Source organism: Melanaphis sacchari, unplaced genomic scaffold (assembly GCF_002803265.2).
Source record: "Melanaphis sacchari strain LSU unplaced genomic scaffold, SCAv2.0 Contig0_pilon_pilon, whole genome shotgun sequence".
NCBI lineage: Eukaryota > Metazoa > Arthropoda > Insecta > Hemiptera > Aphididae > Melanaphis > Melanaphis sacchari.
Window position 1 is genome coordinate 9,868,319 of NW_020270366.1, and position 60,948 is coordinate 9,929,266.

The 60,948-nt window shown below is 29.0% G+C and overlaps 4 protein-coding genes across 12 annotated transcripts; all 4 read right to left on the bottom strand.

Moving 5' to 3' along the window:
* Positions 1-5,224: 5,224 nt before the first annotated feature.
* On the bottom strand, positions 5,225-11,533 carry LOC112600886 (mothers against decapentaplegic homolog 4). 4 transcript variants are annotated; one of them, XM_025348220.1, is made up of 13 exons: positions 11,329-11,533; positions 10,589-10,731; positions 10,312-10,416; positions 9,997-10,171; positions 9,672-9,935; positions 9,372-9,512; positions 8,380-8,442; positions 8,175-8,309; positions 7,863-8,094; positions 7,588-7,756; positions 7,371-7,509; positions 7,158-7,288; positions 5,225-5,413 (listed from the first exon to the last, which is right to left on the bottom strand). In XM_025348220.1, the coding sequence occupies exons 1-13, from the start codon at positions 11,414-11,416 to the stop codon at positions 5,336-5,338; spliced, it is 1,863 nt and encodes a 620-aa protein (XP_025204005.1). In that variant the 5' UTR covers positions 11,417-11,533; the 3' UTR covers positions 5,225-5,335. The 4 variants fall into 4 exon arrangements, with proteins under 4 accessions (XP_025204005.1, XP_025203998.1, XP_025204013.1 ...); XM_025348213.1 differs by having other exon boundaries at positions 9,372-9,515; XM_025348228.1 differs by having other exon boundaries at positions 9,372-9,515; positions 10,589-10,727; positions 11,329-11,412.
* Positions 11,534-13,682: 2,149 nt separating this feature from the next.
* Positions 13,683-19,465, bottom strand: LOC112600905 (kinesin-like protein KIF11). Its single transcript, XM_025348252.1, has 18 exons — positions 19,395-19,465; positions 18,447-18,600; positions 18,226-18,381; positions 17,571-17,734; positions 17,339-17,482; positions 17,022-17,258; positions 16,763-16,955; positions 16,520-16,702; positions 16,267-16,433; positions 16,050-16,189; positions 15,876-15,988; positions 15,606-15,785; positions 15,173-15,331; positions 14,833-15,105; positions 14,566-14,739; positions 14,281-14,500; positions 14,015-14,217; positions 13,683-13,896 (listed from the first exon to the last, which is right to left on the bottom strand). Exons 1-18 carry the CDS (start codon positions 19,463-19,465, stop codon positions 13,828-13,830), a joined length of 3,000 nt encoding a protein of 999 aa, XP_025204037.1. The 3' UTR covers positions 13,683-13,827.
* A 4,702-nt stretch (positions 19,466-24,167) lies between these two features.
* Positions 24,168-44,276, bottom strand: LOC112600911 (neuroligin-4, Y-linked-like). 2 transcript variants are annotated; one of them, XM_025348265.1, is made up of 12 exons: positions 43,811-44,276; positions 32,704-32,898; positions 30,795-30,989; positions 30,237-30,522; positions 30,015-30,144; positions 29,721-29,948; positions 29,477-29,628; positions 29,297-29,397; positions 28,346-29,223; positions 27,934-28,278; positions 24,455-25,223; positions 24,168-24,293 (listed from the first exon to the last, which is right to left on the bottom strand). In XM_025348265.1, exons 1-11 carry the CDS (start codon positions 44,274-44,276, stop codon positions 24,519-24,521), a joined length of 3,681 nt encoding a protein of 1,226 aa, XP_025204050.1. In that variant the 3' UTR covers positions 24,168-24,293; positions 24,455-24,518. The 2 variants fall into 2 exon arrangements, with proteins under 2 accessions (XP_025204050.1, XP_025204058.1); XM_025348273.1 differs by having other exon boundaries at positions 24,381-25,223.
* Positions 44,277-51,029: 6,753 nt separating this feature from the next.
* Positions 51,030-60,543, bottom strand: LOC112591185 (glucose dehydrogenase [FAD, quinone]-like). Of its 5 annotated transcripts, XM_025334941.1 has the most exons (5): positions 60,489-60,543; positions 59,999-60,037; positions 55,442-55,533; positions 55,284-55,388; positions 51,030-53,102 (listed from the first exon to the last, which is right to left on the bottom strand). In XM_025334941.1, exons 4-5 carry the CDS (start codon positions 55,320-55,322, stop codon positions 51,285-51,287), a joined length of 1,857 nt encoding a protein of 618 aa, XP_025190726.1. In that variant the 5' UTR covers positions 55,323-55,388; positions 55,442-55,533; positions 59,999-60,037; positions 60,489-60,543; the 3' UTR covers positions 51,030-51,284. The 5 variants fall into 5 exon arrangements, with proteins under 5 accessions (XP_025190726.1, XP_025190707.1, XP_025190734.1 ...); XM_025334922.1 differs by lacking the exons at positions 59,999-60,037; positions 60,489-60,543 and adding an exon at positions 59,571-59,641; XM_025334949.1 differs by lacking the exons at positions 59,999-60,037; positions 60,489-60,543 and adding an exon at positions 56,991-57,015.
* Between the last annotated feature and the right edge of the window lie 405 nt (positions 60,544-60,948).

Consider the following 60,948-nt stretch of genomic DNA (forward strand, 5'->3'; position numbering starts at 1 on the left):
ATAACTTTTATTAATTTAATATTTTGGACCTCCCCATGGTGGTAATATGAATACTACATAGGCTTTTAACTTTGGATAAATTAAAAACAAGTCACCAACTTCAGATTTTACTGAATCATAGCATTGCAAAATAAATTAATTTTTCGTATTTTTCGACTTATTGGTCGCGTACAACACTGAACACAACGTAATAATTAATAATAATTTTACAATATTGTGGTAATAGTGTGATGCACGGAAAATATCATTTATCTACGATAAAGTAATTTATAAGCTTATCGCTTTTTCTGTCATTGCCAAAAACCGGTCTAAGAATATGTTATTACTATTTGCCGTCAGTACTCAATATTAATAATATAATATTAATTCATACAACGCTACCTATTGGCAGCTATTATAAATACAATTTTAGTCACCGAAAATTCCTATACCATAGTCTATCTGTCTATTCTATAATCAAAATCAATGATTGTAGTTCTCAAACGAAAATTGTAGTGCAAACGTTGAAAACGTTCACCAGACGCTAAATAACTGTAACATTTAAAAATAAATTATGAAGAATAAATTAAAATAAAATAATAGGTAATGGATTCATTTTTATATAAATACAAAACTGCGAGAAAGTGTCACGCGTACTTAATAATAATTTTATTATTTTTATATATATTTTATTTATAGACAGATTCCTATTTTGAAATAATTTTCTAATGTATATTTTTTTTTTATTCTAATTAATTATTATTATTAATAATATTCTTTAAATTTATTCACTTTCGATTGGAGAGATGCTATCAGACAACACTAAACAATTTCAAAAATAGTTTTTCAAATATTTTTATTATACGTGTAAATTATAATTTTTACAAAAATCATTATTTTTAAAACCGTAATTTTTTTAAAGTATTTACGCATCATTTTTTTAAAATTATATCCATTAAATTTCAAATTAACATAAAATATTTTTTTAATTTTTAAATTTATCCATATTGTGTAACTTTTTTATTCATTATTTTCTGTATTAATGTATTATCAATGAAACATATTATAAAAGTCTTCAACTTTTTTTCTATATAGTTTCCGAATGTAAAACCAAATGGACAACTTTCCGTAATTCGTTTTCTAGACAATTACGCGAGGAAAAGAAATTTACATCTGGGTCAGGTGCGACGAAAAAAAGGAAGTGGTATTTATACGATAACATGGCGTTTTTAAAAGATTATATGCTGCAACACAAAAATATGACAACTAACCTTATTTTGGATGATTTAGATGAAACAATCGATACAAGTATTAAAGAATCTGAAGTTCCAAATTTTGAGGAAGAACCTGATATGACATTTCAGTTGGATCCAATTGTAAATGTGGATAAAGAATTAAATAATGAACAAAGTTCAAGTTTACAAGAGTTTAAGAAACCAAAAAAAAAATAAAAAAGTTCTGGCAAGTGAAATGATAGCAGAACCAATGATAAATTATTTAAAATCAAAAACTACTCCAAAAGTCAATGTAGTTGAAGATCCACTGGAACTATTATTTTTAAAAAGTTTAATACCAGATTTTAAAAAGCTAAATAATTAAAACCAGCGTAGATTTAAAAATACTATTTGAAGTACACTGGATCAACTACTTGATCAGATACCTAATAACTTTGTCGATTAAGATTAAACGTTTGGAGTTTTTGAACGATATACTTAGTTCTAAATTTAAGTAGCCTATCCAAGTTATCTAAGATTTTGCACATTTGTAAGTTACGATTTTTGCGCTTTCGTACAATACGACTTTTTTTCTTATCTCATTTTGACGCTAATGTCTTTCTTTGAAAATGGTTTCCTAATTTTTGTTAAGAGTATGTACCTTTTATTAGTCATGACTCACGAAGTACGTGCACAACAGAGTTAAACTGTCTCTGTGGTACTGATGCCCGAACAATATTTCAATCATTTTTCCGGCACGCGATGTACAACTTGGCTTTCCCGTCAAGTTAGTGTTGTTGACGGACGACTTCGGTCTCCAATTTGGAAAGCCTTTTACTTTCGGATAATTATTCCGATTCATTGGTACGGATTTGCTATGACGTATCTGTGTTTACCGAAAACAAAAAAATATAAAAATATTTTTTTTTGTACAGTCTCGTTTGCGATCTCAGTACCAACAGCGGGGTTGTTGCCCGGTGCAAGAAAATAACAATAATAATGACACAAATAATATAGGTATCTGTCGTCATGCACACACGGTGTTATTATAATAATAATAAGAACCCGACAACCGCCTATTCAGCCAATAATAATAATTTTGACTGTTAGGCAAGAATATTATAATGCATGTTTTTTATGTATGGGTACCATAATTTTTCATAAAAATTTGAATATTACCATGTTAAATGTTCTAATGTTCTATACACTCCAATGATGCTGTAAGAATGACTTAAGAGGAACCTTGTATTCTATTGTCAAGCATCATTTGTTATTTATAAAAATCTTGAGGATATAATAAAATCCTTTTACCTATATTATAATGTACTGCTATATTATAAAGTATCCTACTGGCTACTATATTAAATTAGTTATACTAATGTCTAATATAATATACAGCCAATAAATTATGTAGAGTTTTTCACTTATATATGTCTACCTAGTTTAAAAAACTATTAGTTAAAACACCAAATATTACATAGTCTTTTTATTCTATAATTGATTCAAAATAGCTACTTTAATTTAATATTTTAAAATAAATAAATAAATATTTCTTTAAATATTTATGCACTTAACTCATGTGTAATTAATATAAAAAGGTACTTTATTATAATGTTTAATACATTTATTTAATTATAAATGAAGTAGGTAAGTTGAGTTTCAATAAAATATCTTTTGACATGCGTAATTTTTTTAAGCTTTTTATTTAAATATTTTTAGGGTTTGTTGCGATTTTTTTTAATGAAGCAATTTATACTGGTATATAAAAAAGATGTCTTAATATCTTCAAAGTTTTCAATTTTTTACATATTATATTCATGAATATCTTACGCGGAAAGCTTAGATGATATCGTAGTTAAAAATAAATACATGTATGCAAAACCACTTTGTATAGACCATGGGCTATATTATTGAGTATACATAGTATATTGTATATATATTTATACTCAATGATTCACTCGGTCAAAAACCTTTGAAAATTAAACATATTAAGTTCCTCCTTAAGTTGTATAACTTATTTGAAAATGTATGAAAAAGTTTCATGAGCACGATTTTTTTTTATAAGCATTTGATGTTCAAATAATGACAAAATTCGTCAAAATCACGGAAATTTGCAAACTATTTTGTAATTAAAAATTTCTGTTATTTTAAAATACATTCAATATTTTTAAATACAATTTGTTGGTATTTTATAAACCAGTATTTTAATTTTATGAAATAAAAATAATTTTTCACAAATTTGTATTATTTTACGTTTTTAAATAGAATATAGATTATATTTTCTAACTCAAATCACACATCCATTCCTTTTTTTAACATGATTGAAATGGAAATTCAAATTATATGGACTTAAAGGGTTTAAAATATGTATTTGAATATTAACAAATATATATATATATATATTTATACTAATATTTACTCAAGTATTTTACAATGTAGTGTGGGGCCAACATCACAAATCACCTATAAAATAGAGTAAATGAAAAAAAAGGTATAGTATAACTGATATTTTTTAGTTATTGCAAAAAAGTTTGTGCAAATTATTTAAATTATTTAAATAAAAACTATTAATAGTAAAATGTATAAAATAGACAATATTTTATTATAAAATTATTTTTATTATGAATCATCATTCTAAATAATCTATACTACATTTTTCTCTTTTTTATATATTGGATTGTTAATGAAAATAATACCAATTATCACATTAATATATATAAAAAGTATACTTTTGAAAACAGATTTTATGTATATTTATATAATATATAATATTAATTATCTATTGCAGAGCTTAACAAAATTGTAAAATAAAAAGTGCAAAAACAATAAAAATAGACATCCGCATTAATATAAAAACATTTTACATTAACATATTGAAAAATAATTTTCTGCAGAAATAAATGTTTTGGTAACCGTCAGTAAAAAAAAAATTTAAAAATATTCAACTTTTACATTATTTTAAGTGTACTATAAAATAATTATAATAAGTACACAAACTATACACAGTATGTTTTTTTATAATTATAAATAGAGAATATTAACATTTAAATGTTTGAACACTTGATATTAAATAATAAACAATTTACTTCTTACAACATACATTAGTTTCAATTTTCTTTCAATTTTATCATCAATGATAATAAATACAGACATTTTAAAATTAAAATAAGTACATATATATATATATATATTTATAATAAATAAAATATGGACAGTTAGTCCTGCTTTATATTTATGGGGCACAATTGGCAATAATTATACTTCATTCACATTAAGAAGCCACCCGGGCGACAACTAGTTTTTGTTTGCCATCGTAGGTCACGCATGTAATTGTATCTCTCACTTAATCAACCATCATTAATATAAATACAGATTGATATTATGTCCATGTGTAGAAGACAGCCGCATGAGTTGTTTCTAAACGTGAATGAAGTATACTATACATCTATACTATGTATTTGTAATTTATATGTATAATAAAAAGGGGGGGGGTTGAGGTAGTTGAGAAGAGGTTAAATTAAATGCCTAATTTATAGAGCAAAAATATCTAATTTTGAGGGTAAAGAAAGAAATATTTCCAAATAATAAATCTTAATATGATTTTTTTTTAAATTGGTTTAACTTTCTAAATCGTCAAAATGTATAAATAGAAAAAATACTGGTTTCTATAAATGTAACAAGCAACATAGGATGGAGTATTTAAATACAAGTATAAAATATCTTTATAATTGCTTTTTAGAAAAATAAATAAATAATTAAAAAAAAACAATGATTTAAAATCAAATTAAAGGTAAAAAATATATAGTAATAACTCATAATGATGGAAACTTGTTACGTTACACTTAAGGTAGATGTTTTTTATAACCTTTAATATTTATAAAATTTAAAAATGTTTAGGACCTGCTTGTTATTAACAGTTTTTGAGTTAAAAAAAAATAAATAAACAAAATAAATGTATAACGGAAAAACTAAATAATTTTACCAAGGCCCTTAGTAAAACATGTTATGTTGGATAAACATACCATGAAAAATCTAGTAAAATCAATATTGATTTTATTTTTTATAAATCAACAAGTAACCATTTTATCTTAAACATAACATATTAGTTACTACGTTTGAACATTTTGAGTTTCTAGTTGAAGTCAAGCTCTTGATGGGCCATCTATTTGCATTGAGTGTAATACTTCATCCAAAAGTTGTAATGCTCGATGTAAATGAACCTTAAAGTAATTGTAAATACAAATTAAAGTTGTGTTGTTAGAGGTAGATCTAAAGGATGGGGTGCTAAGGCTTTTGTTTGTGTTTTGTTACTTCCTTGAGCTATGTGTTGATCTTTATTTTTTCTTGAAAAATAATATCATTTAACATGATTTTTGATTTTGAAAATAAACCTACTAATCAATAACCACTATAATGTATTCAATAAATTATTGAAATATGCTATAACTCAGGAGTTGATAATTAAATTCTATGGCGGTCCAGATAAATTGAAAAAGTTTTCAAGAGCCAGAAAAAACTAAAATATATGTTAATAATTAATATATTTATTTTTGTGTTAATAATATAAAGTATAATTTCTAAATGCAACATAATTATAGATAAAATATCTATTAAGTGCAAAATACTAGCATAAAAAAAAAATATTTATAGGGATCGAGTTATTTTCTCTCTGAGGGTCACAGATTATCTACCCTTGTTGTAGCCCAGTGTTTTTCAACTTTTTTACAGTGGTGACCCCCTTTTTGAATTTCAATTTTTTTTAGCGACCCTAGTCCCTTCATATATATATTTTTATATACTCGCATAATTATTATTAATTACTTTAATAGTACTGTATACAATACAGTGTTTTATATTCATTGATTTTACTTATTCATTATTTTATTATTTGAGCTTTTAAATGTTTGTATTGATTTGAATTTTAAATCATATGTTAGCGACCTTAATTAATAAGTTGGCGACCCTCAGGTTGAGAAACACTGTTATAGCCTATAGTTAACATTGGTACAATTTATTGTATACAAGAGTTATTATCAAATTATTGCAGCTTGAAAGATAACAAATATCATTTTATTGAAGTAATCGTGATTATGCACTTTTTATTAAACAAAAAACTATTGATGTAATTGTAATATATATTATATTAACAATACAATAGAATAAAATATTGATGAAACATAGAAAAGGAAAAAATATTTTCTTTTTTATGGAAAATAAACTCAAAGAAACAATACGATTTATAGTGTACATGATATTTGAACTCTAGTCTAGATTTAGTAATAGGTTTCTTCAAATTATTTTAGTTGAAGGTCTAATCTTGCATATATTAATTTAATTAAAAGTATTGTAAACTAAGCAACATTTTAGTCATGATGTTTCAAATTTTGAGTTTAAATTATCTATGGAATAAAATATTCTCCTGAAGCATTACAACACTGTGGTGATTTTTTCTCCAAATATTAAAATATTAGTATACATTTTTACCACTTTTCCTGTTCCAACAAGAATAGCTAAATTATCATTTTCGATTATAAAACTGAATAATTATTTATGTTCTATAATGACAGAATCATGATTAAATTGTTTTACTGTATTAAACATAAAATAAATATAAATCAATCAATGTTTATAAAATTGTCACATTTTTTAGAAAAAAAAAATAGAAAGATTGAGTTAGAAGACAGGACAAAATAAATTTAATTTTTATTAGTTAAAAGTTTTAAAATGTTTATATATAAAATTAAATAAAGTATTTTCTTTAGATAAAAATGGATGAAAATTATATTTGTATTTTTATAGTGTCAAACCAAAAAATAAAAATAAAAATAATATATGTAAGTAGTTACTAATTATAATTGCTTATTGTAGCCTTCCACCATATAAATAAAATTATTCTAGATCCACCTCTGTTATATCAATATTTTGAAATACTAAATTATACATTATTATTTTAGAATTACATACTTCTATCCAGCATGGAGTCTCTTTAATGCTACTTCGCCGATAATCAGGACCCCAACCTTTTACAAAACTTAATCTTAATATGCACAATCTTCTTAAATCATCTACTCCAATACCTGCTGCAGCGCTTAAACCTTAAACAAAAGTTTTAAAATATAATTATAAATTTTGTGTCAAGTGTGGTTAATATATTTAGCGTATAGCAGAATCACATACTTATCGCTGGAGCAATACCTCCTACGCTATGAGGTCCTGCTAAATGTCCCGCAACTGCAGCTGCTTGTGCAGCAGCTGCATTTTGAGCTGTTTCAGCTTGTTGGTGCATTTGCCTATAACACTGTCTTAGATCAAAAACCTAAATAAATAAAAACATGTATTATATTAACAAAAAGAACAAAATCATCTATTAAATTTTATTTATAAAAAGACATACTTTAATGTATGCATGAGGATAAATTTTATGGACCGCATCTCCTGGTGCTCGGCCAGCTTCTCTATCTAAATAATATGACTGCACAAAAACTGAATGATCACTCTGACATTTCAACCAAACATCTCCTTCTCCAATCAGGTCTAGTTGGATACCTTTCCCAATATGTAACCTTTAAAATACATTATTTATTAATAAGATTAATATCAATCACAGTTGTAAATCACAAGTTTACACTTTATAGTTTATAAACAACTGATATTGTAAATTATTTTTACCTAGCTTTTTCACTTTGTTCTGTTCTATGAACATTACTAAGGGCACCTAAACAAAATCTATTACTTCCAGAGGGATCAACATAACCATCAACAGTGACATGAGGGCAAGTGGATGTAACCTTAAATGTTTCTCCAACTTGAGTATCTAATTCAAAGTAAGCAATTGAACACCAATATTCAGGAGCTGGCTGGGATGATAATAAACCACTCAATCCCATTTCAGATACCCCCCCTAGAAAAACAATATAATTACATTCAAATTATACTTAAATACAATATAACTTTTAAAGGATAGATATTAAATATACTTACAAAATGTAGGGTGTGGTGGTTGCATTGAATGTGTATAGGTAAGTGTGCTTTGTACAGGTCGATTACCTGTTGTTGTACCAGGCATTGTGGCAGTAGGTCCTTGATAATCATGAGGTGTCATTGTTTGACTAGGTACTATATATTACATAAAAAATATTACTTAGAGTTTATTACATATCATTTCATTAAATAGTAATATATTTACATAAGTTTTCTTCCTCTTGTACCGGGAACATACTGGGATTTTGCAATGGCATATTTGGTGGTCCTACAACAATAAAAAGTGATTAACTAGTATTTATTCATACAATTATCAAATACACAATTTATGTAACTTTTACTAAGTCCAAAACTGTTAGACAAACTAATAAGTAGCTTAATAATAATATATTTTCTATATAATACTGTACGTATAGTCAAAAGCTTTATGTAATACATTTGACTATGTTTTAATAATATTTACCAACAACTACAAAGGCAAATAAAACAAATATTTATACAAAACATTCAACAAAATAAATAATAAGAATAAATTAAATAAGAAAATTCAAATTAGTTCGATTTTTTAAACTAAATAGCTTACATAAAATGTAATAAACAACAGTACAATAGTAATTAAAAAAAATTAATAAGAAAAAATGCAGTTAGAATTTTTTTTGGTAAATTATTAAAATACATTTTTTTATTTATATATCTTTTAGTACTAAACTATTACAGCTCAACAATTAAATAAAATAAACATATAAATAGATAATAAAATTTAAATTTAAAATTGTAAAAATTAGATGAATTAAGCGTTATATCATAAATAGAGAAATGATAACATTGATAACATTGATAACATTTTAGTAAAAAAATTCAAAAATAAGGGGAAATTGTAAAAGTATATAATTTTTGTCATTCTGAGGAACTAAAAATGTTGATTAACTTCTAAAAAAAATGTCAGAGATTTTGAAATTACAATTGAATTGTTCTTCAAAATTTAAATTAAGTGATGCAATTTCTTAAAAGCATAAACAATCATTTAATGTAAACAGTTATATCACTGAAAATCATATCAATGGTTGGTTAACTCAAGAAAAATTTAAAATAAATGATAAATAGACGATTTTAAGTAAATAATTAAGCATTTTTCATAGTTTTATTTAATTTTATTAATTATTATATTAGTGTATTTCAGAACCCAAGTAAACTTACTATTGGGGGGTATATGTGATGGTGTACCCGGCATCCAATTGTTACATGATTCAGTCTTAACCTGTACTTGAGAATTTATACCAATTTGATGACTAGGGCGCTGTTGTTGTTGCTGTAGTGTAGGCCGAAACATACCAATATCTCCTACAAATAATTATGTTCTACTAATAACTACACATGCAAAACTATAAAATAATTCATGTCAATACTAAATGTTTGGTAATACAAAAATATTAACTGATCGATATCATGCAATAATTATTTCATAAATTTAAAAATACTTTCAAAGTCAATTCTTACCAGCAGCTTGAGGGACAGTTGATTGTTGAGATACATCAGTGGCTGGATTTTGTTGGTGGTATAAAGGTGGTAAGTGATGTTGTACGGTCACAGCTGGGCTATTTCCAGATACATCACTGTCCATATTGGAACTACTAACTTGACTAGAACCAGGTGGTGAAGGGGACATTCCTCCCCCACCAGCTGTATACTCATCTCTTAGGCCAATTATTCGGCTAGAACCATTAGTAGATGTACCACTTTGTAGCGTTAGACCACTTAAATCTAAACAGTCATTAGACTTAATAAATAATCATAGTATTAGAATTAAACATTTCATTTTTACCTATGCCTGGTGATACAACCCGTTCATAATGATATGGATTAACACATACAGAATCACATTTTAAGTCAAAAGCATATTGACAATACTTTAAGTGTTTGAGTTCATTTTTATGTAAATCTGGCCATCGCCAGATTCTTGCATAAATAACATGTGGAAAACCTTTACGCCCAGCTACCTATAGTAACATTAAATTTCTTAAATAATAATAAGAATTTGCGAAACCAAGTACATTGGCCTTTGAAAATAAAGATTATATATTCAATAAAATGTATTAACTCAATGTTTCAATAAATAAATAAAAATATAATCACTCACCTGTAACCGACCATCTAATGTTCTTTGAATTGTAACACATTTACTTGGATGTGAGCCATTTGTGGTTATAGCAAGAATAAGACTATCTAATTCATCTCTTTTTTCCTAAGTAATTAGTAAAATTAAATATTAAATACTCAAGAAAAAAATTTACAATTAAAGGAAAATATTAAAGTGAATATTATGATAATAGTATATCTGGCTAAGAATTTATCTACTAAAATTTACAATTTAAATTAACTCGGGTCTTTATTTTAATTGTCTGTTAAACAGTTACCTTTAACTTTTTAACCAGTGATTCAATGGCTCGTTTGGCAAATCCTTCGCTTTCCCATCCCTGTCGATGACACATCAAACTGTGTACTATACTCAAACAGGCATCAGCTGACGTTGGTGCACTGGTTTGTTGCATTTCTCTGGCTTAAATCAAGAAAATATACTAGGTACTATGATGATACAAATACTACTCTGGAGTGTACCAAAGTTGAATTCATAAAAAATAACATTGCTCTTAAAATTTGTAAACAATTAGTAAATTAAAAGCAGAAAAATGAAAATTGAAACAAGATGTAAAGCAGACCGCGGATATTTTATCACAGTTGGTCTGCAACCTGCAATCGGAGAACTCCGAAATGGACTTATATATTGCTATAATTTATAGAGATAACTATATATTTTTAATATTGTTATTCTTTCACATTTGGAAAAGGGATTTTTTAATTTTTATAGGTTAGGTATTTAATATTAACTCGTAAATATTTTGATCCAAGATTGATTTTGACAGACCACAGACTCCCGTAATTCTGCGACATATCTGGGACTGGGAGTCCAGTCTAAAACAGACGAACGACGGTCGAAATCCCCCACCCCACTATTATGCACGTAACGATTCACTACCGCGACCACTGTATGCCTGTCTAGGTACATAAGTAGGCTATCAAGTCAAAGTCCAAAGTCGTTAACGCCGATGGACCTCGGACAGCACGGACTAAACCAAATGTAGGTAATAGAACGTACTTGGTTGAGGAGCTGGCGGGTGTTGTACTTGTGTTGGTTGAGGAGCTTGTGCATACTGCTGTGACATCATGTGCGCGTCGGTTTCCATTTGACGGTTTTCGAAATTAATTAATCGTACCACGGAATTAAATAAAAACAACAAAGAAATATCAGATAACTCCCAATCGCTAAAAATTTGCAGTACCGAGTACTAAGGAACCAACATTGGGTTGTTGTCAATGTTGTGGACGGTTTATTTTACAATATTATACTTCTGATGGGCGTGTTTTCGTCAAGGGTTTCCCAAACGCAATTGGCCCGGGTGTCGGACGCGCGTATTTACGAAAATCCATAGGCAAACGGGTCAAGTGTGAACCTCGTGTAATCGTGTTTTCATTTTTTGCTTATGGTTTTTTTTTTTTTTTAAGGAGCATAATATTGTCCATCTCACGCAGTGCGGCATTGTAGCAACTGAACTATTGTTTAAATCTGGGGGGATATGCATGAAAAAAAATTAAAGACTTTTATTAGCACGTTAAATGCTCTTTAAGCTATAACAATTATTATACCCTGGCTCTTATACGGCTTCTATACAAAAGTATTTTTGTTTATGTCGAACTTCTATTTTATAAGATTAACCTTTGAATAAATTTGGAAACAAAACTATTAAATTATAATTTTGTAAAATTAATTATTTTCGAAAATTTCATAAATCATTAATATTTGATATAAAAAATTATATTTCAGTCCTTATTTTCTTTAAATAATGTATCGAAAAAGTTTAGTTAGCATATAGGTACAAAAACTATATATTTATAGTTAATTAATAATATTCTCAAATTTATTATCTAACTATACTATTGTGATTTGTGGCACTGATTTAACTTATTTATTATCTTTAAACAATGTCTCATTCATATAAAATAAAATATAATAAAACCTTTAATATTACAAACACTTTTAAATAGTGGTCACTTTCACTTCTTCTTTATTGGAAAACCTCTAAATACAGGACTCAGTATAAAATGTCCCTAATCTTATGAATCCAAAATTCTATATTTACTTATAATATAGAGTGAGGCGAAACAGACAGTGCAGTTTTGAGAGGCTATCCTGTTGGAACCAGATGTCTCCCATATGTTTCTTCCATTAGAGGTTCAAAAAATTGTTCAACACGGAAACGTAACGTTGAGCGTTGACAGTTACGGTTTGCCCATTCTCCTCAAAAAAATAAGGCCCAATCACCCAAAATTTTTAAATCGCACATCACACGGTTACTTTTGGGGAGCGGAGGTCTCTCGTGAATTTGCCATGGATTATTACCTGCCCAATAGCGAAAATGTTGCTTATTCACTGCCTCACTGAGATGAAAGTGAGCCTCGTCACTACTGAAAAATGTTGACCTCATATGGATCCGGTTCAACATTTCTTGTGAGCAATTTATGTGATTTTCATAGTCGAGTGGACTCAACTCTTGGACAACCATAATCTTATAGGGGTGGAAGAATAAATCTTGGTGTAAAATCCTCCTTACTGAGCGGTTAGAAATGCCCAATGTAATTGAATGCTTCCGTGCAGAACGCGTAGGCGTTGCACAATAGTTGCACTCATTCTCATCAAATTTTCGAATGTTCTTGCCTCGTTTTGGGTCTTCCTAACCCCCTAGGTTTTAATGTAGAACCAGTTTTTTCAAATGTACGCACCCAATTCGCGATTACATTACGGTGAGAGACGGTATCATGATGCGTAAGGTTAAATTGCAGCTGGAAAGCTCGACCATTTTCAAAAAACGTACGGAAGGCGAAACACATTTGTTCACCAGACCAAACCACGGTAATGACTGATAACGGCATGGCGCGCCCGACAAAATGAAATCATCATAATCGCACTATCCCCATCACACAAGAAGTACTAACCTTTCAAAACTGCACTGTTTGATTTGCCACACAACAAAATAGCTAGGAAATTGGGGGTGTAAATAGTTACCTAATAATCTCATACTAGAAGATACACTTGAGAATTATCATCACAATATTAATTGCAAAATCATATTGAAATTAATACGTATAGTACAAATTAAAATTTTCAGGTATCAATGATTAACAAACAAAAATAACTTTAACAAAATAATCAAACCCCGTTTAATCCTTGTTTTTATAAATACAAAAATTCTTGTATAAGAAAATATTTTAATAAACTAAAAAGAATTTAAAAAATACATTTTTATCTTCATATTATGTAAATAAATAAAGCAACAAACTAAGTTTTGTACATAATAACATAATAGCAAAAAAGTATACATTATTTTAAACAATATAAGTATAATTTTTTTAGCAAAAAGTATAATAAAAAAAAATATCAAAATTGTATTCCGAGTAAAAAGCAAAAGCAGCTAATACTTTATAAAAAGTTATAATAACAGTAAAGTATAAAAATGTAATTTACAATTTAATCTTCATTGTTTAAATGCAATCTCAAATATTATATCAAGAAATAATTTACCAAGGCATTAGTCAAAATTTAATTTCGTTCTGACAATATTTTATTATTTTTTCTGATTTTTTGGTTTTCTTTTTTCTTTTCATGTTTCTGAAATATAAATGTATCATTATTTCTTGTAATATAGTTAAATTAGTTTTTAAATTAACAATCATACTTAGCATATCATTAATAAACAATTATATTGATTTGAATAAGAAATGTTTACCTTTATAACCTTAGGGCTATTTTCCTTTGATGGTAAATTGGATTCAGATCCATTTAAGGATTGTGTGCTAGAATTTACAGATGACGGTACAGAATTTATTACTGATTCACTGTAATCAACTAAATAATTTTGAATAATGTCACGTCTTAATGTTGTGTTAACAAAATCTGGAGTTTCAAATTGTTTTCTTTTTGGGGTATCTCCTATAAAAAGTTATTAAAAACGTAATTGAATTACAATATTTTGTTTTCATTTGACAGTCATACCTAATGGTGTACATTGTTTTGATTCGTTCAAAAACATATTTATATTTGTTTCTTGTCTAAAGAATTCTTCTTTAACACACAAGCTGCCTGTACCTAAACAATCATCTTGTTTTTCTTTAATTACTGAAAAATTTGTATGTAATTCTTTCGAAATATTTCCAAAATCATCCATAATTTTTTTTGCATCAAGAAGAGTTTTTGATACACTATTTGTTGTTTTCTGAAAAATTAGAAGTTACAATTTAAATTTAGTTACTTTACAAGCACAATATTTGTGTGTATTACCAAAACGTTATCATTGGCGGTTTCTACATGAGTTTTTATTTCTTGAGTCAAATGATTTAATTCTTTATTTAATACAGTTGAAATTTTTGTAAGTTCATCTTTGTTATTACTGCATTTCTCTGATAATGATTTTAATTGAGCTCCATTAGTTATGGTATTCATTGTTAAGCGACTCTTTAAAGAAACAAAATATTTCACAATATCATATAAAAGAAACTATCTACTATTTAAAACAAATTTTTTTAATAAATGAATATATTAATTTACCTCATTTATATTATGTTCAATTGGTTTGACTAAATCGGAATTTTGTAAATGAATTCTTTCTAATGTTTGTAAACATGGTATCAAATCTTTTATTCCTTTATCTTGGTTTAAGAACATTTCTGATATTTCATTATTTTGAGTATTAAATTCTGAATGTATTTCATCATATACTTTAGTCTCTTCAGCGTTTTGAATATTTTCTAAGAATTGAGCATTGAATTGTTGAAATTGTAAACTATAGCTAAGAAAATTGTCCTTGATCTTTTGGATTTTCTAAAAATATAAAATTTATTTTAATTATTTATGTAATTTTATTTTTTATCGAGTATAAAAATTTTACTTTTAATGTTTCTTGTTTTTCCAAATCCATTGATTCATAACATTTTTTCAAACGGTTAACATAGAGATTTTCAATAGATTTATTTAAAGTTTCTTGAGTAGTCAAGCGATATTTAATTTCATTCAGCACTTCATTTATATTTTTATTGTAAGATTTTGTCTAAAATATTAATATTTTTAGTAATATATTCAAAGTATATAACTAAATTATTTTCTATTAAATAAAATAAAATTGACTTTTATTTTAAGTAATCTTTTTTTAATTTCGGAGATTTATTTTAACAATTGAATGTTATTATAATTAAAAAAATTAAAAACTAATAATTGTTAGTTTTCTCTAAAGAAGAATAATCTTACTCTTAGGATATTGGTGTAAAAGTATTATTTAAACAATTTTTAAATTAAAAATATAAGATTAACTTATCATAAAGTACCTCATTAATGTGATTTGAAATTGCATTGTGATATAAATCCATAGATGTAGTAACATTAATTATTGTTTCTGATTTTTCCATTATATTAACTTCTAAAAGTTCTATTTCCTTTAGCAAGTTATATATTGTTTGGTTTAATTCAGTTTTCCCATTTTCTCCTTCATTCAATAAATCTATTACCTAAAATCAAAAAAATATGTTTAAGTGTTAAATAAAAACAGTTAATACACATCTTCTAAAAAAAAAATAGTAGAATTTTCAAAAAATAACCTTTTTCTTCATAACTGTGAACATTTTTATGGTTGCATCGTTTTCATCATTCATCTTATTCATAACTACTTGTAGATTATTTTTGATTGACGTATTTTGATTAAGCATATCATCTAGAATAGTTTAAAAATGATTGTCTAAAATAAATTTATTTAACTCCAAAAAAAATGTTACCATTAAGTTTTTCTTGTGTATCCAAATATTCTCTATTTTTAATTTCAAACAATGATAATGTATTTGAAAAAGATGCATTTGTTTCCATTACTCGATTTCTTAACTTTTCAATGGCAGATTCATTTGTTTTTTCCACATCACTAAATAATTTTGAATATGTGAAAATTATAAACGTTAAACACACATTTATATTAAATAATAAACAAATTAAACATACATAGTGCGTTCTATTTTATCATGAAGTAATTTCATGTCATTTTCATAAATTTCAGCTAAGGACCTTAAGTTTGTAGCTTCTTTGTCAAGTTTAACAATAAGACTGTCTCTTCTGTCACGTTCATCCATAGTTCGTATTAAATCAACTTTTAATTCCCTCATAATTTCCTTAAAATAAAAAATTAGATTATTTAAAATTTAATTAAACTATAAAATGTTGTACATTATCATAACATGTTAATTTAAAAACATACTTCTTTTTTATTTAATTCTTCATTTACAGCTCGTATAGCAGCAATTTTTTCACAGATATCTGCTTCATTTTTTTCTAATCTCAACACCATATCATTGTAATTTTCTTCTGCTACATAGACACCATTTTTATCTCTAGTCGCAACTAAATCTCGTTTAAGTTTTTCTATTTCATCAGTATATTCCTAAAATAATTATGTGAATTAAAATATTAAATATTACAATTTATAGTAAACAAATATTACCCTGATTAATGCTTTTTTTGTAAACTTCTGATTTACTTCTGGCTTATTTTTTATGCTCTTAGCTCTAGAAGCATAATCTAATGTGCTCATAGTTTCTTCTAAATTACAATGTGATGGAGATATAGTAGCAATAATAGATGTTTTAGTTTTACCTCCTAAAGAATCTTGCAATAAACGAGTAAGTTTTGATTCTCTAAAAAAAAAAATAATAATTAAAATTACAATTCTTTATTATAAACATTTAATTACAATTGTTTACCTGTATGGAACATGAGGAGTTTGTTCTACAAGTGATGTTATACAACGACCAAGGGTAAGTAAAGATTTATTGATATTACCAGCTTCACAAGCACGTCTATCCATTGCACCAGATCGTCCAATATTTTCACTACCAGCCAAGTCTACAAGATTTAACTTTCCAACTCTAACAATATCTTCATTCTCAATAGTTGACTCTTTTATATGAACAGTTATAGTAAATATTGTATGTGAACGACTAAATATAAATATTACTATAGTAAAGTTTCATAACAAAGAAAAGAAAAAAAAAAAATGTTATATATCATATTATTTTACCTAGATTGAGCATTCATTAATGTAGCAGCTGTTTGTCGTCTTTTTGATCCCTTTTCAAGTAACTTGTAAACTTCATTTTTATTGCTGACAATAACTTCTTCCAAACCACGTACAATTACTGAACCTTTTTTTTCTTCGAAAATCCTGTATTAAAATATGTTTTTTATACATCATTACATACATTATTGTAATTTAAAATTAATAATAATTAGGTTTTGTTTTTATTTTTTACCTAAGAGATTTTTGAGATGGCTCTTCTGAACAAGAGAGAAGATCAAAAATTTCTTCGTTATAAAGTTCTAAAAATGATGCTCTAACAGTATGCTCAACCTGTAAGAGTCTAAGTTCATCAAACATATGACTTAAAGCTCGTGGAATAATTCCTGAAATTGGGTCCTAAAATAGTTTAGATATAAAAATTGTTAATATTCATACAACTTTGTTTTGTTGTATCTATTCTATATAACCTAAGCACAACAATGACTATAATTTATTTATAATTGATATAAAAGCAAATTTACATATTATCAAATTTGTGTAAGAGAATATACATCTTATTTAGGTAGGTAGAGATTTGTTTAAATTTGTAATACAAATAAGAAATGAATTTTAATGAATTATTCAAGTATAAATAACTTATTATGAAACTATAATACAAAAAAAGATTCTTTAATTGAGGAGATTATGATCTATACAAATTTAATACATAAATTTTTTCTAATATGAATCATAAATAAATTATAGTAGAATCTGGAACACAGATTTGTAGTTACATATGGTAAGACAAGGACAACACACCTAAATCACAACCTCTTAAACAAGAAGTATAATTTACTTCATTAATGTTTATTTAACTAAGATATTTATAAAATTAATTTATAATATACCTTATTCCAAGATACTGACGATTGTCCATTTAACCTATCTCCTTCCATGGTAAAAGTCTTCCCCGTTCCAGTTTGTCCATATGCAAATACTGTACAATTGTATCCATCTAATACTTCTTTAATTAATGGGTATACAACAACATTATATACATCAACCTAAACAGAAATAATATTAAAATTAAAGTAACTTAGTAAATAAATAATCAAAAATTAATAAATACTTGTTTTGAATTTTGCCCAAAAACTTTATCAAAATGGAATGTTTTTGTTCGACGATCAGCTAAAACTGTTTTTTCTGTTACAATAATTTCTTTATGGTTAGATGAAACGTCTACCACAGGCAAGCCTTTACTTTTTTCTGCATCATTCATAGGTCTTTTAAAAATATGAAACAAAATTAATAATTTATAATGTATAATGCAGTATACTGTATGAACTAAATGAATAATAATTGTGATAGGTTAATAATATTATCCTATTATTAAATAATTTATACAAAGTATATAAATATTGTGTTATTGATATTTAAAAAAAATAAGGATTCTTAGGTTATAATGCAATACTTGATGAAATTATATTTAATGAAGTATTGTTGAACCTTTAGGGGTTTTAATTTTCATCTAAATTATTCACAACTATAAGTAATATACTTAAGGTAGGTATATAACCTTGACCATTACTCTAATTTTATTTTTATTATCTGCCGACTTCTATTTATTTAAAGGACACTGCATGTCTCTATTCTCACTCTTGCAAAATTCAACTACAATCAGTTTCTGTCCGGTTTTGTTTTGAGTTAATATAATCGTAAATAAAAAATAAATGTAAATTATTATACATAAATGATGATTGGTTATTAACAATAATTTACAATTTCATGATGATGTTTAAAAAGCAAATTTTAAATTTAACTTCATATTAATTTTGAAGTTATGAACTTCAATATCTATTTAATATTATCATGTAAGCTATTAGTGAATGGAATAAAATGAATGTAATATTATAGCTTATATTTTAAAATATTTATTATAACACGTTTTTAATTAGAGAAAATCGAATAGTTTTTAAAATACAATTATTCCTTCATATTTTGTTAAGCATAATATCTAAATACCTAGTATACGATAAAAAAAAAACATTGAAAAAACAGCATAATATTGTGTTATTACCTCACTCTGACGAAAACTTCAATTGGTTTTTCATTTGAAACATTTTTTTTCTGGAGAAGATGGTCTGCCATTGTCAACAGTTATTTTGTAAAAAATTAAATTACTATTAATCGAGTTAAAATACGTGTATAATTATTTATAAAAATGACTTGTAATCGTTATAACAATTGTTATGAGTTGAAGTCAATTTACAGTTACGAGTTAACAGATACACAATTTACTCAATATATAATTAAGCGACCGCAACGTCAAATACCAATCAAAATTCAAATTTCAAATTTAACCGACAGTCGACGTACGACTAATCCTTAGCGGTTGCAGGTTATGCACTATAGACTGTACGGTCTTCACTGCAATGAGAAATGAGAATATGAGATCGTATTTCCGTAGCGGACAATAGAAATGTAGAAACTCGATTCTTGACCGTTAAGACTTAAATTTTGTAAACAAACATTTATCAACCAACCAACATTCATTATACAATCACAATATTGTCGTCCATATTGGTTAAAAATTATCATGGCCAATAAAACGTGAAAAGTCGTTATTAATTGATATGATCCACTACCTTTTGTTCCACAGAATAGTTGTTCCCCCGATTTATTTCGTGCATGATCACAGACATATACTAATACGTATTAGTGTATATCTGTGTGCACGATTAATAAACACTGTGTCTAGATACTCGGGTGCCCGTGTCGATTAAGCGTACACGGACCCATCCGTGTATATATTCGATACCCAAATTGGTCGAATTGTTAACGCGCATGCGCCATAGAGACTATAATATTATTTCATGTTTATATGCTATTTATAGACAAACTAATTTTATATTTATTTTATTTTAATTTATTGTGACGAATTTATGATTTCCAACATTAATTTATTGTTTATTACATATGTATATTTTAAATGAACAAGTGCAGTTAAGGCTAATTTACAGATTTTATTAATTTATGGTAAAATATGTTTAATTTCTACAGATTTAATCATGAGAGTATCAATTAATGTACTTGAATCACTATCATTGCACATCCCAATTAATATTTCCATCTCTGCTTGAACAGCATCAGAGCTTACAGATCGCCTAAATATTACTCCTTATTAAATAGTCACGACTAGACCCCCTCTTAAGTATAGATAAATAAAATCGAATGAAAGTTATACACACACGGATCACGATAAACACGACGAATGTATGATTCACTAAAATCTACTCAATGACAGATAACTACTTATCCCAATACGTATCAGATAAGATAAGCAAACGACTTTTCCAGATTATATGGACTATAAATACGTTATTTTAATTAAAATAATTCAAAATTTTACATAATATTATGCATTTAAAAACCATATATTATATATGCAATAAAAAAAAAATCGTAAAATACAGAAATATGCAGTGCATGTCAAAAAGTTACAAAATATGCAAAAAAAAAAAGCAAAATAAAACTTTAAATTTAAGATCTATTGACTAAAAATCAAACTTGTAACTTAACTAGCTATTTCTTGGACTATTCAGAAAAAACATGTAAATGCATATAAATCCGAGCCCGGCTAATGTTACTACTAGATCACACGCCACCGCGATTCCGATAACGTTCGTATAACCGCTAATTTCCGGTAACCGATCCCCGCCGGTCGACGCACACACATAACATAAAACGCTCATGACGTCATGGTAACATTCTCGGTGTCGCACAAATTAACTGAATGATCCTCAGCCATAAGACATGTCAATGTAAAATATAATATGTTATAATAATAATATACGTATGTACTTTGAATGTATAAATCACATAACTGTTTAACTCAATAAAAAATTATTTAATGTAATAAGAAAACCAGCGTGTTAATTCTATTACAACAATAAAAATAATGAATACAAAATATCCTTTTATTTAACAAATTGTTGATCATACAACTATGTATAATATAATAATAATAATTCATTACTATGTAATTTAATAACATAACAAGTATAAGCATATAAAATGTAATTATAACCACATCATAAAAATATGTATTAAAAAAAAAAAAAATAACATTTTTATATTATAGAGATCCTTAATTTAAGAACATATTATGTTTAATTAACATCATTAAGTCTACCTATTCAGTATATTAATGATATATTAAAAATTACAATTGAAATTGAATAAAAATAACAATACAATAAATAAAAAATGACATTTTTAAGTTACGCAGTTTCTTACTTTGAAAACAGGCATTTAACATTATTAATGATTTATTAAAAGTTATGATTAAAATTGAATATAAAAAGAGAATATAATAAGACTAAATTTTGAACATAATGAAAACTTACTCTCCTTCTTCATCAGACACAAGTGGATCTCTTAAATAATTTTTAGTTTTTTAGTTTTGATAAAATGGGAGATATATCTCAGGAATGAACTGTAGTAATGTAATTAAATCTATTTTATTATCTTCAGTTATTGGAAATAAATCACTATTATATGCTTTGGGTTGAAATAAGTTTCTATTGACCTGTACATAATTTTTTTTTTGAAGTGTCAATTTCATAACCGTTTTTGTTGTATTGACAAAATAATGTTTTACTTATAGTTTGATGACTTACTACCATTCTGTTCCAAGCTATTTTTTATTGTTCTCCTCGCACTCTGTCACATTCTGCATGGTGTTGATCGTAAGTGTTTTTAGGGCTCGTTCTCAAATGCTTGTACTTTATCAAGAGATCACGTAATTGAACGTTTCTCCGAGTATAATCGCACGACTTTGCACGCATCCAAATGTATAAATGTATGTAAATTGGACGGTTTTTGGGAAAAGAAGCACTACCTAGTCAAAAATAGATACTTATCAGTTATCAGTTATAACACTTCAGTAATGTACACATTTTGTCTGAACTAAACGCCGGGTATTATTTTATGCTTGCATGAGCCTCAAAGTAGAAGTATGTAGATACATTTGTAAAATAATATATAATTTTAAATATTTATAGTTTATACACACAATGTTTTTATCAATATTTTTATTGATGTATATAGTATTATAGCGTACATAGTAGGGTATTAAATATTTTACAATTATATAATGTAATATAATATAATATATAATGATAAACTTCAACATAAATTTGGTCGATATCAAGATTCAAGACTCGGTGTTAAATTCATCAGAACATTATGAACTAAAGAGTTGTAGTAGAATAAAACTCTGTTTTTGAAAAAATACAATACACTTTTTTGGATGTTTACGCAGTAGTGTATTGATAATTAAATAATTCCGCATTTGTTTCAGCTACGATCAGTATACCATATTATTATAAATCATAATAGGAATTAATCATATATTTGAAATTTTTATATTTTAAAATATTTATTATTTATAATTCATAAATATTTCAGTACTGAAATTGTGTAAATAATTAAATTAAAGTAATTAAACTATCCATTATCACTGTGTAAATACCATGTAAAGGTACCTATCAATAGTTCAAAAATAAAATAATTTAAGTATAATATATAATACGAAAATTAGCAAAAAGAACACGACAATTGATATAATGAAAGTATTAAGATTTACAAACAAATAAATTGAAATGATGCCAATGATGGATATTTTAATAGTTTTTAATTGTTAACATTCACTGTCTATTATTTTTCTTTTTTCGCAAATATGTTCATTGTAATTACCAATTCAGATTGTATATGTTCAAATAAATGAAAAAAAAATATTCTCTGTAAATTTATTTTATTCTTATTTTGGTTGAATGTGTGAAGATGTTTATTTTTGAAAAAAAATTAATAATTTATTATAAGGTTCCTCATAATTTGTTCATATTGCAGATTGAAAATATCAAAATTATATTTGCACAATTTTTTATTACACGTGTATAAGTACAATACATGTTGACAAAACTGGATATTTCATCATAGATTAACGATTATAATTATCTATTTTGTTATAAATTATTCCAATAATATTAATTTAAAATACCATTTCGTGTTGACCATCAATAATGAAATATGTATTCAAAATATTATATACATTAATTTTAAGCTGTTTATGCCTCAAATCTATTAACGCCTATCGGTGACATTGATTTACAAGTCAATAACAGCTAGTAAACATACACGAATTAATATTAAAATATAACTACTTATAAGAAATTTATGTAATTTATTTTTAGAATGAATTGCTTATTAGTTATTGTTTAAAATCTAATTGATAATGATGTTACAACATAGTACAATGTATGGTTTGTCATATAAAAATATCTGTCATGTATAGTAATGTAGGTACCTATTTTCTGTACGAAGAACATTTTTTTGAGTATTCTGTAACGTATAATATATTCGATTTTATTTCTAGTCAATAGTAATGTATAAATAATCAAAAACAGTTTAGTCTTTGTGGAACGCCATGTATATTTTAGTAATTTTACTAAGAAAACATTAAAAAAAAAAAAAAAATGTTTCTAGTATCTTATATTTAAAGGTAAAAAAAAACGAAGTATCTATACTCTGTTCAAGTTTCCATCGTATAAGAATAAACATATGAAAAATGTAATCAAATACGAGTTGTAGGTATAGGTACGAATAAATTCACATCACAAGCACCGTTGTTTAAAATAAAAAAAAATTAAAAAAATATTTGTCTAATCCAATAGTGGAAATTACTTATTAGTTATAACTATGTAATAATTCGATTGTAGTTCAACTAACGTTAAGTCACGTAATTAAGAATATATATAAATATAAAGAAAAAAATAATATACAATACTCGTAATAATATTCAGAGTATATTTTATATATGTATGATATATAAATGGTTTTTTTCTAACGTCATGTTAAAAATCTGACCAAGGTAGGTATGGCGTTTGAAGAAAAAATTTTCTCAGTGTTACGAATTCTATAAAAAAAAAGATATACAATAAATATCAACACTATGTATAACGTAATCATAAAACATATCTAGCATACAAATACATACACTTACACAAACATATATACACATAAAACGACGAAAAGCGTGTCGTTAATGTTTAAATAATATAATATGATCGAACGTACATGCTAATATGGTTCACGACACACACTTGTAGTTTTTTAGGAAATAATATGGTGCGTCTGCAGTTCATTTCTTCTTCTTCTTAATCGTGCCTGTGTCAGTTTCGGTTCCGACTGCAGTAGTTTTGTTGTTCCTGTCGCTGTTTTGCGGATGTACTACGCGCGGTATGTTTGTCCTTTTGGGCTGCTTTTGCTGGTGCTGCTGCTGTAAGTGTTGCGGTTGCTGGTGCTGTGAGTGCTGCTGTACCGAGTTGGCTTTGATGACAATCCTAGGTTCAGCGGGTTTTTTGACCGTTAACGACGTTGCTGTCGTAGCCTGCACCGCGGGACAAACCTTGTTGGGTACACAGGGTACCACCAGAGATTTATGTTCCTCGGGTATGGTTTCCTGTTTCGGTTGTCTGTTGAACTGTCCCGGGACGGTCATGGCGTCCGTCTTATCCTTCTTCCTACCCAGCGTCGACGACACCCTGGGCGGCGGCGGTGGAGGTATTTTCCCGGACCCCTCGGGTATGCCCGCCAATGGTGGAGGTAACGACAGCCTACGCTCGGGACCGGGACCGCTTTGTCCCGGAAAGTCCGGCAATACTTTTGGGTATTTTATCCGGCGAACGCTACCACCGCTACCGCCATCCGAACAACAGTCGACAGCGCTGCCGCCGCCGTTTATCGCGTATTCTTTGGAAGTAACATTTACATCTTCGTAGTGTGAGCTCGAATCGAAGCTTGCGTTTTTCGATGAAGTCACGGCCAACGTCTTCGGTTTGCTTACCTAATAAACCAAATCTGTTAGAATTTTCGAATTTTACAACAAATATAGTAATAGTATATCTAATTAACAGACGTGTGTGAAGTTAGCCACCTATATCGACAAAATCTAACAGGACTGATTGTAAGTTAAAAATCTTCATTCGTAAGTATTTGTAAGTTAATTTTCGGAATTTGTAAGTCAGGCCTTTCCTAAAGATCTTTAACTTACAATCGGTCATGTTAGATTTTGTCAATATGGGGGGAGGGTAATTTCACATAGGTACGTAATTAATAGGTACCTGTACAAATTATTAGTATACAGTTTACTGATAAAAATCGGAGTTGGTACCTATACATTTTGTACCATATAGTATTATTTTATATTTTGATATGGGCGATTGTAAACTCGGCCCGAGGAAATAAAATTTTGAAAAGGTCTATTGTAAACTCGGCCCGGGTTTTTTTCAGGTAAAAATAATTTAGGTGTAAACTCGGCCCGACGTAATTTTCTTATAATATTTTTCAGAACCATTTAGCATTACCCAGAGGACACCACGAGGAGGCGATTCTCATTATCCTCCAAAAATTATTTTCATTTCATATGATTATGTATAGTATAAAATTTGTTATATAAATGTAAAAAAATGTATAAATGTATTTGTAAATGTAAAAAATTAGTATATAAATATAAGTCAAAAATTGTAGTAAAAATGTATAAATCTATTTTTTAAAGTAAAAAGCCATGTGTTTGACATATTCACTCATCGATATTTCGTTATTTTTATATTTTTTAAGTATTTTTTCTAAGAGTTCTTTTTTTTTTTTAGTTTTTGTATTCTGAAATTTAAATGGAGCATCTAGACTGTTGATTTTAAAGTACGTTTCTGTTTGTATTTCTTTTAATTTTGCAATGACGGCATATATATTGGGGTGAGTGGAATTGAAACTTGAATTAAAATGCGCATGGAATGATTCACATGCATTAGTTGTTAAACACGTATCAACTGATGCACAGGCCCACATATCAGGTGGAAACATAGCATCTTCTCCTATGTACGTATGTATCGACTAAATAATCTGCAAATTTAGTAACTCGATAATCATCAGGTTTCAATTCCATTAAAGTAAAAATAAAAAAGTCTGAAACATTTTCTGGCTCTAAGAACACTAATCCATAACAATTAATCAACCATTTGCTTATTTCTGAATCTTTTGTTTTGTAGTCTACACTTAATCCATTTTGTTGTATATTTCTATACCAAGCTTGTGTTATGTGGAATCGGCATCCATATATTTTAATGTTTGGCCAAATAAAGTTACAAGCGTGATGAATAGCTTTTTCAAAGTCACTGATAACGGCAATTGGTTTAAACTCACAATTAATAATGCTACATTTTTCAACAACGTGTTTTAAACATGAAATATATGTATTTGTAGTTTTTCCAGTTAATAAACAAAAAACAAGTGGTATGTAATGACCATTTATATGACCATGTATTGTAAACATTTGTTTAAAAAACTTAGTACAGTATGAGAACGTTCCGTCAATATATATATATTTTGATGTGCAAAGCGTTTTTAAATTTGTATCACAGCTAAAAATAATAATTTTTTCTAGCTTATTATTAATTAATAAAAAATTTGTACTTCTATTTGTTACTATTTCCATACTTTCTAATACCTCGTGTACTTCGTCGATCGATTTTGGTAGTGCAGGCATTGATTTTCTTCTAGCGTTGTACATATTCCTCTTAACATACCGAATATCAGTTACTTGCAGATCTTGCACGTCAGGTACATTGTTTACTGCACTACAAAAGATTTTATTTGGCCTAGTACAGATATCCTCAGTTGCTTTACGTTTGGCCTCGGTGGTAACACATTGTCGTTGAAGTACTTGGTCGCTGATAGGTTCATGCAAATGATTATCATTTTTCTCCGTAAAATCATTATTTATTCCAAATGTTTTTAAAAAAGCTGTACATTTGCGGTTTATACATCGCCATTTAATTTCCCCTGAAGCTAACGGACGAGTTACTTTAGAATATTTAAAATGTTCTAAGACTAAAAGTGGTTGTCCACGTTGGGATTCAACTATGCGTGCCATCGTTACGATTGTAAAAACACTACTGATACGAGTGAAACGTCGTTTCAAAAGTCCAACACAAAAATGAAATTATTTGTATCAATGTTTAAATATATTTTAACATTGGTTAGATACGTTTAGATACGTTATTTATTAGTTGCTGGTTAAATTATGTCGTGCTTATTGCAATATTTTATCGCTAAATAGCCTAAATATTATCGGGCCGAGATTACAACGGATATTTTTATCATCTGAAATTTCCGAGCCGAGTTTACATTCTACCTAATTTATCACCTAAAATTTTTGGAGCCGAGTTTACAACAAAAAAGGTAATCGTGGGCCCAGTTTACATTTGCCCTTTGATATATATCCAATATTTATACGGAAACAGTTGAGGAGATTTGATCCCGACTGTTTTTTTACCAACATGCACTTATTTAATGCAAATTGTACGAATTTGTATTAATCAAATATAAATTTAAAAAAAATATTTGAATTCGTTATGACATTGATGATTGTATTGATATTTTATAAACTCAAATAAAACATTCAATTATAGATAAATATTTTGGCGGGGCTGTAAGAGTAATAGAAGTTTTCATAACACTTTCGATGTTTATGGGACATTTTTTTGTGTTATACTAACTTGGGTATAAACAGGTTCTTTTGGGATATCTCGCGCCGGTTCTGATTTTGAGTATCCATGAGTAACCTTAATGCCGGGTCTCTTCTCTTTCACAGCGGGTTTTAATTGAATGCTAGTGGAACTCTTGTGCAACGTGTCTTGCGAAGACATCAAGTCGTCACAGTCGTTAATTGCGTCGCTTCTGGCTAAAGTTTTTTTGTTTATCGAGCCCAATGATAGCGATGATTTTATTTCTACTCTTTCCAAGTGACCCATTGTATCCATGGATTTTGTCAACTCTATGGGTGTTTGCTTTAATACGCTAATCGTTCGGGCGGCCGGTGTGGCGTCAATACCGACAGAAACCTAAGAAGACAAAAATACTTATTAAATCGATATTTAGAAAAAAATTAAATACAGTGTGATAAATTACTTTATTTCTAGACTTTTCAGCTGTTTTATTAACGTCTGTTATTTCAGATGTTTTGTCAGCAATCACCGACGGGTCCTCAGCACACACCAGCTGCCTTTTCTTTTCCTCCCTTCGCTGTCTCCGCAAAATCTTAGGGGAATATCGTTGTATGATCTCCGTGTTAATCCATTCCTTGACTCTAGTGTGTGGATCCATAGTTATCGTGCTACTACTCCTTTGCCTTGAAATCTCCGCCCACTTACCCAACCGTTTACCACCAATGGCTTCGGGTTTTACACTGGCCAACGCAACTGAATCGTACTGTTGGTTCTTGTTGAACTTGTGTACGTTAGCTATTTCTGGTTCTTCTACAGTGGTTTTCATGTAAACATCGTCTTGATCGTCATCGTTATCGTCGTCAAACGTCCGGCTCGTATTTGCACCGTTGCATCTAAACCGGTTGTTGAACAAACGTTCGCGAACTCTTAACTTATCTCTTTGGTAATAAATTCCCCCAAATGCGCAGATGTTGACCAACAGAAAAAGTATCCCGATGATAATGATTAGAGACACGACTACGGAAGACGACGCTTCTACAGTCTCTTGAGTTTTTTTATCGGATGGTTCAGCTGAAGGCTCTTCGCCAGGGTTTGGTTCTTCCGGGAACTCACCGGGCTTCGGCATTGGGTCGTCTGGCATCAATGTGGGCAAACTGAATATAGGTTCGCGATCAATCCATGGAGGTTGTTGAGGTTCTTTAGGTATCGCAGGTAATGAAGAGTACGGCTTAGACTGTTCGGCGTCTTTTTGTCGTTTATCTTCGATCCTTTGTGGTAGATCTACGTTCCAAAATTTACACTTACTCGTTCTATAATTCACTCTTTGTCGATTAGTTAAATCTAAAACCGTTTAAATACAACAATCATATTAATTAAACCATTTGATTATTACCTATATAATGTATCAACTGACTTAGTTCCAGGTAAGCACGATTCGCAGTATTATATTTCGGCCAACGTACATTATTCGTTTTGAAATCGTTTTGATATGATTTTTTCGAAAAATTTGGGTCTCTGAGTATATATAAATTTTTTTTTTGTCAGTTATTAATTAAAAATATCTAATGAAAATATAAAAGTCAATTTATTTTACCCTGTTTTAGCAAAATTACTCCAATGAGTCATTATCATCTCTGATAATCTTTTTTCCTTTTGATCATATTGAGTTTTAAGATGAATTGTATTACCACCCAATGGCACACCTAAAGCGTACGGTAAATCTTCGCCGTTTATACTTTTTTTCACCTATAATATAATAAAAAAATAATATTGTAAATTATACAGTGACATAGTTGTTAAATAGTTTATTTTAGATATCATTTAGAATGGTTTTTTACCACGTCGTATTCACTAAAAGTACTTCTATGAGTAAAAACGTAAAAGTACGTGTTTTCGTTGACCTCTGACTGGATTTCAGCAAGCTGAGTTAAAGGTGCTAAAACCATGGCATCACTTAAAATATCCAGCAAGATATCGCGATTTTCCAGAGCTCCAGACGAAGACCACGTTCGATCACGGTCAGTGTACTGAGCTAAAGTAGACGTAAGAGTAAGATCTGGAAAAAGCTTTGAAAAAAAAATAATCATTATACATATACAATATATGGAGGACAAAGAAAAATAATTGCTTACTTCAAATTTCGCTTTCATGTAATCCAACAACATTTTGTGTTGTTCGTTTTCTAACATACCATGCATTAATGACACGCTGTCCAACAAGTGGTAACTTTCGTATTCCGTGACACCGGCTAGGATTTTATAACTGAAAATTAAATTGATTAAAAACGTAAACACGTTTTATGTAAATTAATAGTTTAATTATAATTTGGTCGTCTGTGTTAATATTATATATACTTTTTCATTAGATTCTTGTGCTCTTTTAATAATGGCAAGGGTTCGTTGGTAATCATTACGCCATCTACCATCGGGCCGAACACGGTGACAAACGGTGGTAAGTACATCTTGATTGACACTAAATCTGTAAACCGCTTTCTTCGTAAGCAGTCAAAAAACTTCTCATTGCCACCTGGCTCGCAATTCAACGATTGTCCAACTTGTATGGTGTTCATGATGGGATTTTTCACCAACGCCCAATCGGACAACGCAGAACCGCTCATCAGTATAGCTCTTTGGAATAAATCTGGCGGGATTAATACAAAAATCTAGCTCATTTATAACAATTAAATATATACATTTTACCGTTGTCAAACGTTAGAAGATAACAAAACGACAGCATTAAAGCAGTATAGTATAAGTTTTATCATGAAATCAATGGTGTTATTTTAGTATGTGTAATATTGGTTCCTATATCTCTTTTTCCCTATTACTATTACAGCGGATATGCGTTGTTTAAAAAAATATTTTATCTATTCGTTATTTTGTTTATTGTGTAAATGCGTGGTAGGTACTCACTATTGTTATTGACTGGTGGCGCCATCATTAGAAAATTTGCGCAAGCTGCACCGGTGCCGTGTCCCATCACTGTAACCGCATTTGGGTTACCGCCAAATGCTTGTATGTTATTCTTGATCCATTCTAAGGCGGCCATTTGGTCCAACAGGCCGAAATTACTGGCCGGAGTGTCTCCACCATTGGACTTTAAAAAACCTAAATTAACATATTCGATAAAATATTGTAATATTAACAGTAATAATATTATTATGAATAATATATATGTATTACACATTTAAGAAGTATATGTGTAATATCAATCTGGTGTTCTAGTTATAAACAACACAGGTAATAATAAAAAAAAAAGAATCTACTGTAGGGACTGGACACTGGAATACCGGATATATGCTATAGATATGTAGACCTATTATCTTTAGACTTTATTCTTCATTATGTGTATTACGACTTACGAGTATTGTACGAAAGGCAAATAATGTATACATTATTCAGATGATGAAAACTACCCATACCTATTGGATAAAATAAAAATATTATTTATAAGACGTTTAGTTAATTACCCGAGTTATTTCTACATTATCTACGGCTCAGTGGACGAAATACATAGTTAGATAAAACGTACGATAAATTAATGATTAATAATTTAATAAATGTCTGTTAAATAAATTTTATACTTCTTAATAATTTAATAATAATCTAATAAATAACGTTTAAAAAAAATATATGATTTGGTTTTTTGTATAATAAGGTAACAATAATCATACAAGATCGCGTTCTCTTTAAAATTTATATTTAACTTTTTTATTTTTATTTATATATTTTTTTTTTATTATTATTATATATAATTTATATATATTATAATTATTTATTATATATTATTATATACTCGTATTATTAATTATGATATATTATATATTGTCAGCTTATTTAGCAAACGGCGTAACTCCCAAAAATTAAAATTTCATTTTTTCATGTCATTCAATGGCAAAAAAAAATGCGCATCGATTGGTATTATAATCATAATATTTAAGTGTGTTTTCTTTCGAGAAACCGCTGTTAATTGATACACATTAGTCGTAACTCCGATAAACAAATAATATAATTTCTATAGAAACCGGCGTATCTCAATATATATAATATTATATATATTATATTATATTATTATTTTATATTATATTATGTATGTTGGGTAGCCTGTGCGAATACCGTGCGCAATAGCCTAACACACACACTCAAGCAGTCACATCTACATGACTTACGCCTGACGCTCGATTCTCCAAGAAGGTCGTACTACAAACCGATAGCATAGATGTTTACACATCAAAAAAAAAAAAAAAAATAAAATAAAATAAAGTAATTTATTCTCAAATACTTAGTCTTATTATGTCGAGCTTTTTGATTGAAAAATACATTGATAACATCTTCATGATTTAATTTGTTGATTAAATCTTATTTGACTGTTAAAATTGAGGAAAAGTTTAAATACTCTTCAGTGATTTTGAATCTTATATATGATTTAATTTGTATAGAACTGAAAAAATACCTTTTTGATAACGATTTGATACGAGACAGAAGAGGAATATGAGTATGTTAACGTACTATTTTGTTTTTTCTTCAGAACAATGGTAATAGTTTTAGGATTTTTGTGACTAATGTAAAATTGAAGATTTGAAATTCCAACAGTTTCATATTCCCATCCAATAATGTCGTAAAATATCAAAATAATAAACACTATTATTATATTAAAAAGTATCTTTACTACATATTAACCTTTCAGAGTATTAAATTTACAACATTCTTCTTTGGCTATGGGTAAGTAATAAGTATCCTTAGCATAAGGCCTGCTACGACCAGTTATACGTACGAACGCGGTAACAGGTTAATTATATTATCCACAAGATAGAGGACTTACCTAAAACGCCCACACGGTAGTTAATTGTAATAAAAATAACTTTTCCGTAGCTGGCCAGCACGGAACCGTCGTATGGGTTGCCAGAGTTCCACTCAAACGATTCCCCATGAATGAACATTATCACAGCGTACTTGGTCTTCTTGGTGGTGGCTTTGTAATCTTTTCCCATTTCATCGTTCATTTCGTTTTTTGGATCTATAAAATAATAGTACAATGTAAATTGTATTTAATATAAACAACGGTGTATATTCGACAGTAGATTCTTAAACTATTGTTGTGTATATATGATGGCCTTGGTTTTTCTATAAATGGTTCGAACTTTTTAAGTAGGTAATATTATTATTGCATTACGATTTTTTCAACCCCATTTCTTTGGTCTGAACTTTAAGTAAATTCTAGTATATTTGTCTTAATAAATAATACAATATTAATACTTTTTAGTTACAGATCCTATCTTCATACTTTTAACAACGAAATAAACGCGTAACTAATCACAATTCCTAATCATGTGTGTAAAAATAATATCAGGAGAATAGTTATCTGAAAAGATATTTATACTCAAAATAAAAATGAATAATATTGTTTATTAAAATATTTATTTATCTATTTTCAACTGTTGTATTTTTTTATTATCAAGTATCGCTATTAATTCAAACCACGAGGATACTACTTTATAGGATACTCGAATAAATGATTGACGCTGTCTCAGTGTTATTTTGTTTACCGACGTGGTAGAGTAAACATTAGCTTTACGTTCCGATTGAGCTTTAAATAATTCGTTATATGCGTGGGGAATACCACCACCATCCACAACCACTGCTAACTGACGAGTATAATGGCAAACTTACAGACGTGTAGTTTTTCTTTACTCTATTTATCTCGCACTCCTACGTATTTTTTTTCCAAATAAATATTTGGCCTATTACCAATCAAGTTGGTTTTTAAACAAGTATAGTAGAAAGAAATAAAAAATAAAATATATAGAGTATAGACGAATATCGTATGTATATAACACATAGGTGCTAATCATTAAAAAAAAAATTACAAGTTTATAAAATAAAAATTGGCAATAATTATCCATTTTTCTTTCATATTTTGAAAATTTTTGTGAACTATTAGTTATATTATATATTATAATATATTGTCATATATTCAAAAATAAAATGTGTATTCTAATAAATTATTAAATTATTGGTATGATTTAAACAAATCCGAATAGACTATATTAAGTATTATATAGTATGGATCCACTTCCACATTTTTTATACTGTTTATATATTTGTAGATCAATTACTTAAATAAATTTGCAGTGTTAATTCTGATTTGATTTTTAATAATTATAAGTGGGTATTAAATTAAATAAGTAAATGACGGTAAGTATATCACGTTGATATAATATGTACTCGTAATGTAAATTGTATAAAGAATTAACATTAACACAAATACATAATTATATTGATATAAATAATATAATACGTATACAGTAGTTTTTGTACTGTACCTCTTGATTGCAGTTATTATTTGTATACATAAAACATACGATTGCATTAGAAATCTATAGTGAGTTTGTATATGCGCAGAGAATATCATACATTACTTTTAATAATTTAGCGATTATATATTTTACAACTAAACATAGACACAATCGAAAAATCTCCATGACACTCAATACCTTTAAACAATAACAATACAAAGTTAAATTATAAATTTTTTTTCATTATCATTGATTTTATAATCTATAACTCTTGAACAAATTATTGTATTGCGAAACTGTATTTCGTTCACGTTTTACGTATTAATAGAATATCTGTTGGATAAACTTACAGTATTTATTATTCTATAATTTAGTTCAATAATTGATATATATATATATATATATATATAGGTATACGTGCACATGAATTTCGCATTCGCTTTTCGGTAGTCTTAATAATCCAACAAAGTGTATATCAAATAATTTATATTAATAATATGGCATCAATACATAAAATGATGTAATTTATACGAAAAAAGTTCGTCGGTATCGCGTTTTTGCGTGTGCAGCAATAGTTATAGGTTACGGTGTGATTATTTTAAGAGACGCAGCGAACGTGGCCGATGACAGATATACACAGAGTAAAAAAAAATAAATAGGTTGCCACGGATAAACCGTATGGTATTTTGGCAATACGTTTAAGTAAAGCAGTAATATACTTAGTAGCAGTAATTATACGTGTGGTGTGTTTACAAAAAAAAAAATGTATAACGGTGTGAAAATATTTTCGGCAAAAGGTATAAGGTAAACAAGACGAAGTTTCGATAATAATATTATATTCGTTTGAAAATTTTTATGCGGACAGTTAAAATAATGGAACAGACGACAGACGACTTAGTATAAAAAATAAACGTTGCTTGCTTTACCATAATTTATGACTTTGTATTTGACAACCTAAATCTCTTTTGGGATCAAAATACTGTTTAGTGTTATCGGAGTCGAATCTCCGAGGCCTATTGTTTGCATGTGTACGAACAAATGTCGTGTGGACTCTTCCCGTTAATTTTGATAAGTGAATGTAAACTACATACCATGTGTTGATCATTTAATCGAGTACCTATATTGCATGCCTAATCGATACGTTAATCGATGTACAGAGTTCAAAATAATGTGGTACATAATTGCAATTTATTTTTCTTGTCTAGCGAACCCTCTTATTCTTGTGTATATTTGTGTCCTGTCTTCGTGGTCGAGTAGCTCCATTCGATATTTAAGCCGACATGCCATTAGGGCGTGACAGCTGCAACCCTCCCCACAATGGCCCATATGATGTCTCGTTGTTTACTTTTTTATTTTCTCTCATATTAGAATTTTTTTTTTTTTTGTACGCTGCACTCGTCTTGTTAAAGTAGAACTTCGGAACATAGCTTCTCAACTCTATTTTCAGATATGTAGAATGTTAGACTACAAATACTTTTATTTAAGTTTTTAATAAAACTATATTTAGGTGCTTAAGTAAATTAATTATTTAATACCTCGCTTTAATTTATTTTTATCGTTACTTTGGTTATTGTTTATTCGATTAAGAAGCAAGATGATTGAGCAAAGGTTTATGAATTAGCTCTTTTTAATAAACACCTCAAAGAACATTGTAGTTAATAGTATTATTATTCGCTTTGCTTCCTCTAACATAACAGCTACAATATTTGTTGTTTAGTTTTTTTATTTGCATGAAATAAATTAAATTTTTAAATTGTATTTGTCTGCAGTACATTTTTAATATGTATTATAGCTAATAAACGTAGAAATCATACGAAGCGTACAGTTTTTTATCGGGTTATAAGGACGATGTTTTTAGCAGCAATAATCATTATTTTTTATTTCACCCCTCTTCTTAATATTGACCATATGATATCTCTGAATGAGATTTATTTTGTGATTCACATTGTAATTGTAGTGTAATCAGGGTGAGCCATATTAACTGATTAGTATAATAATGTTTTTTCTTATAATTTCTTATTTTCTTATTTATTTTTCGATAACTATTCGTTATTACATTTTAATTTGATCAAATGATTTAAAATAATGTATAGGTGTCATGATATTTACAATATCTTACCTGTAGATTATTATAATGCTTAAAAAGTCTATAAATATAGAACATTTATGATCTCATGGTTGGATTCGTGGACCCATAACGTTGATAAGTTTATAACCCGTAACACTATTAACACTATATTCATAAGTCTGCAAAAAGTGCGTAACTATAAGACATTGTGAACTTGGTTAGAATGTGAAAGGGGATAGAATAAATTAAAATGATTTCGTAGCTTATAATTATTGATTATCCGAAAAATGAAAAAAAAACTTACATAAGTTACCTACCTAACCTATAAACTATAGTAAATTGTTTTAAATATTTATAGTATCGGGTATTATCTACTGTTTTTTCATGATATTACTTTTACTTAAATAATTAATTTTTATTTTATGTAATATTTAAATAATTTAATGCATTTTTAATGTAAAAACATTAAACATTTTGTGATACAAAAATAAATTAATATTTGAATTACAACAAAAAAATTAAAATTATTAAGTAAGTGAATTACCGATGAATTGTTTTCAATAAAGGACGTTGATGGAAAAAAATTATATGTAGGTACTAATTTATGAGTGATATTTTTACTGTTTATTTTTTTTCTCCAGACGTCAAAACACGTTATTTAAGTGACGGCCTACGTTTGAAAACGCGGCAGCCATTTCGGTCCACGAATAACATCTGGCCGCCTAAAAAGTTATACAAAAATACACATAATATGATATTCAGTACCTATATATTATGTACCTACACATAAATACCAACATATTACATATACTTATACGATTACACTTGCAGTATATTATACCCGTTTTGGTCGGAATCCTGTTGACAGTGTACACTGTACGAGTACACTCATCACATAAAAACGCATCTTTAGATTAAAATATATATCATATTATATATAGCGGATATGCAATGGGTTCCAAAAAAAGATATTCAAGATTTTTGTCGAAAAAGGTTAACGGATGTTTTAATTTTTATTGTTAATCGTATATCATAACAAATGGTTCATTTTCTGTAATAATATAAAGTAATATAATATTATGATATTCTGTATTAGCATCTAAACGCTAAAATATAATTCTTCCGGCAGATCGGTTGGTTTATCAATGACGTCTTAATTCTTAGTAGGACGTCGTTTATAACCTTCATGTGTTTTATCGTAATATTAAATAACAGAGTAATAAGTAAAGTGGATTCTTAACCTGAGCGTAAAATTTGTTGTATTATTCACTAATAAGATAGAGACAACATATGCAAGAACGAAGTGCAGCGTCCTCTTAGTGCGGAGAAATTACGGAAACCACGTATTTAACCTTCCAAAATAAAAATATTATATTATACAATAAATATACTCATGCAATAATTATAATAAGAAAAGTTTTGATCACGGGGTGCTGTAGTTATCATGAGGTATTTAATTACAGTATTATATGATTATGATACACTTCCTCTACACTGCCCGAAAGTAAGAACTTGTCCGAATAGCGAGTTGTCTTTGTCTTCCTAATCACTCACCTCAATGGCATCCTGCCTTTCCCGTAAATTCACGTAGTTAAACTGTAACACCATCAGTCACAACTTTCCTCGCCCCCAAACATTCAAAATTGTAGTGGTTTCACGAAGTGATATATTAAAAATAATTACACATAATATTTAAAATATACACTGAAATAGTAATAGGGTGCTCGCGGATGCGTATTCATTCTCGCTTTGGACCCGGGCCAACACGTCCACGCCGGGCAATTACTGGGTTCTTTTTATTACATTTTTACACATAGGACATGGTATTTATATGTGTGCACCGTGTATACATATATATATATAAACTGCACTAGTATCAGTATAGCCACACATACGTATTTTTCTTTCTCCGTCTGTATACCGTCGCGTGTATATATTTCTCTGTCGCGGGCCTATGCGCCGACGGGAAAATGAAACAACGTGAGGAAAGGAGGACCGGAACGACGCGAAGAGAATAGTTTTTTTTTTATGCGATTATTCGAATTTATATATAAGACACCACGTGTGCTTTCGTGAGGTCGTTTACCGGTGTCATTATGAGTTAAGTAGACACGTGACGATGATCACGACGACGGCTTTCAATTTCATATAGTGTCTATAAGGGTGTCCTCTCTTTTATTTTCACGTCGAGAAACGAATACGCGTCTTTCCGTTTCAAACTATATGAGATGTGATATATTCGTTTTGAAGACGACATCATTTAAATATTATTATATATATTGTGCAACGTATTGTATTAAAGGTGTATAGAATTTTCGACACAGCCTATTATTATTACTGCTTTTCAGAAACCCTTGTCCGTGAACAATACTTAGCTGATACGCCATCTCGTTAAACCAATATTTACATAAATCTCAGACTTCAGTATAAACGACATTAATCCAAACTGTAGTAGTTAGTATGTGGCGATGAAAATATCTCAAAACTAAAGTGAACACTAAAACTATAATTTATACATTTCGCGATTACATGCCAAAAATTCTATTATACAGTTTGACAGTAAACAGTAAGAAAAAAATATATTTTAGAAAACAACAATTCTTCTTTACACTAAAAATATTTGAAAATTTTAAGCTAAATTCTGATTCTTGGAATATTTTACGATTATTTTCTCCCATTAAACAAATTATATTATTATTTACTATCTACATGGATATTAAATGACGAGTTGTACATAATTATTTGTTAACTGTCTTGTTTATTATCGTCTCGACTGTTGAAATCCAGTTGTAAGAAAATTAATTAAGCACAATAAACTTAAAATTAAACTCGTTTAAGGATATAAAATGTATACAAGGCCATTTGTAGATGATATTTTTGGGGAAAAGGGTTCAAAATATGAATACATTCTAATTTTAGTTAATGCTGAATTGACTTTTCGATATTTGATTTAAAGTTAAATAAAAATAAGCTTTATTACAATCACTTATGATTAAAAATATTTAAGTGGGTGTTAAAAATTATTTTAAAATGTTTAAGAAATTTCGGTGAAGAGGTATGGAGGTTTGAATATACCTATATAATAATAATTTACAATTATTAAATATTGTTGCTTTTGTCTCTATGACTCTTCCTCATATGAATATTTGAGAGCTGTAAAGTTAAAATAGAATTCCGAAAACCAGCGCAGTTTACGAAAAATATTCAATTAACTTGTTTACGGAATTTGAATGACATCCAAACATCGTGTCTTGCATTGTGCTACAAAGTTTTAGACGATAGAGGAACACGTTGTTAATTTACGTCGAAAACATGTTTAATGAAAATATGTTACGGGGATTTTTTTTAACCGGAAGCAAAGACATAGGATGAAATATTGCTGTTCTATCTGATATAAATCATGTATGCTAAAAATACGTTGACCGATCTATGGTTGTTACATCATATGATGTGTACAATAGCGACGATATGTTTTCGTCTTATTTCAAATGACCTCATTTTATTATTATTATTTAATTTATATTATAATGTACAACATATTAAAATATCTTGAATTTTTAGAATAAAGTAAATATAAATTAATTTACCATCTTACGCAGTGCAAATAATATAGGTAAATAGTTAACACCTTAGGGTTGTATAAGTAACTACTATTTTGTATAAATATTTCTTATTTATTGGAGCATTTGAGTTTCCTTTCTGTTTGTTGGATTACTAATTTTTATAATTTTTTTTTTTTTAGTTTCTACAGTCCATTTAGGATCTTTGCTGCTTCTACTACTTAATACCATTTATCTCTGTCTACATACCCTTAATTAGGTATAGAAAATTAGAAAAGACAATTATTATACTTTTTCTATAAATTCACTAAGGAATTTAAGTATATATTTATAGATACGAATAATATGATTATATGCATATATTATGTAAATTAACATATTGTTATATTGAAATTCTAAAAATTTAACTGGTGTCATGCTGAATCATCTGTAAACTGTGATTAAAGAATATTGCAGCTCAATGTCTAAATGCAGCACAAACAAGAGTAAAAAGCGTATTTGGTTATAAACTAATAAATTACTGTTATTACTTCGTTTAACAATATTTATATATATTATTTCGTTCTTATATCATACCCGTAAGCGCGTTTATGAATTAACTTCGAAAAATTCGAAAAATAATAATACATAATATCATTAAATAGGAAAATGTATTATTTGTTTTAAGACTTCCATGTGAAAAATCAATATATCTTGGCCCATGTAAAACCATTTGTTATCATTGCTAATCTCTGCTGATACCAATGTTGTTGTTTATTTTTCTTATTCTTATAATGCCGTATCTAAAGTTAAAATAATATACAATATCCGTGTATGAAGATGTGACAACACGAGGAAATACTTAAATGGAAAAAGTAGGTTAGGTTAGGTTAGGTTAGGTTAATTCATTACAGTAATTCATTTAATTGTAAATACTCATTATTCAGAGAAATATTAACGTTAAAAAACATATTTTTTCTTCAAAAACGTTGTTTTATAATGTTTTCAAGTAATGAACTAAACATATTTACTAAAAAGCTAAAATTTTAAGATGATGAGAACTTAATATAATAATAAACATGTTCGAATAGATACATATTTAAAGTTTTGATCGCTTTGGTATAAAGCTTAGATGCTTAACCGACTACCTTTTACCCCACCTCCTTAAAGTAATAATTCACTTGTTATTATTTGGATACATTGAGTTTAAAAAACAAAAAAAAACACTTAATATATGATAAATGCATTTACAATTTTTAGTTTCTTTCTTCATACAATAATTTCAAAATTTAAGAACTTGAGAAATTAAGTGTATTTTTAATAAAAGTTTCTATTGCTGATTTTTTGGAAGTCTCTCCACTTGCTTTTATTTATTAGAATTAAAATATATATTTTTTTTAATAATATTATTATGAATTATATCTATTATACTAAAATTTAAAACAGTATTCACTACTGAAATTTACAACTATAAAGCATAAACCACAATAAAACTGAAAATAAGATTTAAGAATAATTCACCGAATTAGGAATAGGTATTTAAATATTTGAATTTGATTCATTAATAAACAAAAAAAATAAATAAATGATTATAATTTAATATAATACTAAGTACCTAATAACTAATAATAAATAATATTCACGAATTTAAAATTTAAATAAATAACTTTAATTGTGGAGCGATGCAGAAGCTGCTGTACAGCGTACAGTGTTGGTGACACCAGCTTTCATTTAGATAATACTTGATGAAATTGACTTTCGTTGGATTTGTAATAAGTGTAAATTGATATCACTGCTGTGAAACTAAGTATAATGTTTGATATTTATAATACACAAGTAACCGATAGAAATATTTGTATTCAACATGTATATAGCTAGTTATTTTTAACGAGTCGTTATTACGCGTTTAAGCGTTTCGGTATTAAAATGTCGTTTTTGAGACAAACACTTCATTGCAAGCCTTGTTACCATATTCTCCTCAAAAGTAATCAGAAACCGGAAGCAGACATCGTGTGGTATGGTTCCATTAACCCCAATAATGCATCTTGTCAGTGTTATTTCATCATCATATTATAAATATTAATTATTTGTACGCGTATAGCATATATATTAATGTACCTATTAAGTATTAACTTACCTACGTTAAGTTCAATGTTTTGTATAGTTCACTCCAAACGAATTATAAACGAAGTTGGTATAAACGATATCAAAATTTATTTTAAATGTATTATAAGAAAATAACATATTATGCATATGAGAAAATAATGATTAGGTATTTTAATCCAAATCTAATCAATTATAATATTATGTCGAGTTAGAAAAATAAATTTAAAATTAGGTAAAGTTTATCAAATCATCGTAAAATATAATTAGCGCGTAATCCTTTAATGCATGATAATTTTGTATAGTATATAAATATCAGTAACTTATTATTTTTCTTTCAAATTTGATTATTAAAATATTTATTGGATTAGAAAAAAACGTATTAAATTATTACTTACGTAAATAAATGTTTTATTTTATAAAAATGTACGTCCTATTCTGTTTGGCGAATCAATAGGTACGCTACGTTATTAATGATGTTATTATTTAAAATAATTTTATCATGATGAAAAATATAATATTTTTCATAGAAAACACGTGTATTCGTTTTTATTATCAATGATGTTGCTTATTAAAATCGTAAAAATTACACCAAGTCACCAAGTTATAATTAATGTCGAAATGTGTTGATTATTGAATACTCATCAGTTATCATTTATTATGAATTATGAAAATTTATCGAAATAAACAAAATAAAATTCATAATACACACACACACACACACATATATATATATATTCAAAACTATGATTCAATTATGATGATAAAAAACGTGTTTGATCACTTTAATCTAAAAATGGTAGAATAATTATTTAAACATAAATTCCGAAAAATAAGAACTTACAGTAGCAAATACATATTATATTACGTGTGTATCATAAAACGTACTTCAATGATTTTATGCAGCGATCTGTTATATTTACGCGCAGTTACAGAATAGAAGAATGGATTAAACTTAAATTGGTATTTTTTATTATGCTGAATATTTATTAATTTTATTGAAGGTAATCACAAATTATGTAATATGTAGATAGAAAAATGAATGAAACGCCATTATTTTGCTGTGAAATAGATGAATTGCACAAAAAAAATAATCATTTAAAAAAAATAATAAACATTTAAATTAAGTCGTTGATACTGTTGATAGTATGGGGGCGAATCAGTACTAATATTGCAATATAGTTGTGGTTTCGTGTTACTAATTATACTTGTACAGTAAGTTATACGTGTTTATATAATATATTATTTTTGTTAAAATTTAAATTTGTTGCCCAACCCAATAATTGTTATTTATACTGTACAAGCATGTATGTCCGTTATACGTGTACAATAGATCCTCGATTATCCGAACCTCTGTTATACGAACCCTCTATTATCCGAACTACAATTAACGTATCCGAACGTTAAAACTCGTTAAAGGATTCGATAGTCGTATCGATAATTTTTTCAAAAAAACATAATAAACATAACATTTATGTTTCTATGTATGTAATGTATTTCTAATAATGCAATGTAGATATGTAATTTTAATAAAATATTATTAATAATAATAACAATAAATATGCAATATAAAATATTTGACTGTGTTTTTATAAAAATTTGTTTATTGTGTTTTATTTTTATTTCCAGTATCTGAACATTAATTGCGTATCCGAATTACGCGCGGTCCCAATTAGTTCGGGGATTACCGAGGTTCTACTGTATTAAAATATTCAACATTTAAATGAAACACGAATTTATGAGTTTATTATACTATTTAGTGCTTTACGACGGAAACGGACAGAGTTTACAACCACATTCAACCGCGTTTGCGAACCGCAGTTATGCTCTCGACGACGTTAAGTTCTAATCACCGACCACTACATCCCGACTGGACTTCGCGGCCGGGCCGCACCCAATGCTCGCGAACCGTCGACGACTTACCGTGCGGTGCGTATATGTTCAGGTACAGACAGTCTTCACTCTGGTTGCCCAGATACGGCGTCAGCCGCTTCAGGTAGTTCTGCCGCACGTTCGAAAGCCGCTTGTTGGCCACCAGCAGGTCGGGCGGCCGCTGCGGGCACACCGGCTTCAGGTACTCGGCCCGCAGCGGCCGGCAGTGGCTCCGGTCGAACGACCCGTCGCCCGCCTTCGGGCACCACGTGGGCGACTCGCCGGGCGGCATGAACCGTTCTTGGGACGCGGCGTACGGCACGCCCAGGTACACTTCGACCCTGTCCAGCCGCTGCTCGGCGCCGCCACCGACGGTGGTGATGAGCCCTTTGAGCGGGCCCTGCCGGTCCAGCCACACCGTGTCGGTGTAGCCGAGCACTTCGGGACGGACGCCGCCGGCCACCACGGCCGCAGTCACCAGGACCAGGGCCAGCGTCGCCGTCCCGCCGCCGCCCATGACGGCCGTCGCCGCATCGAACCCGATGGCTGCTCGACGAACCACAACCGCCGTTCTCTATATACGCCGGCCCCCCGGGTACCCGATGAGTATGATATTACGCTGTCGCGCGGACGTTTCGCACACGCATTACGATATTACAATAATATTACAAACGGTCGCTAAGCACAGCGCACGCACGCGGACACGGACACGGACACGGACACGGACACGGGCACACGTGTTCGCGCTCAGTCTCTCACTGACACGCGCGCGCGGCCGCGGCGTACACAATACGCACGGCCGCCGAGCTATTTAAAATATGTTCCGCCCGCCGGACGCGGCCGCAGCGTTCGGGCGGTGGCGGGCCTGCCAACGTAAATACTCGCGACGTGTTTCTCACATTAAAATAAATAAATAAATAGACCGACGGTTTTCGTGTGACGCGACGGCAAATATGACGTCGGTGTCCGATGCCGATCGTGTTGCCGGTGGAAAATTCGATCCGACGTCGCGTCGATATGATATTATCGCAAAGTCATAGGCCCGCGATCGGTTTCCTCCAATTTTGCGTCTCGCGCGACTACCGTCCGCGACAATATAATATTATTGCATTGCAGACGACAGGTCGGAAAATGTAGGTACCTAAATACGCTTTACTGTATTATCGCGAACGGCGTGACAATAGTTTTTTATTAAAACAACCGATTGACATTTTTTCGGTTCGTCCCACTACTGCAGTTTTCCACGTCGTTGTAATATTATGTTATGCGTATAAGCATGCGGTTCAAAAATTATTGACACGGATTTTAGTCGGATTTCTGCGTTTCTGCGTTGTAACAGATTAAATTTGCTGACATCGATAGAGAGTATACGCCGCATACTTTTCCAGTATAGATTTGTTTACACTGATTCGTGCAGCTTTGATAAATTTTCTATGTTTGATGTGAATTCATTAGGGCTTAAAAAACTATGAGTTTGTACACATAAGTGCCTACGATCGATCACATTTCGCTATCTCTCACAAATAGACTAAATGCCATTCTACTGTTATATTTTATACACCACAAATTACTATAAATGAGATGCCTATTTAAGGATTTACAGGTGCATATTCTCTTTGATTCTAAATATTCCATAGATAATAATGATAAATTACTATAATATAATGTTATAATATCAACGTATAGTATTATATGGAGTAAGACTAATAAAATTTATAGTTTAAGTAATAAAGATTATGATAGCTATATAGAACATAAATTTAATCGTTTGTTGTAAAAAATGTAAACAAAATGTATCTCGTTCATTACAGTCGCAGAAACATTATTCGTACGACTATGCTTATTAATTTATTATTAAATGTATTGATTTTTTATAGTATTTTAATTTTTGGCAATTGTTTTTATTTATTTTAAGTCTATTGTTGTACGTCAACATTTTGCAGCCCTCTTCTAAAAAATAAAAAAATAAAAATGTATTTATACAAATATACACTCATTAATAGGAAACGAATAAGATTTTAATAATAAATTTATATTCGCATTCCAGCGGAAGGAATAATAGTCACACACGTGGCGCATCTGAAATTCGTAAAGTCGTTCGATATATTGGGCCCATTAAGAGCATTCGTCCCCAGTTTTCGAGTGTAGGTACGTTCGTTTGCTACGACGGCGACGACGCTGCCGCCGCCGTGACCAAGGCCTACACACGTTCTAAATTTAAATCATCACAACCAGAAGCGGCAACTGCTGCAACTATAATACGAGGTATACGACTACGACGACGACAATGCCAAATGTCAAATCCGATTGAATCGATGACCGTCTAACCCTTTTCGATATATCTTCGTCGCGTTCTCGGGAAGAAAGGGAGGGCTTCGATCAAGAACATTTTAAGTATATTATTATGTATTATACGATAATATTATATAAATATATTGTTAATATATTTTTATAATATCAAACATGTGACTACGTAAGTATACCTTAATTAGAAAAGTTTTATTTACAGTTGCATAATTGTGGTGAGCAAGTGGGGAATTTATTGCTTCTAAACAATTTTGCAAGAGGGTATCATTTTTCAACCATCTCCTCAGATATTTTAACAGTAGAAATTTGTAAAAATCTTATTTAGTAAAAACATGTGCTTAAGAAATATTTATAAGATAGGTTAGGTTAGGTTTTCTTAAATTATTTTATGAAGTACATTTATTTCACGTTTATTCTGTTGTATATATTGATGTACTTTCAATGTTATCGCATTATCTGGCTAGCAGAAATAGGCGAATAATATTATTTTAAGAATTATGATTACAAGATTATTGTCTTCCTAATATTTTCAAATAAGTTATGACACATTTATTAAATTAACTCCAACCCTTTACTTTAGAAGTTCATTACTAATCAAGCGATCAAAATATCTACATGTACACGTTTTCTGTAAAAAATCGATAGATCTAAATACATATTATAATATGCCCATACACATTTTACCATTATAGTTTATAATTTATGTAGTATGTAGTATTATTATTACGAATATTGTTTATTCTTAATTATGTGATATTCATCATAAATATTTTAACTCATATAGATTGTAATTAATACTTATAATATTAATTAATGAAGTTTATCCACAGTTGATAAATAAGATAATTATAATTTACAAGGAGTATATAAAGGAATGAAAAAAAAAAGGATAGAAAAAAGTATCTACCTAATAGACATATACATATAAATTATCATACATATTTAAATTAAATTAAAAATACTTTTACATTTAGTTGTAAAAATTACAACAACATAATCATTATAGGTTCATGACATACCAATTGATTATAAAATAATAAGTGTACCAACGTACACAGTTATAAAGACTTAAGTATTACACCTTATTTATAAATTAATCAATAAATAGAAGAGAAAAGTTATAATCAATTAGAGGCTTAATCCCTTTTATCCATTCTTATAATACTTATAAAATCTATATATTTTAATGGAATCGTTTAAAAATGTGTTTACACTCATGTAGAACTTAATTCAATTTTTTTAAATGTTGGCGATATTTGCAATAAGTTTCGTAGAACTAATTTAACCTACGTTACTGTAGTAATAACATACATCTCATTTTTATGTGAATAAGTGTATGTTTAAATCCCAACACATTTCTTGAATATTAAGTTAGGTTTAGTTTAAAGCTGGTTACGAAATGTTTGTATTGCTATTATCTTACATAAGTATATCTTATAAAATGTATAGTATTATTTAATTTTTTCAAGTGATCTTATTTTAAAATATGGTTGTATGCAGTACCTATAACTGCAATATTTTATACACGATAGTATGCACTTATTTTTTTTAATAACATTATTTTATGCTTAAATATGACAGTATTGAATTAAATTATGTACATTTTTATAGATATTTTTATAGTTATTCAAATTATCAGAATTTAATCCATAGGCTCTACTAACATTTTTGATTGCATTCGTTACGGCTAGTTCAAATTACAATAAACATTTGATAAATTGTAATTGGCTTATTACTAAACGATTTGTAAAAATAACAATATTTTTTTCATTTACAGACTTATTAATGGTGCAGTCGATATCTCTATACATATAGGTAATCTGTTGCAGATAATATTGATACACGGTTTAGTTGAAACATATATATATATGAAGTGTATGAAATTTAAAAAGTTACACAGCTTAGTTGTTTAGTAGGTACCTATAGCTATTGTATAAATATAAAACATAAACGTATTAAACTATAAATTTACAGGTAAGCGATGGCCGCATGATATCAGGCGTATACTTTACTTATCAATTTATTATACCTATAGAGTTAAGATACTCCCTGTAATAGCATAAAAAATAATGATAACAAAGTCTTTCCGCAGGAGACGCAATAGGCCTAGACGATATTATGCTTAATAATGCGCGTAGTTTCTATATTTATATGTCGTAGACAGAGTATTTTTTATATAAGTATATATTTATATACTTAAAACAGACATGCTACACATTCAGACACACACAAATTACAGTCAAGGTCTAGACGCATTCCTATATGGATCGGTAAGTCGGCACACGCGCAAACGTGTATTAATTTATGTTTATATACTTATGTACATATATTATAGAACGCGTCTGAGTTTTACGGGTAAATCATCTGCGATATATTATTATACATAATAATTAAGTCTTTCTTTCTACATTGCCGATGAATAGCAACTTAATACTTTGCTCTGTAGTCTATATGACTGACGCCAGAAATTGTAGTAGTAACAGTGAGTACTAAAAAAAAACTCACGACCCCTACATTAAACACAAGGCATTCAATTTGGTGGTGTCAAAATAGTATATTAAATGATAATTCACTATAAATTATAAACTTGATGCATATTTTATTAACCATAAGTTCTTGGTAGTTACACGTCTGTTGGCAGATGGATGACTATCTAAATATTGTAAGTAATGATTTATACTTTGAATAGAATTTATGTTAGTACAAAATATTATTCGTTAAATCCATAAAATATGTTAATAACATAATAATATAATATTCTATTTTCAAATAAATTAATAACAAATTAAATGTAGTGTTAAATTTCTGTTAAAATAAAACACTTTATAGACAGTCACAATATAATAATGTAATGTCCTGTGGAAAAAAATACCTCTATTGGCAATAATGCTATATCATATACTTGAAAAACTTTATTTTTCATAAGCATATTACAACTTCTACTTACAAAGCTCTTAAAGCACTTACACAGTCCGTAAAATACGTGTCTACCGAGTTTAAACTTATTCATTCTCTGAAAATGTTTGAGTTTTATTTCTTTACGGTATAAGATCAATCTTGGAGTTTAGTTACATTATGTATATTGATACGACGTTGTCGGGGATAAAAAAGGAAGGAAAGTGTGCATATTGTTCCAGATTTGGACAGAGTCCTAGTAGTCCTACACTCCGCAGGAAAGGTATATGAGTTTAAGCTCGTCTTCTCTCAGCCAGAGGCACCTTCATATCCGTAAAGTCCGAAGGCATCGCTAGGTGAGTTCGGTTATAAGGCCGAACATTATCTAAGGTCGAAGAGTTTTTACGGCCCTCAAACGTAGACGGGTTTTCACCTAGCTACCAGTTTTGCTTTGAGGTGTATCGTTTCTCTCCACTGACCACTGGTAAGGTCGCGGCACTATCCAACCCGCTGCTTAATATGGTTTGAGCAATCGCCAGGTGATTAACCTTCACCGGCAAGGTGGCTGGGTTTCCAGGAGAATGCTCACCGTTAATTTTTGCCTGATCAGCATTCGATCAATAACCACTTTTGTCAAATAAATGACTGCCGGCCACTACGAATCTGATCCCAGTACTATTTTGTTTATATAAATAGTTGCAATTGGTTATAGATTATAATTAGTAAAAACTTATCACAATTAGTAAAAATGTAGAATTTACATTTTTTCACAAATATTAAAAAAAAAAAAATACAAATTAAAATTAGATTTTATGAACACAACTTCAATGATTATGGTTTGTAAACATGATTTGTTTACTTAATTTTAGACATATTTTTTATATTAATGCATTAAGTCTTAACACTATTGAATATACGTCAGCTTTTAAGTATTAATTTAATCTATTTCCAGTTTTGAAAATAAAAAAAAATTATGAAATTAACCGTTATAATTGTGTTTACATTATATATTTAAATTAAAGCAAAATAGAATACAATAGAAAGATGCTATTTTATCTTTATATGATTTGGTTTAAGACTTCTATGGACAGACGTGTCTGTATGTGTAATTCTAAATTATATAACGTATTTTAATTTTTTTAATTTTAAGTTCTTGTTTAAGAAATATACAATATACATGTTTAACAAATAGATTATTTCTAAAAGTTACTCTAACCGAGGTGGAATCACTGGAACTTCGTGTAGTAGAGTAAGAGTACTAATTTCATTTTATATTAAACTTGGTAATTTAAGCCTCATGCAGATGACCAAGTTCATGTTATCGCGTCTAATTCATATGTTTAAATTAATTGCCTTAATAAAAATGAAATTATAATATTCGTACATAAAATAGTCTAACAAATTTTCGCGTACCGATGGGTAGCAACTCTTTTTAAGATTTCAGAGCATGCTTATTATTTCTTTTTGTTTGCACTCAAACGTTTATTGTAACTTTTAATGACTGCAGATTGTATAAATCTACGTATTATACATCTATTATAAAATCTAATAAATGTAAAATAAAAAAAATATTTACTTAAGTAATAATAAAGAAGAGAGAAAAATAAAAATAATTATAATAATAATAAAAATAACATGAAAAAACAAAACTTATTTGATTAAATATAATTGTACATAATAAGAAATTAATGAGTGTTATAATATACATTTAGAAATAATTATTACTGTATACTTAAAGGCTATTGTAAAACTAATTTTTTTTAAATATACTTTAAGAGTGAATAATTTGAAAAAAATAGTTTCCAATTTATTTTTTTTATTTTTACATTTATTTTTTAGTACAATATTAAATGGTTTCTGTTTGAATAATTTATGTAACTTATCTCTATTTTTAATAGTTTTTACTGTACCTGGTTGTATTCATGGATGAATTTTTTTTTTTTTTATTTAATATGTAGACATGTAGTTTTGTAATAATAGACTTACTTTTTAAACACATTTTGTAATGAAATTGTGAATATATATTTATTAAAATTTGAATTATTACTATCAGTTATAATGTCTGCTCATTTTTTATGTTTAAAAAAAAATCATTCAACTTATTATAAATTAATTCTATTGTAAATAATTGTTACTGTATTCGTATAGTTGCTATTAGTGTTAGAGTTATAATTTATTATCTGTGTGCAATTAAAGAGTAATAGTGTGTTGTTAAAAAATCAACAAGAGATATTTGGACGGAGATCATAATATTTGTTTATAGAAACATTAACGTCTATTGCAGAATCGTGAATACAAAATTAAAACGAATTGTTTGTATCCATCATGCGATCTTACCGTAAAATTTTTTTATGATGTCAGATCCCTTTTCGCCGATCATTATGGTCGCGGCGTTTGTGTTCACCGATACGACTTTGGGCATTATCGAACTGTCGATCACCCGCAGACCGCGCACGCCTTTCACGTTTAGCGCGGTGTCAACGACGGACCGATGATCCCAGGTCGGTCCCATCCGGCACGTGCCCACCGGATGGTAGAACGACGTGGCAATGTTCCGGATAGCGCACACCCAATAGTCCCTGGTGCCCCAGACGTGAGCCACGCAGTCCGGATATGCGATCGGTTCCAGTTTCAATCCCGCGTTCACCATCGGTTCCGTTTTTGACAGTTGCACGACGAAATCGATCCCGCGCAAAAGCGTCTCGATCTCGTCGTTGTGCGACAAATATTTGGTGAAGATCTTCGGACGCGCCATCGGGTCGGCCGACCGCAGAGCCACGCGCCCCGTGCTCCGGCCGTCGACGTTGATCGGTATGGCGAACACAGAGTCGCTGACCGTGTTCAGATCGTCGAACAGCGTTGCCACCCGGTCCGAGAACCCGAAGAAGTTCGACAGCCTGCTCCGCTTGTTCGGCGTGTTCCTCATGCTCTTGTACGGGAACCTGAGGTACACGACCTGCACGTCGGCGTGACCCTTGCCCGCGGTGTCCACGAAGTTTACGAGGTTTGTCAGCCCCAGCGTGCCCACGCCCCGGGACGTCAAGCCGAACGTGGCCCGGGTCAGGTCGGCGCTCTCGCGGGCTATGTCGGCTTGGGATCGGTTTTTCCGGTCGCTGAACACTAGTCCGGCGAACGAAACGTGGTCCTGGTAGTTGTAGCCGACCGGTAAGTCTCTGACCACGTGGATTCCGTGTTGGCGCAAGTGTATCGCCGGACCCACGCCCGACACCATTAGTATCTGAGGGCTCATGATTACGCCCGCGGATAGTATCACTTCGCGGGTCGCGTGCACGCGCCCGGCTTGCCCGGATGGCGAGACGTATTCGACGCCCACCGCCCTGGTGCAGTTTCCGCCGCCCAGCGACTCGGTCCGTCGTATCATTACCCGTGTCACCCTGACGTGTTTCGCCACGAACAGGTTCGGCCGTCCGCTGGCCGGCAACAGGAACGCCTTGAGCGTGCTGCATCGGAGGCCGTCGCGCACCGTGAAGTCCATCGGCCCGTAGCCGATTGCCGGAGGTGCGAACCGATTCATGTCGTCCAGCTCGGCCAACCGGAGCAGCCGGTTGCCGTCCGTGATAGTCACGTACGCCGGGTCGATGGAAACCAGCGGGCTGACGGTCAACGGGCCGCCGCGACCGTGCGGCGTCTTGTCCCGGCGATTGCGGTCGCCCGTGAAGTTCTCGGACTTGACGAAGTACGGTAGCACGTCGCCGAACCCCCAGCCCGCGTTGCCCAGCCGCTCCCACTCGTCGAAGTCGCGCTTGGTACCCCGCAAGTACATCATGGCGTTTATGGACGACGACCCGCCCAACGTCAGGCCCCTGGACACCTGGCACCGACCGCGTTCCAGGCCGCCGAACAGGTTAGGTTCGGGTTCGGTAATGAACGTCCAGTCGATGTCACTTGTTAACGCCTCGTTGAACCTGAGCGGCATCTCCGTGTAATCCGGTGGGTCACCACCTGCCTCCAACAGCAGCACGTTCCATTCGGGTACCTCGCTGAGGCGGGCTGCGACAGTGGCGCCCGCGCTGCCGGCGCCCACCACTATGAAGTCGAACGTAACGTTGCCGGCGCCCGCGAACAGCGTCGGACCGTAGTCGTGCGGATACATCAGCGACGAAACCCCGTTCAACCGGCCCTGAAAACAACGACAGCGTTTTTCATATTATCCATACGGCTCAGCGAAATATAGCAGAAAAAACGAGAACGGGAAATCTGAATTTTGATGCCAGGATTGGTTTTAAGTTGGGCGCTGAAGGGCAATTGTTCGGGGATGGCAAAATTATCTCAGATAAAATAAACAAAAAATTAATTTTTTTTTTGTAAAAAGAAAGATTAATTTAAAAAATGATTATGTATATATATATATATTTTAATTCACGTGTTTATACATTTTTTATTCCACCTATAGATGTAGCGTAATCACTAATCACATAGGAAAATAAAATCGTTTGTTGGGTTTGTCGATTGTATAAATCATAAAAATAAAATTGGACGATATGGATTGTTTGGGTTTCTATATATGTAAAATTTAGAGAATAATAATTATGTGCTTTTAGTTTAAAATTGTAATGTTATTCATAACGTAAATACGTGATCTTAGTATGTTCCATATCACTGTAACTACTGTGATATTTTTACTAAACAGTTAACTATCAATAATATATCAATAATTGTTAAATAACTAATCTATTTTGTTATAGTTGTATAAAGTATGTCGTTCTGTTATTATTGTGTTTGATACTTTGAATTTTGATTGTAACTTATTATAAAGTAAGTTTAATTAGTTTATTATAAATTATAATATATATATAAGGTTTAGAAGTTGTTTTAATTGTATATTGTAGTATTATACTTACTTATTAAAAAACATTTATGCCATTTCATATCATCATATAATATACAACTTGCTAAACGTAATAAGTCAGTGTCTACTGCGTACTCAGTATCTACATAATTTAAATTTATAAGTGGACTAATAATTAAGTAAGAATTTGCTGTTTCTTTAAAATTTCCATATAAAATAAAATAAATAAAATATTATTATTAATTATACATATCATTCATTATTATGTGTATTATAGTAGATACTAGGTATATAGTACCTAAAATATAAGTTAGTTACTTGTGTTTTTTGCATAAAGAAAGTAGATATATCTACTATTAAAAATATTTAGAGAATACATACCTAGTAGAATTACTAAAAATTAACTGCGAATTATCAATGAAAATGGGAACCATAAAAAATAAATTTTTTTTGTGACCCTCATGAAAAAAATGTGGTCACTATATCTATTATATATAAAAAAAATTGTGTTTAAAAAGGGTGCTATTAATGTGGTGGTGCCTGGGGCGTAAAATTTTTAAATATTGTACAGTCCTGAACATAACTTATGGATTTTATACAAACATGAAAAATGTATTTCCTAGAAAACTTAAAGTATATTATAGATATTAGATTTGTAGTAATAATAAATAATAATAATGATTGTACTATTGGTCACGAAATAGGTGTTAAAAATAAAATAAATTTACCAACAATAATATGCACTATATTGAATGTTAGTAAAATTAGTATTTATAAAAAATTACAAATGTAATGAAAGATAAAAAAAAAATAATAATAAATAATAATAATAATATACTATTATTATAATAATAATTTAATAATAATAATAAACATACCAAAATCAGTTAATAATTAATAAATAGTATATAAAATACTACAGTAACATATTAAGCAATACAATACAGGAAAATTGTCACGGTAAAAACTTGTTTTCTTTGATTGTTATTAATTATTAAATAACATTTTTAACGCTCATATAGGCATGTAAGGTAATATTATAGAGCAAAATATGTAATTCATAATACAAATATTAAAATTGAATACTTGAGTTAACAATCTGTAATTTTAAACGGAACAATGAATTTATTAATTTTAAAATGATGTGCATATTTTTAATATTAGAAAAATGCTTTAATTTATAACTTTGAGGGTGGTTTCTAGTAGCAAATTGGTTCTAATTTGCACTTATTGGGATTAAAAGTAAAAAAATGCTCAATACTTTTCTAAAAATCCAGAAATTGCTGAAATTATTATATTTTTTAAATTTGTAATATTATTATTTATTATTAAAATAATAGTTGTTTGATAATCTTGGTATGTTTAGTTTGATTGAAACGGAAAACATTTAACTTAAAAATATGTAATCGCAAAAAAGCTAAAATTTTATAATAGTAACAATAGTCATAATAAAGGAAAGGTTAGTAAATATTTAATAATATAAGGTTAACAATATTTAATATTTGCACTCACCAAATACAGTATAGTGATAACTGTTAAATAAATAAACATTGTTTTGCGAAGTTGTCAGTTGATCAAATTACTTATGTTAAGTATATTCGTGCATTAAGTGTATACCTGCAAATGAAGTCGACTGAGTACGATTGAATCGAGAACGCGTCACTGCTTACTTTATATATTATGTTATTGGCATGCCATAGGACGGTGTAACTCAGTGTAAGTATATATCCGAGTTAAACACAGGTAACAATCGTTCGGTAAACTGAAATAATAAATAACATTAAAACGTGCAGTAGGTATAAAAGTATACTTATATTTATCTATATTATACTAGATGTTTACAATATATATGAACAGTATACCGCGGAAGTATTATTTTTTCAATTTATTGTTGCAAATTGGGAAAGATCCAACTATAGATGTATTACAGGTTATTACATTGACGCACATTTACTAAAATTACAACTCGCTTCCTCAAAAATCATTTCTAGTGCAATTACTCGTTTCCTCACACATTGTTGTTCCCATTTAGACAGACATAGGGCTATCTGTGAATATTTTAACTTCACTGGTGTGGTTAAAAATGTGTTTTTGGTGTGTGGTGTGTTGAAAAATATGTGTAATTAATTTTTACGGGTAGGGGTCATTTGATTTTGTTCTTTGTTTATATTTATTTTAAACTTTAATTATCTAATTAATTTAAATGGTTTACCTTGGAAGCAATCACCAAGTAATTAAATTATTGGTCAATTTCGTTATTTGAATACTTAGTCCATAATTTTCTTATGTACTCAATTGTTTGTGTAATTTATTTTCGACGATAATTATTAACAGGATTTACGTATTTGCATATAAATCTTGCTAAGTCATATTTAATACTAGATGACATAGAAATCCATTTCAAGCCTTCAAGGTAGGTACCATAGTTAATTACGTCAAGTTTTAATTGCATATTTAAAGGTTTTTTGCCTATTTGTCATATTTATGCGTTTTTCTATTTTATTGAGCGTATTTAGGGTATTTTTTGGGAAAAATTTGATGAAAATTGCAATAATTTATAATTTACATTATTGTATTGTATAAAATACCTAGCATATATCGCAACCGTAAGTTTATTAAAAATAAAACACAATAGTCACTATTTCATTTGGTTAATTAGCGTATCATGTCTGCTTTAAGCAATTAGTGAAAAACATGTTATACATAGTTTTATCTTCTTGATACGTTTACAATGGTTTATTTTCAACTGTTTTAGTCTTATATTTTTTAATCTGCATGCTTTAAATGCACAATTTTGGATTTTTGCCAGTTATTAGTGCATAAGTGCATGTTTAAAGCATACAAGTGTATGCTTTAAACATGCACTTACCCTGGTTAAAACCATTAATTATTTTATTTAATTTAGGTTCAGTTTCTGATGGAATGTTTAAAATAACATCAATAAATTGGTACACATGTATATAAGGATTGTAGAATTGATTATTAATAAATGCCTATGAAAAGCTTCAGCACCGTTCTTTGTTCTTGGTTGATCATATGCTTTTCCTACCCACAAAGATGAGTTGAAGTTCTTATTGGTAATATATATGATAAAAAAGCATAATCAAAGAAGTATAATCGATAGGTGGAACAATAGCTATTGTGTTTTAAAATGCCATTTCTATTTCTTCATGTGGCAAATACATTAAATTAAAAAAATAATTTAAGCCATTTACCTACCTCCGAATTATTATGTGTATACTCTCGTGACAATTTATTAATACTATGAATTCAAAAGAACCAAGATTGAGTCAAATGCAATGTATAACATATAATTTTACACCATAGAAAAATTTTTAAAATTGAGTTACGAGTATGAGCTAATCTTTCGAAATCAATGTAAATTTTTTAATAACAAGTTGCCGGCAAAGAATATGAGTACAAAGATTTTGAAGTGTTTCCCACACACTTGTGTATATCGAAGTATGTTTATCTTTTAAAAAATAAAATACTACTAGCAAGTAAAAATAATTTTCTAATATTTTGTGCGCAATCGATTGGTTCCATTTACAATGTCATGTGCAAACGTGTTCCAGGTTTTAGCTGAGAAATTTTAAAATGTGCATAAACTACTCGTAGTTATAGCCTTATTACGTGCATAGCTATATAAGAACGATTTATTATTACGTTAGAGATATACTTAAATTATTCTATCCGTGCTGCGAAATCGATAATAGTGTATACCTATTATTGTATAAGGGCAAACTACGGAAATTAAGTTAGCTCCTGCTGTTGCTCGGCGTCAGCACTTATTCTAATTTTTAAAACTAAAAAGTAGGTAATTACAACTTAATTATTTAAATGGCATATTATTCCTAATCTACTCCACAACACATTTGTTTATATAAATATATAATTAAGTATAGAAGAGTCTAGTTACGGTAGGTATCTAATACTATATAGGTAGTAATTAATATTGTAATCTATCCAGTGCCGCAACTAAGTTTTGTGAAACTTAGTGGGAGCAATAATTATCAGGGGCCTTCTACACTTACTTTATTTTAACAAATTACTGTTTTTTTTTTATTAGTTTAATTTTTTTGATAATATTTTGCAACGTATGCTTTGGGGTACGAAAACAAATCTTAACACGGAAATATATACATGTTTCTCTTATATATGATTTTTAGTTCCTTGTTTTATTATTATTAATTTGTATACCTAATATTTTAAACTTATAAACAGTACAGAAATGAATGAATAACTTAAAAATTTTTTTTCTTGTTTTAAAAAAGATAATATAATACCATTAGGTCCATAAAAAGTAATTTATTATTATAATTAAAGACCGGATTTAGCATAAAATGCATATTGCTACTTTTAACATCATATACATGCAATTAATGAGTGTCCACTAATCATTACTTGATTGATTAAATATCAAAATTTTATAGCACATATTTTTGCATATTTCGACGTTAGTACATGTTCTGCATATTTTTACATATTATAACAAAAAACCGTACAAAATAAATATACACTTAAAGATTCAATAAGGTGTTGAGCAAAAAAACAGATTATATTTACGTTTATTATATTATTATATTAATATCGAATATTTTATATCTTAAAAAATATTCGGACGCTAAAAATAGGTTTAGTTATTGTTTTTCCAATTAACATACTACATTAAATTTTTCATACTAATTTTCTATTTATATCAGTATATTACCGATGTAACTACTATTTAATTTTAATAAAATATTTTTTACAATGTATTAATGATTAAAAATTAAATCACAATTTAACAAATTACATTATTGTATTACATATTTGTTATATTATACATCTTATTTTTTGTTTATGAAAATTTTTTCATTTTTTCTTGTAAAAAAAAAAATATTCTAATCATTCACTCCAGAGAAGGTTTTTGGTAGTAAATTGTATCTAGTTAAATATAAGTTAATTTCCAAGTACTTACTTAATTTTAAAATAATATTATTAAATTTAGTATAGTCCATTGATCGAAATTTGATAAAAAAAAAAAACCGTTTTAATCATAAGTTCAACACGCATTAAAATATTACATTTCTTATCATACGCACAGTTTGTTAATGGCGTTTGTGCTTTTTTATGTTTTATTTGTGTGAACGTTTCAGGGAAAACTGGTACTTTTTCATATCTTAGTTTTTAAGTCTATAAGTTACTAATTATTTACGGACAATGCTTTTTGAAGTACATTTGAATAACACACAATATATAACTATTACTTTCTTTTATTAAATAAATTGGTATATTAAATTACTAACTGTTGTTAATTTAGGTAATATAAAATTACGATAAACTTTTTTAAACATTTTTTTAGGATTTATGTACTTAAAATTACTACTACGATTAACTTAATCATGCGAAACAGACATGAAATCGTAGTTCGATAATCTGAAGTAAAAAATTAGGTTTGTCAAATGTGTTATGCAGTACGAATATTCATAAATGTGTGTTATATGGATCATCATCATTATTTTTATTATGTGTACAAATTATCATGTCAGAACTCATTGAAATTGACTTTATTATTATAATATACATAAATTGTTATAGTGATATTATTTTATAAATTATATATTTTTATATGGTAAATTGTTACTGTTCTACCTATTTTCAAATGAAAGCGTAAAAAATGGTATACGCAATATACATATCTAACAAATAATAAATAATATAAAATTCAGTTACGTAATTATTGACTATAAGTATAAAAGTCAATTTAAAATTAAATAATTGACGTAGGTAGTTAGCTAAATGAGTATAATATTTTACCTGTTATTCTTGATTATTAGAGATTTTTCAAGTTTCAACAGACTTAATGAACAACACACTTTGTTTCAGCGTCTAATGAATTGAATACCATTTAATGATGTTTAATTTTTTTTTTTTTTGTGTGTAATTACTACACTCGAGTTATAAAATTATTTCCTACTAGCATTGAAAACGTATTTTTAACTCAAGATAAATGTCCTACAATTCTGAAACAGTTTTTTGATAACCTTATTTTTATTATTTTATTGCATGGTTATAATTTATTCGAAGCCAATCAATAGTAGTTAGCGACATAATAACGAGTGTTAAAAGCAATAATATTTCAGCGATTGAAGTATGTGAAAAACTGAAAGTGGTGCGTGGAAAAATAAAGAACAGATTATATATGAGTATACGACCTAGTACAACTGCAATATTCAATTTATTACCCCGTATTCACAACTTTTTCATAGTGTTGAATTTTAAAACTGAAAACAGAAATTAATTAATAATGTATAATGAATATTTGTTTATAGTTCTAAGAAAAAATAATAGTACTATTAGGTGAAATGTTAAAAAAATACAACATTAAAATGTCCAGGAAAAATAAATTTAATTAAACTTGTAAGTTTTAAATTAATAATAATTTATATCATTGTATTATATGAGGTGAAATCATAAATTTTATTACAGTATATAAACTACCTAAATATATCGCCACAAGTTACTCATAAAATAATAAAATTGATAAAATAACTGTCATTTAACATAATATAAAAAAAAATCATTAGACACACAAGAAACTCATTAAAGGATGTTTTTTTAACTTTTGTCAGTCTTTGCGTTGAAAAATTCTACAAACAAGTTTAAATTCTATTTATAAAAATAATAAAAATATCAGAATAAATTAAAGTATAATCAATGTTTTAACATTTTTACCTCCCAACAAAGTATCCAGTTGAATGGATTATTTATTGTTAGTTGCAACATTTTCGATGACACTTATATTAATGGTACTACTAGTACTCCATGTTTTCTTCAATTTTATGGAATATATTTAATGTTACTTTGAATGGCGGTGATTAAATAAATAATTAATGCGAAGAGTAGAATAATTTTTTTAGTATACTTGTTAGAACAATGCAACATTGTGTTGTTTAATGATAATAAAAAAGATATATTCCTTAACATTTTAACATTTTTATCACTTAGGTTAGGTTAGTTAACTTAAAAAGGGTGAAGTAATAAGAAAATAATTGTTTATGATATGACACAGATTTGGATTTTTACACTCAACATTTGTGTGAATGTATATGGAGAAGTTTTTTGAGGAGTGGGAGTAACAACTGTTCTGTTTTATTCATTTTCTTAAATTGATCACCCTAGTTTAATGCTTTCA

What these genes read in the sequence shown, in the direction of transcription:
- LOC112591185 (XM_025334941.1), bottom strand. Translation starts at nt 55,322, where the DNA reads ATGTTTATTTATTTAACAGTTATCACTATACTGTATTTG. An exon ending in TTATCACTATACTGTATTTG is followed by an intron (nt 53,103 to 55,283) that starts GTGAGTGCAAAT and finishes CGTTGTTTTCAG; the next exon opens with GGCCGGTTGAACGGGGTTTC.
- LOC112600886 (XM_025348213.1), bottom strand. Translation starts at nt 11,416, where the DNA reads ATGGAAACCGACGCGCACATGATGTCACAGCAGTATGCACAAGCTCCT. An exon ending in GGTTGTATCACCAGGCATAG is followed by an intron (nt 9,936 to 9,996) that starts GTAAAAATGAAA and finishes ATGACTGTTTAG; the next exon opens with ATTTAAGTGGTCTAACGCTA. An exon ending in ATCACATATACCCCCCAATA is followed by an intron (nt 8,443 to 9,371) that starts GTAAGTTTACTT and finishes TTATTGTTGTAG; the next exon opens with GACCACCAAATATGCCATTG.
- LOC112600905 (XM_025348252.1), bottom strand. Translation starts at nt 19,465, where the DNA reads ATGGCAGACCATCTTCTCCAGAAAAAAAATGTTTCAAATGAAAAACCA. An exon ending in TTTCAAATCACATTAATGAG is followed by an intron (nt 15,332 to 15,605) that starts GTACTTTATGAT and finishes TTAATATTTTAG; the next exon opens with ACAAAATCTTACAATAAAAA. An exon ending in AAAAACAAGAAACATTAAAA is followed by an intron (nt 15,106 to 15,172) that starts GTAAAATTTTTA and finishes TTATATTTTTAG; the next exon opens with AAAATCCAAAAGATCAAGGA.
- LOC112600911 (XM_025348265.1), bottom strand. Translation starts at nt 44,276, where the DNA reads ATGGGCGGCGGCGGGACGGCGACGCTGGCCCTGGTCCTGGTGACTGCG. An exon ending in CTACCGTGTGGGCGTTTTAG is followed by an intron (nt 30,990 to 32,703) that starts GTAAGTCCTCTA and finishes ATGTTAATTTAG; the next exon opens with GTTTTTTAAAGTCCAATGGT. An exon ending in CTTTTAGTGAATACGACGTG is followed by an intron (nt 29,629 to 29,720) that starts GTAAAAAACCAT and finishes ATTATATTATAG; the next exon opens with GTGAAAAAAAGTATAAACGG.